Genomic DNA, 72,089 nt, shown 5'->3' with positions numbered 1-72,089 from the left:
AACGAGATTTGTCACATGATGTGTCCGAGAAATCAAAATATTGTATTAGCTTCATCGCTTAACATGACCAAAATATTCCAGTTTTCGACAGTTTTAATTACTCTCGCCCATTTCTCGCTCTTTGTAATACTTCACTATTTTAAAATTTTTGGGTCAGTGAGATAGGGAATATTCGTTTATGAACGTACATTTTGAAAGCTTCTAATCGTGTTATGGAGTAAGCTTCTAGAGGGTCCACGCCTGCATGCTGTGTAAGAGTACTGACCAACAATAATTACTCCTAACTATACTTGGTGTATCTTGAGCTTGATGTCATCATTGTAGAACAGGACGTCAATGTGTATGGAGACGCCCTGGTGAGCAGTACATGCCAGGTGTTGTCCAGGAAGGTGACTGATTCGGACAAGGTACTGTGATGATGTGGGGTAGCATCAGTATTGATGGCTGTACGGATCTTGTCGTCGTCCGTGGTAATCTTACCGCTGCGGTGTACATCGATCAGATACTGCTACAGCATGTGTTGGTTGCTGCATACGGTGTTGGCCCTGAATTCGTAGTCATGCACGACAATGCCAGGGCTCATGCAGTGCGCATGACCAGAGCTCTCTTGCGAGAACTGGACATTCAAGAGATGGGTTGGCCAGCAGTGAGTCCTGACCTTTATCCCATCGACCACGTGTGGGATAGGCTTGGCGGAAGTGTTTGTGGGCGTCTTGTTCCACCACAGACACTCCAAGACATCGAACATTTTCTTATTGAAGAATGGTACCTGAACCGCAAAGTGACCTCCGTCGACTTATACGGAGCATGTCACGTAGGTGCCAAGTTGTGATAAATTCTCGTAGAGGACATACACCGTACTGAAGCTCTCTAAATATGATAAAAATTCACCCTGGAGGACTGTTATCACTTTGTATTCGCCCCTATTTGAACATTTCCGTTTGTGTTTTGAAAATGGACGCGAATCCATCGATGTTCTTTTGCATATTTCAACGGTAAAGAATAAAGTTGGTAATATACCTAGTAAAGTTGGTAAAGATGGTATTGTTTTGTGGAGCATGGCATACCGATGGCCTAGAATGAAAACCTCGTATCTCGCAAAGTTCTTCCTATCCATTATTTCCCTTAAGACTTGTTACGCCTCCAGCCACACATGGATATGCAGTCCATCAGAACAATGTTCGTTGTGTTCTTTATTCCTATGCCGACGTGTGAAGGAAAATGAACCTTACCGTACCGTGCTATAGGATAGTATGTTTACGTGAAGTATTTACTAACTCCTAGAGTATAATTTTTATAAGGTTCATTTTCCTTTACGCGTTAGCATAGGAAAATAAACCCAACGAACATTGTTCTGATGGACTGCATATCCAAATGTGGCTGGGAGGCGTGACCAGTCTTAAGGGAAATATTGGATAAGAAGAACTTTTTGAGATACGAGGTATTCAATCTAGGCCATCGATACGTTCAAAAGCATGTTCGCCTATTTTTTTTTTTTTGAACTGTGTATATTTTGGTAGGTCGGCAGGGTCTATAGTGCAAAGTCACATACCTTTTTCATTCTTCTCCCCGGGTGGAACTGAGTGTATGACAAGATTCATCTTCAAAATATCAGGAGCGAAAGACCTCCGATTATCTCTCAACACTTTCTTGTAAGAAGGGAAGCTCCTTTCTACGTCACAACACATTATTCGTGCATATTAAAATAATGTTAAATCACCGCTGCTGAAGTGTATTGGTACCTTCTCCTCTAAGAACATCATTTATCTAGCACACACGGCGAAAACCGTCATTTCGATTAAGTACGTTTTAAAGTTTCCGTTTTACACTGTCGCCAACTACTCCGTGTGATTGGTGTACTAAAAGTTCAACACTTCTCTCAATTTCAATACTTGCAAGTAAGCTAGCAGCTTCTAGACGAGTATTTGCACTCGGTAAATTCCAAAGTTCGACTTAATATACGTCAGATATTCTGACAAACTGTTGGGAAACAATTCCTGTGCAATCCTGGTAGGAGAGGCATCATCTTTGTTGAAGCCGTTAGCAATAATTTTGATAGTGGAATAGTTTTCGCAATAATACATGACAGCATCGAGCCACGAACACCACCAGTGGAGGGACTGGCACCGAAGGAGCTTACTCCTTGAAAGTCGCAATCCGCAGTGGTGCTTCCAGAAAAAAAAATTGACGTTAGATATTAATTTATCGACTACAGGGAAATGTCCACGAATTTCTTCTCCCACCCTTTGCAGAGCATGCGCAAGTCAAGTGAGGTGAGTCATTCTTGGAGAAAATATCTTGAGGCCTTTAGCAACTTCACCATGTACGGAGCAGCATCAGCAAAGAGGAGAAAGTTTTCCCGCCAAATTTCATCCCTCCACAATATATTTGGCGCATTATCAAAAAGAATTGCAATCGTTTAATGAATTGCTCTCTCTAAATATTCTAAGGTTAGTAGAAAAATTCCACCTGGCAATCAGCACGGAGTGTTCCAATAATTACATTTCCTATTTATCTACCTGCAGTGTCCGCCGTCTCATCAATAGATATCCAAATCTTATTGTCCACTACACTATGTTGTATTCGATTTAGAGCATCTTCGTAGCAACGCGATAAATAGTTTTTTCGCAGTGTTGACTCTGTAGGAACATATTTTTTCCTGTACTTCTCCGGACAATTCTTGAAATGGGAATTGTTCAACTTGTTTAGAGGAATGTTTGCAGACACCATCATGTCACTTGAGTTCCTTTGAAAAATCGGGACATCTCTCCTTCGCTGAAGATGTAGCAGCGTTACCCAATATCAATTTCTGCCTCTCACATCTACGGCCGTTGTTTGACATTGATGCTGTGTTTTGCCGTGTTACAGTGTTATTGCACATTAAAACGTTTTTTAGCCACGACTTTCACTTCACATAACTTGCAAAATAGAACTAAATTGTCTTTACAGAAATATTCTTCTCCAAATTTCTTAACAAAGCTTCGTAACTTAACACTAGTAGAAGACTTTTCCTTAGGCACACTGGAATGTGTGCTAGGATACGATTCACTGTAAACTGACGCTTGTGTAAGTGAAATGAGATTCAGGTTCTAATATCTGTACAAAGACAAGTGAGGGATTGTCAGAAGTAATTAGCTCACTGCTGGGATGGGCTTTTCAGGATTATTTCTGTCTGTTCCTGGGAAACCGGGTTGCCGAGTACAGCAGGTGGGGTAAAAGGTGCAGTGAGGACCTTTATGTTTTCTTATATATATAAATGATATGAGTAAAGGAGTGGAATCGGAGGTAAGGCTTTTTGCGGATGATGTTATTCTCTATAGAGTGATAAATAAGTTACAAGATTGTGAGCAACTGCAACGTGACCTCGAAAATGTTGTGAGATGGACAGCAGGCAATGGTATGTTGATAAATGGTGTTAAAAGTCAGGTTGTGAGTTTCACAAATAGGAAAAGTCCTCTCAGTTTTAATTACTACGTTGATGGGTTGAAAGTTCCTTTTGGGGATCATTGTAAGTATCTAGCTGTTAATATAAGGAAAGATCTTCATTGGGGTAATCACATAAATGAGATTGTAAATAAAGGGTACAGATCTCTGCACATGGTTATGAGGGTGTTTAGGGGTTGTAGTAAGGATGTAAAGGAGAGTGCATATAAGTCTCTGGTAAGACCCCAACTAGAGTATGGTTCCAGTGTATGGGACCCTCACCAGGATTACCTGATTCAAGAACTGGAGAAAATCCAAAGAAAAGCAGCTCGATTTGTTCTGAGTGATTTCCGACAAAAGAGTAGCGTTACAAAAATGTTGCAATGTTTGAGTTGGGAAGAATTGAGAGAAAGAAGAAGAGCTGCTCGACTAAGTGGTAGGAAAGATCACAATATGAAGATAAAGTTGGAATTCAAGAGGACAAACTGGGGCAAATATTTATTTATAGGAAGGGGAGTTAGGGATTGGAATAACTTACCAAGGGAGATGTTCAATAAATTTCCAATTTCTTTGAAATCATTTAGGAAAAGGCTAGGAAAGCAACAGATAGGGAATCTGCCACCTGGGCGACTGCCCTGAATGCAGATCAGTATTGATTGATTGATTGATTGATTGATTGATTGATTGATTGATTGATTGATTGATTGATTGATTGATTGATTCATTCATTCATTCATTCATTCTGTACATAGGGTATTCCACTTGTATTAATTGCAGATGTGATACCAAGAAGAATTTTGTGAATAATAGTTATCATTCGATAAGATGAAGATGATTTTGCACAGCTACAGCTGTTGTCAAACCGCCGAAATATGACCGAAATATGACGTTTCTACGAAAATATCTCAAAATATGATCTTATAACAAAAATAGCCAAAATATGCATGTATATGACAAATATACGTCGTTTAATTGTGACGTTAATCACCTGATTTTCACCAAAATCCAATCAAGTAAGAAAGTAGAGAAAAATAAATATATGAGTTTTCCTAAACATGCGAGCCTTAGTCACGAGGAATTTTCCAGCAAAACAAATCGTAACAAAGATACACCAATCTTTTAGGCCCCTCTGAAGCCTTCTTGCTGTTGAATTAATTGAACAATTTAAAACTAACACTCAGCTTCCCTTCTTCTAAACTTAAGTACCAGATTCCATGAAAATCAGCTCATCCATTTTCCAGCAATTCTCTTACAAACAGAAAAACATAATGTGAATCGGACATTATTTATCTCATGCGGAATAAAAACCAAATATCAGGTTAATATTCAAAACTCAGACAAAAATGTGATTCACCGAGCTCGCTGGCTGCAGTCGCTTAAGTGCGGCCAGTATCCAGTATTCGGGAGATAGTAGGTTCGAACCCCACTGTCAGCAGCCCTGTTAATGGTTTTCCGTGGTTTCCCATTTTCACACCAGGCAAATGCTGGGGCTGTACCTTAATTAAGGCCACGGGCGCTTCCTTCCAACTCCTAGCTCTTCCCTGTCCCATCGTCGCCATAAGACCTATCTGTGTCGGTGCGACGTAAAGCAACTAGCAACAAAAAAAAATGTGATTCCAAGTACAGTATATACTGTATATCTTGAGGCTGCCTTAAAGAAGTGGTAAAGATGTGTCCGCTTCAGCCGGAAGGACGTTGATTTCATTCACCGACTGGAAATCGAAAAATTTAGGAAAGGAGATTTCTTGCTCCGAAAATGAACATGACCCTGGGTTTTGCTCATCCTACACCAAAAATGAATACCAGCTTATTTATAGGGGAAAAGGCAGCTGGGCGTAGAGTTAACCATTCTGCCCTCCTCCCACAAGTGCCAAGGTTACGGATAGTGGAAGGCTTTACCTTCATGGCCTATACGGAGATGACTTTCCTTTTTTTTTATATAAATATATCTAATATCAGATGTGTCATGCATGTTTTTGATTTGAAATTTTCAATGGCAATGTTGTATCCAAAGCGGTGAGGATCGTGTCAATTTGTTTACAATGTGGGATATTCGCAAATATACTTTTTCTATTAAAACCGATATATCAAATTATAATTTCAGAGTGGACCATATCGTCGCTTCACCGGTAAAACGTTGTATCCCACAATACTCTTCCTATCCATTATTCTCCTTAAGACTGGTCACGCCTCCCAGCCACATATGGATACGCAGTCCATCAGAACAATGTCCGTTGGGTTCGTTTTCCTATGTCGACGATTAAACGAAAATGAACCTTACATGCATTGTATACTAGGAGTGCGTAAATACGTAATAGAAACGTACATTCCTACAGTACGGTACTGTAAGGTTCATTTTCCTTTACACATGGGCATAGGAAAATGAACACAACAAAATTTGTAAATACGTAAAATACGTAAATATATCTACACTTTAGGATGTTTTACCTGTACTTTTGATATGGCTTTTACAGTGACAAAAACGTATCTAATTATTCTACCAGTGTGGACAGTGTCAATAAATGTTCAATACCTACGTTGTCAGAAATTTCGTTCATATGTTTGACATGGTATTTTCAATTGCAATTAGGTACCCAATACTTCTTCGATGCAGACGCAATCAATAATTTACAATGTATCTGTATTGTCAGACGTGTTACCCATACTGTGACTTCCCCTCTCGGAGAACAATCATCAAATGAGAAATGCAACCAAGCAAGCAAAGGGCGCCAATCTTTAAGTTGAGGACTTAAAGATAAAATTTATAATCAAGCTTGGACAGACTCTTATCACAGGGGTGAGGTGATAGTGCACTAATCATTAAGCAGGAGAATTAGAAATTAAAAGGCTAATTAAGGCAAATTGATTAAAGTAAACTAGAAAAATACTATTTATTAGATTTAATATAAATGACGACGGTTTAACGAGAACTGAATTAAAATGGAAAATGAATTTAACAAAAAATTGAATGACTCTACTTCGCGAAAACTTGCAATATCTTTAACTCGCTTGCTCACCATTTAGTCTTGTTCTGCTGGTCCTTGGAAGGCTTCCCTCCTTGTAGCTGGAACATCATCGGTCGTCTTTGATATCTCTTCATCTGCAGCGAAGTACCATTCCTGCCTTGCAAATTGCACCCACCACTAATTGGAAGATGACTTCAAAACTAACACTCCCTATTATGCTTTATCCCGTATATTGGAGATAAGCCCTAAGTCATAGTTAGCAGAACCACCTTGGGTTATTTGGAGAGGATACTCAATTAAGAATCCTTCCAACTTTACTGAAAATGTTCTCTGAAGTTTCATTTCTATCTAGATTAAAACTATCTATTGACTTAGACTGGTTCAAACCGGTCTTATAGCCGTGCTGTACGTACTTCCTGATAAGAGTGGCTATACACCCCTCATTCAGAATTTCTAAGTATCGAGACGAAGAATCAAGTAGAAAATCAAGTAGAAGCTGTAGAATAACTCGTAGAATAATGTAGAGAGCGAATAAGAATGAATACGTCATGCCACGAGCTCCAACACGTCCTTTTATAACCTTCTCTCGCGCTAATTACAGGTCGCTTACACGTGGTCCAATCAGATGACACCTCTCTCCCCACTCCAGATATTAGAGTTGACGGGCCAAAACCATGATATCAACTGTTCTTCTATTCGTCCTTTCACTCAGTATCCATGGCAACATGACGCTCCTTTGAAATATAGGCGTTGATCAGTTCGAATAATTCTGGTCGAAATACGGTAGCTTACGTTAGGACGCGTGAACACGTGCTCGCTTTCCCAGAACTTGGTGTCTAAATTTGTCCTTCCAACTTCCTCGGTGATGTGGCAAGATAAAGGAAATCTACTGCAAGTTAATTTTAACCGACTGTCGCAAGAATCTAAGTGAATATGAGGATATTCAGCCCTCGTTTACAGGTCGTAGTTACAAAGTAATGAAATGATAGTGAGCAAATGATTAAACATGAATTATAATACAATTACATACCAAAATAAATATCATGACGTTAAATTCCTGAATTAATTACACATAATAAAATTAACATAATTACACTGTAACGTCTGGAACGTTACATACGCCCCCATGAGTTCTTAACAAATATCACATGAGTTGAGAACTCACACACTTACTCCCACATTGACTTGAAATATCTCTATTACCTGCCCATAACGAGCGACATTATTTTCATACAATTAATTATATCTCACTCTTTCCATATCTCTCGTAGACTGCTTCCCATTGCGACTGTCTGTTATTTCAGTTCATCTTGAGGTTTAGATGCTAAATTATGCCCATCATGAGCAACTTTTCACTTTTGTAAAAAAAACAAGATTACCCTAGAGAATATAACATAATATATACAATTCAGATTACAAACTCTGCCGAGTGTCTATCTGTCCTTTGACATCTTTCCGACATTCTGTGCTAGATAGCAGTAACACGTTCTCTTCCAATCTTTTACATTAAAAAATGGAAAACATATGATACAAATAATTTACACTTTTATCACTCTTTCGAATGTTTCAACCTTATCTTGAAGCAGGATGTAATACACTTCATACAAATACACACGTGATTTAAGCTCACGGTAAAATTATTGCAAGTTAGAAATGCACATACGGGAAAATTAATTATTTGCCGTCGTCAGCTTTAATTAGCCTTATGTAACATCTCAGAAAACAAATATATATAAAATTTCATGGCCTCACATACGGAAAACAGATGATCTATCGTCAATGAACGCGTAAATCTACCGCCACACAAACACTTTCCTTGTTTACAAACACAACTAGGAAATACCACCACAATAGAGACGTGAACTCATCCACTCGTAGTCTGACATAACAAGTAGCAACTTCCCCGAGTTACTGACCTATATCTCACAATCCGGTTCAGCCACCTCACACGACAGGTATCTCCTTAAACTACTAATGTTATATGAGCCATTCATTACGCTCTCGCCATCCGCTAACTTGTAAGCACAGGGTCCTAGTTTACGATGTACTTTATACGGGCCTTGATATAAAAGAAAAAATTTTTTCGTTACCTTATCCTCACTGTTTGACAACATGGGAACTCTCACCAAAACCATATCACCTACTTCAAAGTTATCCCGTACCTTACGTTTCTGTTGCCTTTTACGTTTATCTCCAGATTTAATCAGGTTCTCCCGTGCCAGTCGGACGTAAAATTCAGCATTACGAGGTGGTTCCTCAGGCAAACCTAACACTCTCACTAGTTCATTCTGAGGCTCTAGTAAGTTACCAAATCTCACTACAAATCGTCTGAAAAAATTACATACACCAATATACGATCTGAGCTCCTTAATATTTCTAGGTGTCGTAGTATTCAATATTTTTTCAATTCTTGTGCTTTCAGGCGTCACTCCCATTGCCGATACACGGTGCCCCAAAAAAGTCACCTCTCGTCTACTGAAAACACATTTGTCAAGTTTCAGAGTAAAACCAGCATACTCTAATTTAGAAAAAACCCTCTCCAAGTGGTCCAAGTGCTCTTCAAAGGTACTAGATCCTATAACCAAATCATCGATATAAATAGTAGCATAATCTCCAGTATCATCTCCCAAGGCAATACTAAGTGCGCGAATAAGAGCTGCCGAACTCGTACGGGTCCCAAAAGGAACACGCCTAAATTGGTACAAACTATGCTTATAGCTGAAAGCAGTAAGAGGCCTGTCTTCTTATCTCAAAGGTATCTGCCAAAAACTACTCCTAAGATCTAACGTAGAAAACCAACTCTTACCCTGAAAATTCTGTATCAACTCTTCAATGGTTTGTGATCTCAACTGATCAGCACCAATACGTCGGTTCATCTCCCTGCCATCAATACACAAACGTATTGATCCATCAGACTTAGGCACAACAATTAAGGGATTAACATATTGACTGTTTGATAATTCAATCACATCGTCTGCTAACATAGCTTGGATTTGATCCTCTACGGCTTTTGCATATTTGTGTGGTATCGGATATCGCGGTCCGCTGAATGGAGTCTTATCCAGCACAGAAAAAGAATGTTCATACAGATGGGTAACACCAGGTTTCTCGGAGAAAATCTCCACGTGTTCACATAACACTTCAAATAACTTGTCCTTCTGGACTTCATTCAACTCATTTCTACTTACGGCTTCTTTCAAGCCACATATTTTATCCTCATGAATCCACAACTGACACAACTTCAGGCCCTCACTAGCCTCTTCATTTACTTTAGAAACCTCTTTCATTCTCCACACTGTACTAACTTCCGTTTTCCTCTGAATTTCCTCCTCAAACTTGACCTTAATATCCTCATTATTCCACCTCAAATTTAGCACTAGATCATTGTAATTTAACTGAGCCAATTTTAACGTTAACCAGTCAGATCCCAAGATAAGATCAAATATTAAATGCGGAATTACCAAACATATCTGAACGCTAATAAAATTATTAATACAGATCGGGACAGCTACTTGTTTACAAATTTGCTTAGACCTCTTTCCAACAGCCGTAATGATGAAAGTAGACTTAACAGGCATTTCCTCCAACTGAATACCCTGTTTCACTAATGACTCATACCACTGAGAACTAATACATGATATTTGGCTACCAGAATCAATCAAAACTTTAACCCACGCCCCCCAAACTTTCAATTTAACCACGGGATTGACTACTTTATTACTTGAATCTCCATTATTCTGCTCGGGTTCATACAACAAATCGTCTCTAACATCGAGGTCATATGGTAACACTTTCATGGCAAGACACTTCGCTACCTTCGCACTAGGCTGGAATTCTGACCTAACATTACAGCCTCTAGTTAGTTTAAAGTTTCCCTTTGTGTATTGACGTTAGACTCATTAGTACATTGCTCTGGCCTCCGTTGGGAATTTCCTGTCCTATATTCCTGTGCTCCGCTCCTGCTGTTCTGCTGAGGTCTGAACTGATTACGAGCTTCGTGATTCTGTGTACTACCGTTATGTCTCATTCCGTTGTGATGACTAAAGTTCTGAATATTCTCCGTTCTACTCCTAAGGTTACCTAAAGCATCAAAACTGCCTAGTAGGTTCTCCATCTCCTGAATAGTTCCAACTTTTTGCATACAGGCCGCTTCTCTCACCCTGTCCGGAAAATGTCTCAAAAGTAGTCTTACTACATCAGACCCCTCGGTTATACCATCTAAGTTCTGACAAATCATGACATGTGCCAGGAAGTACTCGGTCATAGTAACTCCCTCATGCTGTTTGTACCTCCCAAATACCACCCTTTCTCTCTCCCTAGCTTGTATCGCTTCATTCCAGAATTTATCTCTAAATTTATTTCTGAATTCTTTCAGGTTCGTCATCGTCTGCCTATATACCATGAACCAAGACCGAGTTTCTCCTACAAAAGCATGGTCAATATTTTCCATAACGTCTTCCCAGTCCATATACCCTTCCTCTAGACGCTTTTCAAACCGTTTCTCTATCATCTTAAGGAAATCTAGCGGGTTCGTTTGTTTCCCATTAAATTTAGGTAGTTCAATTTCCCTAATGTAGCTATTTCCTAGACATTGCCTTCCCGTGAAAACCTGTTTATCCTTTGCCACCTGTTTTAACTGATTTTCTGCTTTCTCCATCCGGCATTCTACCTCTTTGTCTCTCCTATCAATTTCGCTCTCCAAGTTAACCTGCTTCTCTTTCAATGTCCTAATTTCAATCTTATTCTCTTCAGCTATCGCAAACCTTTCTTCCCTTGCCCGGGTCTCATCTTCTATTCTAAGCTTTACCGTGTCAATCTCTTGTTGGACGTGGTCTTTAAATACCCGTATTTCCCCTCTTTGAGTCTCAACTCTCTTATCAATACTAGTGACGTGCCTCATTACTTCCTCCCTAGTAGAGTTGTTTTCCTTCCCCATTAATTCCAGGAATTCACTTCTCTGTTCCGCAAACTTTTCTTCTACCTTTTTCCCTTGCCGTACATATTCACTTTCCTGGTCCTCTAATCGCTTACTAAAATGTTCATTTTTTACCACCAGATCGCGTAACTGCTTACTGTGTTCGTCCATTCTCCGATTCGCTTCCTCCTTATTTTCCCTCATCTCCCTGCTTAATTCAGCTTTAGTTTGTTCTAACTGTTCTTTAAGTTCAGATTTAGTTTGTTCTAATTCACTTTTAAGCTCAGATTTAGTTTGTTCTACATCTGTTTTAATTTGTTCCAATTCATTTTTTATTTCAGATTTACTGTCCTCTATCTTACTTAACATTAACTGCATCATTCCCATTAACTGATCATTATTATTACTTTCATTGTTAGTGTTTACTTCCGCTTCGCCCCCCATCCTACTATCATCTGACTCCATACTGACTTCTTTCTGCTTGCCTTCACTCTCCATACTACTTACACTTCTATCTTCAATTTCCTCTACAAGACTACACAACTCTTCCTCTGAACTCAATACATTATTGCCTTTTATCGCCCGTCCACTGCGCAACATCCTCTCCTCTTTCGTCTGATCAGCCATGACCCTTCCCACAATCAAACACTCTTAATGAAACGTGGATATCCAAATTTTGCCCATAATACGAATTCTGATATTGTTACTGTTATTAACTGCTCCGTACTTAATGATTTTCTCGCCACACGTTGGAGCGGCATTTATGTGACTTCCCCTCTCGGAGAACAATCATCAAATGAGAAATGCAACCAAGCAAGCAAAGGGCGCCAATCTTTAAGTTGAGGACTTAAAGATAAAATTTATAATCAAGCTTGGACAGACTCTTATCACAGGGGTGAGGTGATAGTGCACTAATCATTAAGCAGGAGAATTAGAAATTAAAAGGCTAATTAAGGCAAATTGATTAAAGTAAACTAGAAAAATACTATTTATTAGATTTAATATAAATGACGACGGTTTAACGAGAACTGAATTAAAATGGAAAATGAATTTAACAAAAAATTGAATGACTCTACTTCGCGAAAACTTGCAATATCTTTAACTCGCTTGCTCACCATTTAGTCTTGTTCTGCTGGTCCTTGGAAGGCTTCCCTCCTTGTAGCTGGAACATCATCGGTCGTCTTTGATATCTCTTCATCTGCAGCGAAGTACCATTCCTGCCTTGCAAATTGCACCCACCACTAATTGGAAGATGACTTCAAAACTAACACTCCCTATTATGCTTTATCCCGTATATTGGAGATAAGCCCTAAGTCATAGTTAGCAGAACCACCTTGGGTTATTTGGAGAGGATACTCAATTAAGAATCCTTCCAACTTTACTGAAAATGTTCTCTGAAGTTTCATTTCTATCTAGATTAAAACTATCTATTGACTTAGACTGGTTCAAACCGGTCTTATAGCCGTGCTGTACGTACTTCCTGATAAGAGTGGCTATACACCCCTCATTCAGAATTTCTAAGTATCGAGACGAAGAATCAAGTAGAAAATCAAGTAGAAGCTGTAGAATAACTCGTAGAATAATGTAGAGAGCGAATAAGAATGAATAAGTCATGCCACGAGCTCCAACACGTCCTTTTATAACCTTCTCTCGCGCTAATTACAGGTCGCTTACACGTGGTCCAATCAGATGACACCTCTCTCCCCACTCCAGATATTAGAGTTGACGGGCCAAAACCATGATATCAACTGTTCTTCTATTCGTCCTTTCACTCAGTATCCATGGCAACATGACGCTCCTTTGAAATATAGGCGTTGATCAGTTCGAATAATTCTGGTCGAAATACGGTAGCTTACGTTAGGACGCGTGAACACGTGCTCGCTTTCCCAGAACTTGGTGTCTAAATTTGTCCTTCCAACTTCCTCGGTGATGTGGCAAGATAAAGGAAATCTACTGCAAGTTAATTTTAACCGACTGTCGCAAGAATCTAAGTGAATATGAGGATATTCAGCCCTCGTTTACAGGTCGTAGTTACAAAGTAATGAAATGATAGTGAGCAAATGATTAAACATGAATTATAATACAATTACATACCAAAATAAATATCATGACGTTAAATTCCTGAATTAATTACACATAATAAAATTAACATAATTACACTGTAACGTCTGGAACGTTACAATACTTCTTATGTGACGTTTTCAATGGCAATGATATATTTATTATTCCTTCCCATATGGACCACGTCAACTAATTTACAACGAACATACACTATTAGGTAAATAAAAGGTAATGATTTGTCTAATACTTCTCGTTGTGGCGTTCCCCTCACCAATCACGTACCTTTAATGTGCCATTTACTATGTCAACTACGTGCGTAATGTTTCTTGCGATGTGGAACGTGTAAATTAATTTACCGTATCTTCACTGTCCGACGTATCACCCATACTTTCAACGTGGAATTTTTAATGGTTATGTCGTGTCTAATGCTTATTCCGGGAGGATCGCGTCACCTTATGTACAATTTTTCTACTGTAGGACGTTTCAGCCATGCTTTCGATGTGACAATGCAGTGGTCAATAAAGTATTAAGGGTCCTTCATGTGTGGACCGCAACAGTGCATTTACAATATCTACAATATCAAATGTTTCATTCATGTTTTTTTCGAGGCATTTCCAATAAATGATGTATTTTACGCGTTTTGTGGTGTTTATACTGTCAATTTACTCATATTTACAATATCTACGTTATCAGACATTTAATTTACGCTTTTTACTTGACATTTTCAATGACAATGACGTATCAAATGCTTCTTCCGGAGAGAAAAGTGTCAATTTATTTACAACTCCACTCTTATCGGACGTATCACCTATACTAAAATGTGACATTCTTCAGAGCATTACTAAGTTATATCACGCACGAAACGACCAACATTGCAGATTTTTAAGTATAATAGAATAATATAAAATAGGATGAAAGGAATAAATATTAGGAAAGGTATTCACGAGGTCCATACAAGAAAACGTATTACTGTAGTTGGTAATGACACCGACAGGGTACACATGTTAATGAAAATGATGTACTTATTGTAATATATGTTTACTGAGAAATTCTTAATAGCTCAGGATATACAACAAAAACGAATCCCATTTGGGCTTTCTCCATCAGTCAGGTTTTTCCAGGATGGATGACGGTGACGGTACACGTTACAGTAAATATTATATGGCTTCTCGACACTCCTGCAGTGTTAAAATGAGATCATATGTCAATGACTTTCTTTTAAAACTTCGTATATTCCAAAGCTCTTTCTACCCATTATATTCCTTAAAACTGGTCACGCCTCTCAGCCACATAATTATATGCAGCCCATCAGAATAATTTTAGTCGTGTTCATTTTCCTATGCAAGTGCATAAAGGAAATTGGACCTTAAACACATTATACTGAAGGAATGGGTGAATTAGCCATGTAAACAACATCCCTACAATACGGTATGGTAAGGTGCATTTTCCATTACACATTAGCATAGGAAAATGAACACCGCGACAATAATTTTAATGGGCAGCATATAAAAATGTGTCTGGAAGGCGTGACAGTCTTAAGGAATATAATGTGTAGGAAGAACATTGGGACATATGTGGTTTCAAAAGAAATCCATCGATATCTTTAAACCTCTGCAGAGTTAAAAATGATTAAATGAGCCTAAAGCACAGATGAGGAGGAATAAAGAGGTCAAAATTCATTTTTTATCTCTTACAGATGTTAACAGAACCCGAAGTTTAAACAAGTTTTTAGAATTATGAATTTTCCAATTCCAATTGCCTTAGATTCCATAACCAAAATTAAATATTACAGAGCACAACAATACGCTTTTTTGCTTAGTTGCTTTACGTCGCACCGACACAGATAGGTCTTATGACGACGATGGGACAGGGAAGGGCTAGGAGTGGGAAGGAAGCGGCCGTGGCTTTAATTAAGGTACAGCCCCAGCATTTGCCTGGTGTGAAAATGAGAAAGCACGGAAAACCATTTTCAGGGCTGCCGACAGTGGGGTTCGAACCTACTATCTCCCGAATACTGGATACTGGCCGCACTTAAGCGACTGCAGCTATCGAGTTCGGTACAACAATACGGCATTCTGGTATTCATTCCATTAATTTGGCAGGCATTTGAAATCTTCGTCTCATGAATAATTTAATCTACTTTACGAAAATACATCGGAGCAGAGAGCAGTTAAATTAAAAAGAATTGTCTTAAATTTTCACTGAATTAAATTACAGCACGAAAAATTATATTTTAGAATGAAGACTAGTACTGAGTTACGAGATATAAGTTATGTGAAGGAACATATTATTTGAATCTATTCATACAAATCGCAGGCATCAAAAACTAATTCAAAATCGAGGAGATGGTTTAAAGTCAATCCCTTCCCCCACACCAATGGCACTGTATCCATGAAGCGCCTACAGATTACGAGGTGTCGTTTTATTCTTGGCTTTCTAGACCGTCAGACAGCTCCTCTATTTTAATCACGTAGGCTGAGTGGACCTCGAACAAGCCCTCAGATACAGGTAAACGTCCCTGTCCTGGCCGAGAATCGAACCCAGTGCCTTCGGGTAAGAGGCAGGCACTCCTACGCCATGGGTCCGGCTGGTTTAACGTCAAGTATCAGTAATTTCATGTTTTTGCAGTACCCAAGGAACGTTATAAATCATGCGTACAGTGCCACCACTATTCAAGCCGAGTCCTTCGAAACGTATGACGAGGGAATTTCTGCTTGACCACGAGTGCAAATAATACACCTCCTAATCTTGATCTGGTCTAGCTTCAAATAACACCTAACGATTTGTTCATGAACATATTTTTTTCGTCTACATTTCTTGTTAATGATGTTGGCAATAGACGAAGTGAATATCTGAATCGACGTCACGAACGAAGGATACATGCCATCAAGAAATTTTCTATGCCATACATTTGAATAAGTAGTTTCTAAAAGGACGTTAGTCAATGAAACGTAATTTTCGTAAATGATATCAAAATACTGACTGTTTCACTGTAAAACTATTCCGTGTAATTTTTCAGAAATACATTGTTTAAAAATGCATATTGCTTCATGTTTTTGATCTTCATCACCGTAAGAGTATTAACGAATGGACTGCCTCGTGCTTTCTTAAAAACTAATGAAAGAAAAATTTCTAAACTTTAATACATGTACTATATTGTTATTTTCCATGTTATATGTTTCCCCTTTCACTTTACATTCCTGATAGCCTGTTTTTTCTGAATCGTTCTGTATTTCGAACATTTTTTGCTTTATTGTTATGGCGTGTGATCTCCGGAGAGGCCTGGTGCAGGTCTTTCGAGTTGACGTTGACACCATATAGGAGACCTAAGCCACAGTGAGGATGGAGCCCTACTTATGATGAATTCTAATGATGCGGAGAGCAAAATCATTCCCCGAGCCAGAGGATACAACCAACCCGACGGTGCTCTATGGTCCAAAGACCACCATATATATATTTTTTACATTGATACTTTCTAGATCACTCTCATCACTGATAATCCCCATGTTGACAAAAATAATCATTTTACACAAATTACGATAAATATTTAAGATTAAAGTGTTTCACAAAAATTCCGTCGATTTGCGAACGGTGCAGCTGTTTTGAAAACGGACGCAAACCTCTGACTGATGTCCTTTTCAAATTACATGTTGTATTCAATTGATTATATTGCTATACTGCACTGATGAATGGTGCGCTCTTCATACAAAATGAAAGCCCGAAGCCTCTGGAGTGCACTAATTAACATATCGCAATTTACCTCAATTAGGAGCAAGTCCTTTACAAAACAACTGATTCGTTTCGTTCCTTTCTCTTCCTACTAAAATACATAACGGTTAAAATTGGAATAACTATATTTATTAACCCGATCAGAAGTACAAATACACTAGCTCACATCGTTAATTTGTTTTCAAATTGGTGACTATGACCAAGAGTCCGTTTAATGCTTATGGTCATGTCATAATAACATAAATGGATTTGGTTAATCCATGTGGGATTGTCCGTAACATGATTCTTTATTCATACTGAACCCTTGAACTTAGAATTATGGGTTCAGTACAAAGATGTTTATTTTGTGTGATATTGGAGATAAAAGTAAATACCTATCCTGCTTATCTCACAATGAATTTCCATTAATACGTGTTTGTGTACAATCCGACAAACAACAGTTCAAATCGGTCATCAGTATATCGTCGCTGCCGGGACAAAACCTCCTATGTGAAATATTTTATCTTAGGACTTTAGCCGGTAAGGTTCTGTCATCTAAGGTGCAATATCGTGTAAATATTGTCAAGGCATTCCCGCTCTTCAAAATGTATGTGCGGCGGGTCAGTATATCTCCAAAAATATTATCACATAGGAGGTTTTGCCCCGGCAACGAGGATATTTTAATTATCCTACAGTTGAAATCTCATTTATTTAATTTACGGTGACCTAGATGAAGTGAGAACATTTTAACATATTTTCTATGTGGCTTTTCTTGAAAGTATTTCACTGAATTTTCACGAAATTCGTTTTGTTTTGCAAACGTTGTGTTCGATATCATTGGTCTACGGTACATTCAAACATATATATATAGATGGCTTTCTTTTAAACCTCGTATGTCCCAATGCTCTTCCTACCAGTTATATTCCTTACGACTGATCTAGCCTCCCTGCCATATATTTGTATGCAGTAAATCAGAATAATTTTCACTGTGTTCATTTTCCTGTGCTAATGCGTAAAGGAAAATGAACCTTCATTACTTTACACTGGAGGAGTGCGTAAATTCGCCATGCAAACAACATCCCTAAAATACGGTATAGTAAGGTACATTCTCCTTTATACATCAGCATAGAAAAATTCACATAAATTAAATTATCCTGATGGACTGCATATAAATACGTGGCTCGGAGATGTGACGAATCTGAAGGAATATAATGGGTAGGAAGAGCTTTGAGACATACGAGGTTTTGAAAGAAAGCCATCGATATATAGAATACATCGCGGGTTAAGAAACAATGTCACATATCTGAGTATATTCTTTCTGTCTATTATTTCCCTTAAGACTGGCCACGCATCCCAACGACATATGAATACGCAGTCCAACAGAACCGTTTTCGTGGTATTCATTTTCCTATACCTATGTGTAAAGGAAACACTTTACCGTACCGTACTGTAGGAAGGTATGTTCGCATAAGGTATTTACGCACTCCGACAGTATACTGTACTTAAGGTTCATTTTTCTTTTACACTTCTGATTACGAAAATGAACACAATGAACGTTGTTCTGATGGACTGGGAGGCGTGAGCGGTCTTAAGGGATTTTTTTTTGCTAGTTGCTTGACGTCGCACCTTCACAGATAGGTCTTATGGCGACGATGGGATAGGAAAGGACTAGGAGTTGGAAGGAAGCATCCTTGGCCTTAATTAAGGTACAGCCCAAGCATTTACCTGGTCTGAAAATTGGAAATCACGGAAAACCATCTTCAGGGCTACCGACAGAGGGGCTCGAACCCACGATCTGCCGGATGCACAGCTGCGCGCCTCTACGCGCACATCCAAATCGCCCGGTCTTAATGGAAATAATGGATGGAAACTTTTGTCAGATACGTGGTAATGTTTCTTAACCCGCGACATACAATCTTCGTAATTGTTATACATTTCAGCGTTCAGTTTGCTAGTCTTTGTGAATAAATGTAGCGCCTCCACACTCCGCTATTTGAAACTGGCTCTTCGCCTTCCTTTGGCTTCACAAATTTTATTATTAAATTATTGAAACCTTAGTTTAGCCATCGCCACGCTGGTCTTCCTCTATTCCGCTTACCCTCCATAGTCGAGTCCATTATTTTCGTAGGTAACCTATCCTCCCCCATTCCCCTCAACCTCCACTCTCTCTCCGGCACAGTAGCCGGTTTATACGCAAAACTTCATATATTGAGTTTATTCTTAACTTGGCCATTATTTCCTCATGTCAAGTAACTTCCCCTTAAAACAATAATCACCACCACCAGAACCACTGCCACCACCTGCAATTGTTACCACCTGTTTGTACCAATAATTGTGACTTAATGTATACAGTGAAATTTAGTTCAAGAATTGTTGACTGACTTACTGAGTGTTTCACATTACGGAGGTACTTTTAGCTAAATGTACACTGACTGACAGAGCAAATGCAACACCAAGAAGGAGTGGTCAGAACTTTATGCCAATTGCAGGGTAGACCGACGTCACTGAGATATGCTCATGATGTGAAATGCGCCGCTGTGCTGCGCACGTAGCGAACGATAAATGGGACACGGCGTTGGCGAATGGCCCACTTCGTACCGTGATTTCTCAGCCGACAGTCATTGTAGAACGTGTAGACGTGTGCCACAGGACACGTGTATAGCTAAGAATGCCAGGCCGCCGTCAACGGAGGCATTTCCAGCAGACAGACGACTTTACGAGGGGTATGGTGATCGGGCTGAGAAGGGCAGGTTGGTCGCTTCGTCAAATCGCAGCCGATACCCATAGGGATGTGTCCACGGTGCAGCGCCTGTGGCGAAGATGGTTGGCGCAGGGACATGTGGCACGTGCGAGGAGTCCAGGCGCAGCCCGAGTGACGTCAGCACGCGAGGATCGGCGCATCCGCCGCCAAGCGGTGGCAGCCCCGCACGCCACGTCAACCGCCATTCTTCAGCATGTGCAAGACACCCTGGCTGTTCCAATATCGACCAGAGCAATTTCCCGTCGATTGGTTGAAGGAGGCCTGCACTCCCGGTGTCCGCTCAGAAGACTACCATTGACTCCACAGCATAGACGTGCACGCCTGGCATGGTGCCGGGCTAGAGCGACTTGGATGAGGGAATGGCGGAACGTCGTGTTCTCCGATGAGTCACGCTTCTGTTCTGTCAGTGATAGGATAGTCACCGCAGACGAGTGTGGCGTCGGCGTGGAGAAAGGTCAAATCCGGCAGTAACTGTGGAGCGCCCTACCGCTAGACAACGCGGCATCATGGTTTGGGGCGCTATTGCGTATGATTCCACGTCACCTCTAGTGCGTATTCAAGGCACGTTAAATGCCCACCGCTACGTGCAGCATGTGCTGCGGCCGGTGGCACTCCCGTACCTTCAGGGGCTGCCCAGTGCTCTGTTTCAGCAGGATAATGCCCGCCCACACACTGCTCGCATCTCCCAACAGGCTCTACGAGGTGTACAGATGCTTCCGTGGCCAGCGTACTCTCCGGATCTCTCACCAATCGAACACGTGTGGGATCTCATTGGACGCCGTTTGCAAACTCTGCCCCAGCCTCGTACGGACGACCAACTGTGGCAAATGGTTGACAGAGAATGGAGAACCATCCCTCAGGACACCATCCGCACTCTTATTGACTCTGTACCTCGACGTGTTTCTGCGTGCATCGCCGCTCGCGGTGGTCCTACATCCTACTGAGTCGATGCCGTGCGCATTGTGTAACCTGCATATCGGTTTGAAATAAACATCAATTATTCGTCCGTGCCGTCTCCGTTTTTTCCCCAACTTTCATCCCTTTCGAACCACTCCTTCTTGGTGTTGCATTTGCTATGTCAGTCAGTGTATTTTCAGAAAATATTCCATGCTGCTGTACAGAATTCCATAATTTTATACCACTACATCCGCATAATTTAACAATACCAATTTTAGTATTATATTATCAGGAATATCTTTGGAGGTAGGTATACCTTGAGTTGCGAAATATCCGTCTTGAAGGAATGCGGAAGGAAAAATGTCTTTTCTCATCAGTAGTTGATTTAGAAAAAAATATTTAAATGAACTTGGAATGATGATTCTAAATTATATGTATTCTCTTTTAGCACGGTTGAATGTACACGTTGGCGATATAAATGGCTTTTTCTTTTCCTTTTTCCGACGGTACAAGTTCCAAACTATGCTGACAATAAAATGTGACAAAATGTAACGCGAAGTGAGGTTACTGTTTGATTTTAAGCAGCTTTTGTTTGCAGATAAGGCTTGTGAAGGTATATTATGTTTGCTGTATTATTCAACGTTGCTCAATACTTTTCCGTTCATGGCAATTGAAGTTCGCGGGAGATCAAAACCAGGAGGGAGGTGCTTGGTGTTAATATGTGCCACTCTTTCGGAGCTGCACTGAACCATTCAGATTTCAATCCGCTGCCCCATTAAAGGCCTTGGATGTTTGCAGAGTGGATGCAGAATTTCTGCATGTTGAACAAGCCAGTTTGGGGAGCATGTTATTGCTTGTTCGTAGTTTAGTAGCAATTCTGTCAAGTTTTTATTCAAAGGTAGCGTGCGGTCAGGGTTTGGTCTTCACGACTGTTTTGTTCTCCGGAACTAGCCTGCTCAAGAGGGATAATATCAACAATTTTTGGACTTATCCTCTAATAATTTTTTTTTTAATTTCGTGTGGCTATTTCTAGCCGAGTGCAGCCCTTGTAAGGCAGACCCTCCGATGAGTGTGGGCGGCATCTGCCATTTGTAGGTAACTGCGTGTTATTGTGGTGGAGGATAGTGTTATGTGTGGTGTGTGAGTTGCAGGAATGTTGGGGACAGCCCAAACACCCAGCCTCCGGGCCATTGGAATTAACCAACGGAGGTTAAAATCCCTGACCCGGCCGGGAATCGAACCCGGGACCCTGTGAACCGAAGGTCGGTACGCTGATCATTCAGCCAACGAGTCGGACATCCTCTAATAATATGTGGGTTGCAAATGAAGTAGTGACAATATTGATAGAACGCAATATTTGATGCACAAACAAGTACAATTACATTAAATTCCTTCAATGTAGCCACCCGCAAATTCTGTTACCTTTTTCCAAATACGAGAAGGCGTTGGCGGACGTTGGCAAGGAGTTCTTTGTTGATGACAGTGACAGACCGCCCTACTGCGGGGCATCCAGATGCCACGTCAGGACCATTTGATGACTGAGACGAAACTCTACGGATAATTCCCGGACAGTCCTTCGATGTTCCACGGAAACGTGACGAGTCACAATGCTCATCTGATCTTGAGGAATTGACGGCCGACGTGTGCGTCGCAAATCTGCAATTCCATTCCGACCCCCATGAAACGCCTTGACCCATCGTGAAACTTTCCTATGCGGTAATGCATTCTCTCCATAGGCTTTAAGTAATCCTCGATAACATCCTGATGATTTTTTGCCACGAGCAACCTCGATTTCAATCCACGAACGCTGCCTACCCTTTGAAAACGTGCTTAGAGTGGCAAATTCGAAACTCTTCACTTCAATGCCACACACCAACAGCATTCCCAACTCGATGCCCGTCAATTGCACACCACACATCTACAACAGCGCCAACTGAACGCTCCCAAATCCTGCGAACTACGTTGCCACTACAAGTATCTACAACCCTCGTATGAGCCTCTAACGAACCCTCATCAAAGAAAATGTCCAGTCGGTCTAGGGCTATCGGCAGGTTTGTTTGGTTTGAGAATGGCCAGAAACGTTGTCCATTTGTATTCTGGTGAGAGCGTTCTTGTGAGTAGGAGTATGAATAGCCATTACCTTACGTTATATGGTTCTGGAGGAAAAATGCCTTTCCTTCAAGTTGTCATCCTCTCAGACAAAATAGTAGAAACATTCACGACGGTAGGATCTCAAATTCTAATGTCAGAATGGTGTATTGCCCTTATTTACAAAGCGTTGATATCTGAAATGATGTTTACTGTTTCTAGTACAATTTCTTTATTGTTGAAAATATTTCCTAGCAAAATTAGTAGGGTTCACCATACTACGAAAAAAAAAAAAAAAACGCCGGGCTGAGGGGCTCAGACGGTTGAGGCGCTGAGTCCGGTGATATTTGAAGGTGCTGAAATACGTCAGCCTCGTGTCGGTAGATTTACTGGCACGTAAAACAACTCCTGCGGGACAAACTTCTGGCACCTCGGCATCTCTGGAAACCGTAAAATAGTAGTTAGTGGCACGTAAAGCAAATAACATTATTATTACTACGAAAAACGTAAAATTAAGCAAATTTCTCAATTGTGCCGAAAGTTGAAAGGCTAAAGGGCCTCGAAATGATTCAAATTGTGAGTCTTGAATCGTTCTATCAAACTAAAAAAATCTAATTTTGAAAATCGCATCCAGCTTAAATGCAGTTCCGGAAAGTAACCTAAAATCGCCTGTTCCTTTACTCGTTATCTGTTTGATTAACATACTAGCCACATTATTTACATAATTCTTTCTGCAATGTGTTCCTCGGCTCAATACCCTCGCGTTTCTATTTTTCAGATTTTTTTGGAAAAATGTCCACTCCGAATGTTGTTATAAGGGCTTATGTTAAATTTTGCATTGACTCACATTAGCGCTCGTACTTAATTATATTTTATTTACCTACAATGAGTAGGGCAAGCACTGTGGATTTTTTTGCTGATTTCAAATCTGACAACCGTAAAATTTTATTTTTCATGAAAAAGCGTTCATAGAAAAAGAATTCATTGTTTTACTTTTTTTCCATACAAATCCGAAAATGTTCATTACTCCTCTTTTATTGTCAGTGACAGTGAACATTACGGCGTCCAAGGGTTGCATAAATTCACCATATTTGTTTTGCTCCGTGTGCGGCTATGTAACATACAAATCCAGTATATGCCATGTGGTGCATTTGCACTAATCTTAGTTAAAGTCATGTTCATTAGTTCTCCGTGTAGCAATCAGTGCTCTAGAGAAACTTCTGTGTGTGAGTTATTTTCCTCGATAATATTAAACATATCGACGCCTAAGAAGCAATACCTCGTATGTCACAATGCTCTTCCTGTTCATAATTTTCCTTATGAAGACTGCATATCCACTAGTGGCTTCGAGGTTTGTTCTGTCTGAAGGAAAATAAAGGATAGGAAGAGCATTGTGAGATACGAGGTATTGCTTCTGAGGTGACAATTCGTAAATCGCTGGTGCCGTATATCTCAAGAACGCGTGTGGGATGTCAAGATATCCGTGGAAAGTCATTTTTTGTTGATCAGTGTTATAAGGCTCCACTAGCACTGTTAACACATGAAAGTAAGATTATTGTGTAAGCGTAGCTCATTGTACTGCATTAGGTAACTTAGAGTGTAGACGTATACCATAAAACATCAAGACTGAGATGTCGAAATTTCATTCTCTGTAATGTTACATTGACTTGTTTATTTATCACAATTTGCGGGATATTGTGAAGTTACAGTCAATGTACTTATTTTTCGTAACGTTTACCATCATTTCTTATTTTCACCGTTTACGGAATATTGTGAAGGTATAGACAATAAAACTATCGTGCTAATACCAGCAAGGTACAATTCAAACTATTGATAAGAGTTTACAGCGCGATATTCTATATTCGTTTCCGGTTTAAGTCTTGTCATGCATGCCACGCAAATCAATTTGTAGCTGACCTACCCTACGGTAAGTTATATTTTATCACGCACGGAGTAGTGAAATTTCGTTCCATGGTAACCACCAGTACGGAATTTGTCAAAGTGTATTGATCTGTTTTCAATGGACCTGCATGCAACGTGCTATGCTTTAATGGGCGATGTATAGACCGACAGACTGGATGGCCTCCTTCTGAATTAATTTTAAACATATTACATTGGCTTAACATTGTAAGTTACCATCGGGTAATTAGCCACATGGTTTGCGTCACATAGCTGTCAACTTGCGTTCAGGAGTTAGTGGGTTCGAACCCCAATGTCAGCAGTCCTTAATATGGTTTTCCGTGGGTTCCCATTTTCACACCAGCCAAGTGCTTAGGCTGTATCTTTATTAAGGCTAGAGCCGCTTCCTTCCCATTCCTAGCCTTTCCTATCGCATAATCGCTGTAAGAACTGTATGTGTCGGTGCGACATAAAGCGAATTGAAAATAATATAAATTACCATAATCGGAGTAGTGATACAATACACAAACGTTCAAATTTCTGATAATGTCTGTTTTACACCCCAAAACTCATTTCCGACAATTAGTAAAGGAGGAGAATAAAGTAGTGCCGAACAGGTTAGCTCATTGGGTTGCGGCACGACCAGTTATGACTGCTAGCTCTGTGTTCGTGGGACAGATGGATTTGAATACCCCATCAGGCATACTCGAAATCGTTTTCCATTCTTTCCAATTTAAACTCCAAGAAAATCCCGAGATGGGCCGTTCTCAAGCCCACGGCTGCTCCCTTCCCATTCCTAGTCCTCTTCACCCACAAACACTGCGGTACATATAGCACGCCCACATATAGTGTACAGAGGAAAGCAGGTACAGAACTGGCGAATCGAACATGTCCTCAGACACTCTCGACACTAAAACCAATACGCTAAAAGAAATGTAGTTTAATCTCGAACAAATCCCGCTCCATGGATATCAAGGAAGTGATTTTTTTTTCAGGTGATTCAATCCATTTACCTAGATGATTCAAAGGGACTTATTTCAGCCTTGATCACGTTGAACTATTATGGCGGGTTATCAGAGTCCTCAAGAGGGAGAGAGGGTGTTTTCAAATCCACTAAAATTATTGAACAATTATTTACAGTCAGTTATAAATTCACTCGCGTTTGAGTTTTGCACTCGAAGCCTGAACCCGCACTCCCACAATTGCGCACTTGTATTAGACCCGCTGAAGATTCCATTGTTAATCAACTTCCAGCTGCTTGTATGAGCTTCCTTATCGTGAGTTCAAGCAATTAACTGACGCTAATATTTTGCCCCATCTACAATGTCGCCGCTACGTCGTACTTATTACTTATCGCTTGCATTATTATCAGCCGCCCTGTACTTAACCTTCATTGTCACACTGTGTCAGACCTACTACAATGGCAACGTTGCAGTACATTGTTCGAATGTTAAAGTGTAAGTTTGATGACCACACCTCTAGTTCAGTTTAAGATATTTTACAACAATTACATAAATATGCAAATATTGAAGAGTACAATCGCATTGTGTGAAAAATAGCAAATATTCAACCTGTACCAAGAACCCAGTCTTAACGGTAGACTAATTCGATAATTTGCGACCAAGTAAGCTATTCTGTGTTTTGAAATGGAATACTGTGTGCATGGTAAGAAAATGAGTACTTCCAAGACAGAAAGGAGATGTCGGATGCCAAGAAACCTGAGAATATTGAACGACATGTAGCAAATATGAAATTGGAACAGGTAGCCAATATCAGGTACATAAGATGTGTATTTCCTCTGGATGGCAGTGCAGAGATGGCATATACACCATTTAAGTCTTAGCAAATCAAATACAATTGATATAAATGTTACTTTATAAGTCATTTTCAGGATAGTCGAAGTTGAGGTTTGTACTGAAAATCTCCCAAATGTATGTACAGTATACTGCTTCACGGCCCGTGCCGTGCTGCCAGTTCACTCGGTAGAAACAAGAAACGTGGTTGGCTCACGTTCTTGGTTGAAATGCATGTCATTTATGTTTAACTTCTGGGAATCATAGTCTGACTTTCTGGTGGCTCTTACTGTAAAATCTCGAGCTACTGGGAATTTTAAGGACCAAAACTCTGTTGCTGACACAAATTTTCAAAACATGCTTTTATTATATTGCCATTCGAATTTAATACAAATTAGGTTGAATTACACGGAATTATTAATAAGTAATTCCTGAACAAACAAATCAAATTGATACCGCCTATCTGACAATGCTCTTCCTATCCATTACTAGCTGATGTACCCGTGCTTCGCTACGGGATTCTCAGAAAGACTGCCTTCGTGGTTTTCCTAACTGAAATCAACTTAGGCCATTTCAGAAACGTCAGTAGGAATGTAAATTAAAAGTAATCATATAAAAAAATCGATCAAATGAAAAACCGCACATTTTCTCACCTTTAACGAACAGTACTACGGTGCCGATCTAACAGTCCAAAGTTCCAGTGCTGGAATTATCAGGCCGCAGACAACCGTGAACACTCGTCTGCCATTATTCCGTTAAACATGCACACTGCTCATTCCAATCAGTGTCTCAGAGTGAGGACTGAATGGCTCGAATGCTAGTGCCAGTGTGATAAGTACCAGTATTATTAGAAAATTTATGCTATTGCTATTGACTCACTATCTCCCGAATACTGGATACTGGCCGCACTTAAGCGACTGCAGCTATCAAGCTCGGTAGAAAGTTTATGAACCAGGGGAATGGCATTCTAAAGAAGAAAGTTATCCAACTCCTCATCTACTTCCCGCCAATATTCAGGCAGGCTGTTATACTCGGCACGACCAGGCGAGTTGGCCGTGCGGTTAGTGACGCGCAGCTGTGAGCTTGCATCCGGGAGATAGTAGATTCGAATACCACAGTCGACAGCCCTGAAGGTGGTTTTCCATGGTCTTTTATTTTCACATCAGGCAAATTCTGGAACTGTACCGTAATTAAGGCCAGGGCCGCTTCTTTTCCACTCCTAGTCCTTCTCCTATCCCATCGTCGCCATAAGGCCTGTGTCTTTGCGACGTAGAGCAAATTTAAAAAACTTGGTATACAGCAGTAATCCCATCTATCAGAGATGAGTTGCAACAGACACAAAGCACATCGCAACAAACAATGCTCAGTATAAAGTTTTTGTTGATCAATGTTATGGGATTTTTGTATTGTAGGCCTTCACGTAGTTTGCTTTCTATTCTTTGATATTCTTCAATATTTATAGCGTAGACTGTAGTTCCTTATTCCCCGACTTTGCATAGCGATTTTCATTAAGATAGGACCACTAATAATGTAAATATTTGAGGATTAAATTTTAGGCCTTCCCGTAAACTACCATTTCTCTCGGCGTGAATAAGATTATTTATGGCCTAGATTGTAGCGTTTTACTGCCGGACTTTACATACTGAATTTAATTTATTCTCTTCAGCCATTTTCTCGTGATGGGTGTACACACATACAGACAGACAGACAGACAGACAGACAGACAGACAGACAGACAGACAGACAGACAGACAGACAGACAGACAGACAGACAGACAGACAGACAGACAGACAGACAGACAGACAGACAGACAGACAGACAGACAGACAGACAGACAGACATTACGGAAAATTAAAAACTGCATTTCCTTGTTACAATGGACACGACCGATACAGAAATACCATCCTTTTAAAATTCTGAGCAATGTACAGTCAAAACTCTTATTTTATATATAGATGTTCCTTAGGACTGGTCACGCCTCCTAACCACTTGTGGATATGCGGACTATCAGAGCAATTTACGCGGTGTTTATTTTCCTATGCTGTAGTTTAAAGGAAACTAAGGCCTGAAATACATTATACTGTACGACTGCGCATGTACGTCTTGCAAACATACGCTACAGTTCGGTACAGTAAGGTTCATTTTCCTTTACACGATCGTATAGGAAAATAAACATAACATTAATTATTCTGAACGACTGTATGTCCGTATGTGACTGGGAGGCGTGACCAGTCTTAAGGGAAGTATTAGAAAGGAAGATCTTTGTCAGATGCGCGGTATTCGTTCTTAAGGGACGATATATACATGGCAACGTCAGCTATATGGAAAAGGTGGATATCTCCGTGTTTATCTGTCATTTTAGATAAGTCCATCGTGAACAGCAATCAGTTACATACTGAAGATACGGAGCTGAACTCATTTTGCACGAACACTTTGCGAAAGTGATCACCCTCACTCGACTATTTTGTCGCTGCACCAGCAAAACCTCGTTTCCCACAATGTTCTTCCTATCCATTATTCTCCTTAAGACTGATCACGCCTCCCAGCCACATGTGAATATTCAGTCCACCAGAACAATATTCGTTTTCTAGAGCATCAATCCTGCAGCGATCCGCCATCTTCATCTTCCAAGTTTCTTCTGCATAGGTCGCGATAGGGAAGATCAGAATTCGAATGAGGGTGAGCTTTGTATTGGAAGTGATGGAGGTGTCCATATCACTTAGTAGTACATAATAGCAAATCCCACATACTTCTATAATTTTAACTGTACAAATAGGAGCATGAAATTAGTAATGCATCTAAAATAATAAGATAATAAGTAGCTAAACTTAAAAATTAACCACCATTGATCTGCAATTAGGGCTGTCACCCATGTGGTAAATTGCCTATCAATTATTTGCCTACCTGATATTTTCTGAAATTATTTCGAAGAAGTTGGAAGCTTATCGAACACATCCCCTGGTAAATTATCCATTCGATGATTGTTCTTCCTACAAACGAACGTTTGCTCAAATTTTTTTACTTCCAGCCTTATCTTCATATTATAATATTTCCTACTTATTTTCTTTTTTTTTACAATTTGTTTTACATCGCACCGACACAGACAGATCATATGACGACGATGGGACAGGAAAGGCCTAGGAGTGGGAAAGAAGCGACTGTGGCCTTAAATAAGGTACAGCCCCAGAATTTGCCTGGTCTGAAAATGGGGAGCCACGGAAAACCATCTTCAGGGCTGCCGACAGTGGGGTTCGAACCCACTATCTCCGGGATGCAAGCTCACAACTGCACGCCCCTAACCGCAAGGCCAACTCGCCCGGTTTTACTACTTTTAAAATCTCCATTCAAACGTATTCGTCTACTAATGTCATTCTACGCCTTCTCTGACCTGACAGATCCGAACAGTCGAGCAGCTGGTCTCCTTAATTCCAAGTTCTCCCACGCAAAATTTGCTATTTTTTCGTAATACTGTTCTTTTGTAGGAAATCACCCAGAACGAATTGTGCTGCTTCCTTTTGCATCTTTTCCAGTTCCCGAATGAAGTAATCCTGCTAAGGGTCCCCTACACGAGAACCATACCCTAATTGGGGCCTTACCAATGACTTATACGCCCTCTGTTTTTTAGTGGTTAGAGAAGTAAATAGAGCTTGTAACAGAACTCTACCGACAAAACAATTTGATATCGATGGCTTTCTTTTAAAACCTCGTATGTCCAAATGTTCTTCCTACCTATTATATCCCTTAAGACTGGCCACGCCTGCCGGTCATATATTTGTATGCAGTCCATCAGAATAATTTTCGCTGTGTTTATTTTCCTTTGCTAACGTCTAAAGGAAATTGGACCTTACCGTACCGAATTGTAGGGATGTTGATTGCATGGCAAATTTACACACTCCTACAGTATAATGTATCTAAGGTTCATTTTCCTTTACAAATCGGCAGAGGAAAATGACCATAACGGAAACTATTCTTTTGGACTGCATATAAATATGGGACTGGGAGGCGTGACCAGTCTTAAGGAATATAATGGATAGGAAGAGTATTCGGACTTACGAGGTTTTTAAAGAAAGCCATCGATATGTTCTTTGTATTATGTTAAGAATGATGGTGCAATCGGATTGGTGGAGAATATTTTTTTCCAAGAAAACACGTTACTTTGTTACTTTCGGGGTTCGCGATTCAAACTGACGAACTCGCCGTATTTGCTACGCCAGAGCACAAGGCGCTGCTGCTGCTCAGAGAGGATAAGGGGAGGGAGGGGAAGTGGGGTGTATGATGGACACAGAGATAATGCTCCGCGCGTATGCACAAGTTTCCTCGTTCGACTCGCACAGGATTGTCCTTCTGTCTTACAGGCAATATCCACAGTTCGTTTATTAAACAGCCGTAACTGCACACACAGTACTAGAACACACCGTAATTATGACATACTTTTCAGTCAAGAAATGCACGAAATCGTTTCCCCTCTCGTCTGTGGGTCGCAATAACGTTCTTTATTATTTAACATGCTGTTAGTTGCAGTCCGGCTCCATGGCTAAATGGTTAGCGTGCTGGCCTTTGGTCACAGGGGTCCCGGGCTCGATTTTCGGCAGGGTCGGGAATTTTAAAATAATTGGTTAAATTCGCTGGCACGGGGACTGGGTTTATGTGTCGTTTTCATCATCAGTTCATACTCAACACGACGCGCATGTTGCCTACGGGGGTCAAATCAAAAGACCTGCATCTGGCGAGCCGAACTTGTCCTCGGACACTCCCGGCACTAAAAGTCATACGCCATTTCATTTCTAAGTTGCAACGCAGCAGCCCCACGATTGTGTATTCCTTCACTCATAACATTGTAAATGGAATGAAATACTGAACGAAGGAAACAATACGCCCAATGCTTTGATTTCAATAGATGTCCATATGCCCCCCTCCAACTTCGATGCACAGTTCACAACAGTGTAGTAGTGACCTTTGGGTTCTGTTCAAGATGTGTAGTGTATAGCGCATTACATCTGTCCCCCACTTCTCTTCTGTTCCCTTCCCCCCCTTCTCATCCCACCCATCCCATCCTTCCCTCCTATGACTCACAGCAACCGGCAGCGGCTGGTTCTCTGGCATAGCAGATTTATGGCAAGATCGTCAATTTGAATCGCGCACCCAGAAATAACAAATTAGCCTCATTTCCTCAAAATGATCATTTTTCTCCGCCAATCCGATTGCACCATAGTTCTTAATACGAAGAGCATCCCTGATTTTTTTGCCGCTATAGTTCTGATACACTATATTTTGTCAGTCCTATTCTACATACATGCATTCATATATACATTATCATTATAGACCGTTATGCCTTTCAGAGTTCAGTCTGCAAGCCTCTGTGAATTTACTAAACGTCACCTCAATCCTCTATTTGCAACTACAGTAGTGCTGTGGCCTCATTTATTGTAGTTCTATACCTCTTATCTTCAAATCGTTAGAAACTGAGTCTAACCATCGTCGTCTTGGTCTCCCTCTACTTATTTTTTTAAATTTATTTGGCTTTTGGTCCATCGACCATACAGCCAGCAAAAAACATTACAAATTCACAAGTCACACAGTAATATATATACATATGACAGACACAGGAATGAAATGACATAAATGGCAGACAGAAAAATCGCCTGAAAGTCTCTTTCACTTCACAAACTCCTGGATGTTCTGAAATTTACATTTTTTTTTAACATGACTAAAATCAATATAAATGTCTGGTAAAATAATAGCGGTCAAAAAGATACAAATTATATATTTAAAACGCTATATTTGAGAAATTGTGCTGAAGTCACTTGCATTCTCTGTTTGATAGGAGAAAGCAAAACCCTCTACTTCTATTACCCAACGTAACAGAGTCCTATTCTACACCTTTGTTAAAATGTCTTGTGAGTATTGATTCTTGGGAAATTGTCGCGAGTAAAGTAGCACATGTGATATACGTATAGCACAATGTTGGCCTGTGTGCGACGTGAGGAATGTCAAGAATCTTGTTGGTGGAGACAGGAACACGTATAGTAACACAGAGATGATATGTTTGGATACTAGCGCTAAATATGAAAGCGCTGCATGCCAAGCACGCCTTTGAGATGCCAAGAGGTGATGATGGCAAGAGTAAAGCCAAGACTCAATTACTCAAAAGAATGCAAACAGTCGTTTTCTGAGACTATGACTAGATAAACTTCAATGGGATTTGCTGGGTGAAAATGTAAGTGATGTACGATACGCGTCAAAGGGCGTCTGAAGGAAACTGCTGCAGTGTCCTCACGTCAGCCGGTTAAAAACACGTCTCGTTCTGCTTCTTCTTTCTTTTTCTTCTCCTTATTCTACAGTATTTCCCATACCGTTAGGGTCTCGGGTGTGAACTGTGTCACACATGTGTATTTGATCCTGTTTTACGGCTGGATGCCCTTTCTGACGCAACCCTATATGAGGGATGTAATCACTATTGCGTGTTTCTGTGGTGGCTGGTAGTGTAGTATGTTGTATTAATATGAAGAGGAAAGTGTTGATACGAACACAAACGCCCATTCCCCGAGCCAGAAGTATTAAACTGACACTATTAAAACCCCCGACCTGGCCGGGAATCGAACTCGGAATCCTCCGATCCGAAGCCCCAACGCTGACCATTCAGCCAAGGAGTTAGACACTGTTCAAAGCAGGATTTATTTATTTATTTATTTATTTATTTATTTATTTATTTATTTATTTATTTATTTATTTATTTATTTATTTATTTATTTATTAAAGGCGTTGCAGCTTGTGACTTCTGAAACACGTGGTGCACTACTGCCTGTGATCTGTCCAGAACTGCAGAATAGTTAATAGAATAGAATAGTGAATAGAACTGCATAATAGTTAATAGTGTCAGTTTAATTCTTCTGAGTAAGAGATGGGGCTAAACCACAAAAACGAGTTTCAAGATAAGTAAGGTTTTATGAGGTTACACAAAAAACACAACAAAATTGAAAATATAAATACGGTATCAATTTATAGTCTTTAAATTAATTAAATATCAGTGTAGCTCTGAAAATTAAGAGTAGAACAACGTTTTAAGTTTAATCGTACAAAACTATATTTGTTTAAGAATAATACACTATGCGAAGAAGATAATACTGAAAACTAGGATTTTTCCCCCTTCTTGGCATTCAGTGTCAAGATCTTTATTCACTTTCTTAGTAGTTGGTATGAAGCTTAAATATAGTCCTTGATGCACTGCTGGAATATGTTTTAAGTGATTAATATCCCTTTCTGATGGGTACGGGGTAGTCATATTTTCCAGTGCTTGTTTCAACACTTCGTTTGTAAGCAAAACTTTCATCTTTGTGTTCCTTTTTGGCCTCCCAGGTTATTTTCGGAAAATATGAACCTTTGTCCGTGACTCTGAATGTGAGCACGAGAACTCAAGGAACAGGAAACCTGGCTTGTCTTCTATTACTTTTATTGTTGTTATTTCTCTACTCAATACTTTTCTGCCCTCAACACTCAGATTTTTTACTACACATTTCCCGTTTGTTTGTTTGTTTGTTTGTTTGTTTGTTTGTTTGTTTGTTTGTTTGTTTGTTTGTTTGTTTGTTCGTTTGTTTGATGTTTGTTTTTTTGCGCAATTTGCTTTACGACGCACTGACACGGATAGATCTTATGGCGAAGATGGAAATGGGAAGGAAGCGGTGGTGGCCTTAATTAAGGTACTGTCCCAGCATTTTTCTGGTGTGAAAATAGGAAACCACGGGAAACCATCTTCAGAGCTGCCGACAGTGGGGTTCGAACCCACTATCTTACAAATGCAAGCTATCAGCTGAGCGGCCCTAACTACAATGTTTAAGAGTGTTTTTAAACCTTGAAGCCTGTACATTCCATGTCCACTACTCTAAATGGTTTTTTGACCCGGCCCTATTTAACAATGTTTCTCCATTGTTCAGGAGTGTAAACATAATCAACTTGTCGACACCTTTTCTCTATCAATTCGAAATCACTATCATTTGGCAATAATGCGTGGCCAGGCACCAGAAAAGAATGGTTTGTTTCATCAAACATCCCAGTATGTACCAAAATGGAATACAGAATAAATATAATAATTTTGTTTTGTTTTGTTTTGTTTTGTTTTGTTTTGTTTTGTTTGTTTTGTTTTGTTTTGTTTTGTTTTGTTTTGTTTTGTTTTGTTTTGTTTTATTTTGTTTTGTTTTGTTTTGTTTTGTTTTGTTTTGTTTTGTTTTGTTTTGTTTTGTTTTGTTTTGTTTTGTTTTGTTTTGTTTTGTTTTGTTTTGTTTTGTTTTGTTTTGTTTTGTTTTGTTTTGTTTTGTTTTGTTTTGTTTTGTTTTGTTTTGTTTTGTTTTGTTTTGTTTTGTTTTGTTTTCTTTTGTTTTGTTTTGTTTTACTTTTGTGTTAACAGGTTGTCAGCCAAAAGTTTTAGTAGGCATGAATCTATTGCATAGGATCCTCGAGAAGCAATGTTTTATATCCACATGCACATTATACTAGGTTCGTCATTGCAGATAGGAACATCTAGGTTATACATCCACACCTGCCTGAGATAGAACACTTTTTACGTAGGCATTTTAGGTAAAGGTAAACCCAGCCGAAAGTCGTATGTGATAACTACGTGTTCATAACTAGGTTGTTTAGAGTCTTTTCTGGCATCAGTTCGAGTTTTGTATCCTTTTTCTAGTTTTATTTTTTGATGAAGCCTTTTCTTTGCTAGTTGCTTTACGTCGCACCGACACAGATAGGTCTTATGGCGACGATGGGACAGGAAAGGGCTAGGAGTGGGAAGGAAGCGGCCGTGGCCTTAATTAAGCCACGGAAAACCATTTTCAGGGCTGCCGACAGTGGGGTTCGAACTACTATCTCCCGAATACTGGATACTGGACGCATTTAAGCGACTGCAGCTATCGAGCTCGGTTTGATGAAGCCTAACTGCCCTTCTCTTGTACTGACATGGTACTCATGGGACGGAAGGTGGCCCATAAAATGAAGTACTTCCAATCATACTTGCATCACTTGTATCACTAAAATAATTGTCTGCTCTTCCAATTTAGTGTTCTTCTTTCATCCCACGTCTAGCAACTGAAACACGCCTACTACATATAGAGAAAATGACACAAAAATATTTTATTTAAACACACTAAAACACCATCACCGCTTTCATTTTTAGGCTCACTTTCCCTTTTTTGCGTAGCCTCTCTTACATCACTTCTGTTTAATCAGACCGAACAAAAAAAAAGCATTTTGTAAATAGTTGTAATCTGCAAGTTTGTAAAGATCCTACAGTTTTCTTTTTCAATATCAGATAGTTTGTAATGCTCACACCACTTAACATTAGGCTTTTCATTCTTCATTGCGCACTTATATCCTTCACCCTTTATCTTAGCTGGCAGAAGTTACTTAGTTTTGTCACTAACACGAGCTTCACCACTATTTCTCAATCTCTTATCTACAGACCTCTTCCAATTGTCTTCGTTTCGCTTACGTTTTTTTTTTTTTACATTTTCTCACATTAAAACTACTGTTTGTGCCACCAAAAGACATTTTACTCACACTAACACTACTATTTGTACCATCACAGGATATGATCTGCTTAGAAAAGTAACTACATATCACTCCTCGCCCCTCCATTCCGACTGAGGCTTGTGGGTTAGCCCCTTCTCTTACCTGTACAGCTGATTCCCAAGGTCCTCAGATGTCTGTGTTTGGACGGACAAAGAACTATCACACAATTACAAGTAGTGCACAGGATTGCTAAGAGATATCAGCACTATGAAAAAACACGATAAAATGAATTTCTTGATTTTTGTGGGTTAGCCCCTTCTTTTAGTCAAGCACTCAAATGTCTATCTGTTTGTCCGTCGGTCAGGTCATCGGCGCAAAGGCTGGTTGGATCCTCGAAGAGCATCACCAAACGTCATACAGGTATAGGAAAATTGCAAAACCTCTAGCTGCATCAGAATGGGGCGTACAAGGCATAATAAGAATTGAGGTATTTAGGCATTGCTTTCCTCCCTGGACCAGACTGGCCGTATGAGTAGTAACTTTAAACCTAATAACTTCCAGACGCACTAATTCCGCTCCAAATGCCATTTGCCGTTACCTAGCAACCTCATACCACAGAAGCTTGAGTACTGCCACAATCATAATCGGACTGAGACTTCATGTAAGCTGCATGTCACCTGATAGGCGCTGCCTGGCCGAGGTGGTAAAGGCGTACTCGCTTTATCCGGAAGGACGTGGGTTCTATTCCTCGTCGGAAAGCCGAAAAATTTAAGAAAAGAGATATCCACTTCCGGAGATGCATAAGGTGCTGAGGTTCATTCTGCCTACACCAAAAATGAGTGCCAGGTTAATCCTAGGGGCCAAGGCGGTCGGGCTTAGAGCCAACCACTCAACCCCATCAAGTGCCGAGGTTACGGATTGTGGAAGTATTTACCTTCCATCCATCCAAGGTCCTTCATGGCCTGTACGGAGATGACTTTGCTTTGCGTTGTAGCATCTGATGTCCATAAATTATTACAATTTTAAAACTCCCTTGTTTTGACATGAATATGTCAAAATTTATGTAAAAACAAGTATTGTCATATAACAAAACGCGTGACGCGATGTTACCTAGCAACATTACCCTGAGGGCTGCAACAGGCCGTGAATCTATATGTAATGGCCATCCATCAATACTTCACATCACAATCTGCATAATTTCTACGTAATATGACGTCATTACCATTTGATTTTCCCAGATGATTTCTTTTTGTGACGCTCGCTGATTCAACTTCGGTTCCAAAACTATGGAAGTAGGTCACGTTAAAAGAATCTTAAAATAGCAAGGTTCCAATTTTATGTGTTGCACTATTGAAGATAAAACGCGGTTGGAGGACACATAATTCATTCATTAGAGATACGACTTAATTATTCCCGAGAACATCAAGTACTCTAATTAAAACGATGACCACTTGCGAGGAGCAGCAATGCATTTCCGCTGCCCGAGGCTTAAACATCCATTAAATATTCATTACACGTTGGGTCCATTTCTCTATCCCAACTTTGTCGAACAGGAACTTGATGAAACTGTTGTGTACATTCAATAAATTGTTAACAATACCCTTTATGCATGATCGTTTTCCAATAATCCATTTAAACTGTGCCACTTTACAACGGCTCGGAGAACAGTACTAGAATAGAAATTACCCGAGTATTGTAAAGTAATATTTGCAGCAGAGATGTTACTATAAAGTCAGCTTTCACTGCTTCATATTACCAAATAGGAATTTTATCTTCTTGGGACACAGGGAGACCATTCCATTTTTATAAAGTAGGATTTTACATTGCCTTTAACAATGACAGGTATGACAGTACCAATATTATTAATTTAATTGTGATTTTATGATAGTTATTTAGGGCATGAAAACGTTATGAAAGGAGACGGTACAACCTCGAATTAGAAGACAAATAGATTTAAACTAAAAGTGTGAAACATTAATTTCCCAGAAGGAAACCGTAATTTAATTTCATCGATTGCAAATATTAGAAACATTTAAGCTCTTAAGGCTTTTTCAGTAGTGAAGTTACCAGCGTTTCGCCCCAGTGTAGCAGTGGGCTCATCAGTTGGATTGCTACACCTGCACGATTGCTAGGTAACATCACGTCGTGATCATTTTATTTTCCCAAAGGAATATTTTCTACACATTTCCAAGACGCTGGTGGGTAGTGCGCCGTTGAGACACCACTGCAGTGACGGTGCACTAGGGGAAGCATGTACCTCCACTGGTAGAAATGCCTGGCTTTTGAAAGGTGTAGCAATCCAACTGATGAGTCCACTGCTACACTGGGGCGAATCGCTGGTAATTTTACGATTGAAAAGGCGTAAGCATGTAAAAAGATTTTAAAAGTCTGAAGTTTTATTATATTTGATATTATTCGATATTAGAGCGGTTACACAGTTTAATTCCTAAATACATAATTACTATATCTTGGTTTCGCAAGCCGACAGGTGTAGAGTACATCATACATGCATAGATATGTACGTACATACATCGTCATTATAAACAGTTATGCTTTTCAGCGTTCAGTGTAGATACAAGCCATTGCGAATCAACAAAATACCTCCATAGTCCTCTATTTGTAACCAGCTCTGTGGCCTCATTTTGTTCCGAACCTCTTATCATTAAATCATTAGAAACCGAGGCACCTCCTTGGACTCCACCTACTCTTCTTACCATCCGCGACCGGGTCCATTATTCTTCTAGGTAACTTATCTTCACATGACCATTCGAACCGGTTTATGTGTACAGCCTCATATATCGCCTTCATTCCTAACTTAGCTTTTAACACATCATTCCGATTATCCCACCTGTTTGTACTAGCAATCGTTCTCGCTACTTTCATGTAGGTTACTACTAACTTAAGAATACGATATATCTATTCCACCCAGCTTTTAAACTTGTACGTCAAGTCTTGGAAACATTATTTTCACTACATACTCCAATGTAATTACCTTGAACCAAGAACTCATTGTACCATCAGTTCTCACTGTGGCCTAGTTGTTGACACAAATGCTTTTGAATAATAAATATAATATTATTGGCTTTACGTCCCACTAACTATTTTTGCTGTTTTCGGAGACGCCGAGTTGGCGGAATTTAGTCCTGCAGGAGTTCTTCTACGTGCCAGTAAATCTACTGACACGAGGCTGACGTATTTGAGCGCCTTCAAATACCACCGGACTGAGCCAGGATCGAACCTACCAGTTGGGCTCAGAAAACCAGCGTCTCAACCGTCTGAGCCACTCAGCCCGGAAATGCTTTTGATTGCCTGTGTTGTCCAGCTCCATGGCTAAATGGTTATCGTGCTGGCCTTTGGTCTCAGAGGTCCTGGGTTCGATTCCCGGCAGGGTCGGGAATTTTAACCAAAATTGGTTAATTCCGCTGACACTGGGGCTGCGTGTATGTGTCGTCTTCATCATCATTTCATCCTCATCATGAGGCGCAGGTCGCCTACGGGAGTCAAATCAAAAGACCTGCATCTGGTGAACCGAACTTGTCCTTGGACACTCCCGGCACTAAAAGCCGTACCCCATTTCATTTCATTGCCTGTATTAACTTACCCCTGATCACATACTTCCTCAGAACGACTAACGCCGAGAAATTGGCTGCGCGGATTGCGTCACTTGGCTATCAGTTTCATTCGGGAGATAGTGGGTTCGAACCCCGCTGTTGACAGCCCTAAAGATGGTTTTCCGTGGTTTCGTATTTTCACACCAGCTACTACATTCATGATTAAGCCTGAATAAAACTTTCCAACACGAACGACACTATGTGTAACGCTTTCATGGCATCCAGGTACACAATCCGTACTCTGAAAGATATTACTGAGCATATCGTATACCTCAGCAGCATTCTTACTATCACAGCCATAATAAGACTGAGAAATTCATGGAAATTAAAATAATTTTGATCTGACCTGCTTCACGAAATATATACACTGAGTGGCCAAAAGTCATGGAAAGACACTGAATGTTATGTTAATAACGATTTGCCTCTCCGCGAGCTCTCAAAACGTCAGCAGTACGGCGAGGTGGTGGTGGTGATTATTGTTTTAAGAGGAAGTACAACTAGGCAACCATCCTCTATATAACATTAATCAGAGGGAAAAATGGAAGGGATCCGAAACTTCGAAAAATGAAGATATCGGCCAAAGGAAGACAAGGGCTACGAAGGGCGTGAAAATGAAAGACTCCCTAGCCCTCGCAAACCTAATAGCGTCGGGGTCGGAAAAGAACAAGAGTTGACCAAGAGAGGTCGGATAGGATAGATGAAAGTGAGGAGCCTGGCACAAGTAAGTGGAAGCAATGCCAGGACTCAGCTGGGGGCCCCGTGGTCGCCAACCCACGCTCCAAAGTTCAGAGCCCCTGAGGCCCCTTAAAGTCGCCTCTTACGACAGGCAGGGGATACCGTGGGTGTTATTCTACTGCCCCCACCCACAGGGGGAAGTACGGCGAGGCATCGACTCTGCAAGGTATTGGAATAGTTCTGGAGGGATCTGGACCCAGGCATCTTGCACTGCTACCAACAATTGATCTTGCGTAGTTGGTGCGGTCTTCATGGAGCGTAAACGAGCATCGACAGCATCCCATAAATGAAAAGAATTGAAAAGCGGGTGCATTTTTAAAATGAGTACCGGTATGTCTACTTTGTGTGTCAAAAACATAACATGTTACAGACGCGAAAGTTGATTTTTGGGAAGAGCTCTGAAAATATAGGAACATGTATATTTTTTGTTTTCGGAAAAGGCACCGGAGGTGAAAATGTGTTGAATTATTTCTTACCGGGATACGTATATCTCAAAACCTGAATGTGTTACAGACGTAAAAATTGGTATTTAAATATCCTTTAAAAGTAAAAAAATCATGCAATTTTTTGGAAAATCCAATTAGGTGGAGGTGGGGGTGGGAGATAGACTGATAAAGGGGTTGAATTGTTTTTATGAGGACACTTATATCTCAAGAACTGAAGATGTTGCAGACGTGGAAATAGGTATTTGTGATCTCCTTTAAAAGTAAAGAAATACATTTTTTCAGAAAATCCACTTTTTTTCTTGACTTGAAAGAAGACTATTTCTCACATGTACCGTGTCCGACTCCTTGGATGAATGTTCAACGTACTGGCCTTCGGTTCAGAGGGTCCCGGGTTCGATTCCCCACCGGGTCGGGGATTTTAACCTTCATTGGTTAATTCCAATGGCCCGGGATCTGGGTGTTTGTGCTGTCCCCAACATCCCTGCAATTCACACACCACACATAACACTACCCTCCACCACAATAACACGCAGTTACCCATACATGGCAGATGCCGCCCACTCTCATCGGAGGGTCTGCCTTACAAGGGCTGCACTCGGCTAGAAATAGCCACACTAAATTATTATTACAACACCAAAAACTTGATTTACGAAGAGATTCTGCGGGCAAATGAAACTCAATTTTTCGGTGAGTTTTTATACTTTAGGGATTTTCAGATAATGTCTTAGTATTGTAGCAAGGAACGATTACTTTTATCAAGTTACGAAATCCATGCGAACGAAGCCGCGGTTAATTGCTAGTAGACCATGAAGTGTTTTAAAATTATCGAATTATTCTACATGACAGAGAGGCTGGGATAATTGCAAACAGTCAAAAGTCAAAACGCTAATCGGCAGTGTCATAAAATTAAGGCGACCGAGCGTCATCAAGATTGTTCCGCGCTTCTCCACCGATTTAAAGAGCTACCCGCCGCCCCCAACCCCCCACCCCCCCGCCGACCTCCACCGGACGGGGCCGTCGGAATTCACTGGTACCGGTGCGCTCATTCGCTCCTCTGCCAGTCGTGTAGGGTTTAGTGGCAAGTAATTAATGGGTTTATAATTGGAGCTATGGAGACCCAGTCGTGCACATCTACTGCCCCAGTGGTGGGAAATGATTTGGAACTCATGGATGTGTATACAGGTCATGCTGGTGATGATGATGACGATGAGGCTCGAGTGCGCCACCGAAGCTCCCATGATTCTGCATGGTAATACTGACGCCGAACTCTTTATATGGTATATTTATGTTACTTCTGTTATCACGGACTCGTTGTACATCGGCTTGGTCTTGAAAGTGAGTGCAAGTGTACAGAATTCAAAAAATGAAAAAAAAAAAAAAAAAAAACGTCAACAAAGATGTGTGTAACCCATACGGACTATACATTTTATTTCAAGAATACCTATCATTCTGTACGCATGCTACGTCATCGAGCAAGTTTTGTGCGTGGTCTGTGGCTTGTAACTGTTAGCTTGCATTCGGGAGATGGTGGATACGATCCCTACTGTTCAATCAATCCGCACTGATCTACATTTAGGGCTGTTACCAAAGTAGTAGATTTATCACTTGTTTACCTAGTATTTTCTTAAATACTTTCAAAGAATTTGGAAATTACACGCATATCTCCGTTGGTAAGTATTCCAATCCCTAACTCCTCTTCTTATAAACGAAAATTTCCCCAATTTTTCCTCTTGAATTCTAACTTCATCATCATATTACTATCTTTCCTACTTTTTAAAAATCTCACAAACGTATTCGTCTACTAATGTCATTCCACGCCATCTCTCCTCTGGCACTCGGAACATACCACTTAGTCGAGCAGCTCGTCTCCTTTCTTCGAAGTCTTCGTAGCGCAAAGTTTGCAACATTTTAGTAATGCTACTCTTTTGTCGGAAATCACCCTGAACAAATCGAGCTGCCTTTTTTTAGGATTTTTCCAGTAATCCTTGTGAGGTTCTCGTACGCTAGACCCATACTTCTTTGGGGTATTATCAAATCTTACTCATCCTTTCTTCGGTGTACTGTAGAAATGTATATATTTTCTAAACTTTTTCTTAAGTAGTTGTTATAGTACTCATTATTCATAATGATATTCTTAGTACTCATTTTTCATAATTATATTCTTAGTACTCATTATTCATAGTTATATTCTTAGTACTCATTATTCATAATTATACTCTTAGTACTCATTATTCATAATTATATTCTGCACTTTACGTACGATTTATATTATATAGATGATATGATTTTTTTTTTAAGTGTGGTTACTTTTGTTAATGGTATTACTGTTACTATTGTCCATATTATCATATTATTGTCATCAGTAGTTATTATTAAGTGTTCTAGGTTAAGACTGGTTAAGTGTAAGAAAGGGAGTACATCCCTAACTTTGCCAGGATAAATAAAACATATTACTTACTTACTTACATTTCTTTTTACAATAAGCTTTACGTCGCACAAACACAGTTAGGTCTTATGGCTAAGGTGTGGGGAAGAAGCGGCCGTGGCTTCAGTTAAGGTGTAAATTCCAGATTGCTACTCAAATAAATTTATACAAGAAATTATAAAGGTCCAACAATACTGCCTTGAATAATTTTCCCCTTACTGTGTACGAGATAAGATAATACTTCATCTATTCAAGTTCTCGAGGTCGGTTCTCTAGAAATATAGCCACCCATTCAGTCACTTTCATCTAGTCCAATCGCACTCATTTTTGCCATTAGTCTCCTGTAATACCCGAAATATAACCAAATAAATCACTTTCGCCTGCTCAAGAACACCGGATTCAAACGGAACAGTTACGTACAGTGGAGAAAGACTTGTGGGTATTGCGAATACAGACGGCATCTTGACACTGCATAGGACGGCCATCATGATTGCGTGACTGCATTACATTTTACTTGCAAGTAATACAGGATTTTTATGCAGTGCAGTGAGTGAATTGCACGTGAAAATCGTAATTTAGCACATAAATCCAGTATTTATTACTTGCATACTAGGCACTCCACCCGTGGATCGCAGACGACTTCTGGAAGCGATGGTCCAAAGAACACTTTATGGAGTTGAGAAGCTCACTGGTCTGCCTTTACAGAGAATCTCTAAAAATGTTTACGAAAGGTACCACCAACAAGTATAGGATACGAGAGATTCGTGGGAACTGTGATATCTACAGTAAAAAAGGGCACATCCTTAGGGGCTTCCGTAGAATGTGTATCGCTGGATGGATTGAGGAAAGAGATAACATTGACAAAAAAGTATTGATAGCGGTGATACGAAATTGCAGATCAACTTTTACATAGCTTAGATTCTGAAAGAAGACGAAAGTGGATTTCAAAAGTTAAGCCTCGTGAAGCTTGGTCCTTTCTAAGAAAGCTGGGGATGGTAAACCCATTACACGAATGAGTTGAGATATTCGCTCAAACAAAATTGTCTCTCTCATAGTCATGACTTCCAAAAGTATTAGGGATAGAGTATTCACAAAATGCCTAAAGAATAATCTGAAAATTCTGAAATATAGTGTCATATATCGGAGTACTCCAGACCTTTTACTGCGTATTAGATAACTACTGCAATTACTGATATCAAGCCAGACAAAGCACCATGTGTGGATGATATTCACCCGGAATTTATCGTTCATTGTGTGGATAGAGTTAGAGTATGGTTGTCCAACTTAGTCACGAACTTCCTACACAGGGGGCAATAGCCGAAGTTGTTCAAACAAAGATCACAGCCATCTTGAAGAAAGGCAAAGCTAGTGATAAGCTAGAGATTGTCCTGCTTAGTGTGACAGACAAATTACTAGAAAAGATCCTTTTCAATAGAATTTCCGTATATGTGTATTCAAAAAAAATCCCAGTGGCGCAGGCACGATTCACACCGCACAGAAGAACTACAGTTTACAAGTTACTGACATTTAAATACTGTGCTTGAAGTATTGGTAATAGCCCTGTCTCGCACATCCCCTTCGTTGAGCAGTACCATTATTGTGTACAAGAATGGAACATGACACGATTACTTCTCACATATTTGTAAATACCGTGCATATACTGCACGCGCAGCACATAAAGGCCAATTACCACTTACTCACTCGACACAATATTTTGTAACCACAAAACCACTGAGAGTTAAATTTGGCATTGAGGTTCATTTCAAGTCATAATTAAGAGGAAAGAAACCATTCGAAATTAAACCCCTAATTAGTGGCTAATGTTTCCGAGCGACAGAGCACCGGCTGTCATGAGTTTTAATATTTTTGAAACTTAGTAACTTCCATATCTCTTGCTGTGGTTTTCTCTGTGTTGTGACAGACAAACCATATCGTATGATTGTTAACATTGCTCCTTGTATTTTTCTTTGAGTTGAAAGTGAAGTATTATACATGTATTTTTACACAAAAATAATCTATTAATTAAATGTTCCTGTGTAATATATATTTCTTTTCGCTTTCTGATTTGATATACGACACGGAAAACGTAGCCAAGCGGATACAGGAACTGTAGTAAAATATATATCGCCCAATTGGTGGAGGTTAAAAACATATTCTATAACACTGATAGGGTTGTTCTGTCAACACCCCGATCATTTCCAACATTTTTGGGAACACTCTGTATATATAATTTACTTGGCTAATGAAAACTTGGTTTTTGAAGTAAATATTGCGTTGTACCATAAAGAGAAAACAACGTGCTGCATAACACTACGGAACAAAAAAGTTATGTACATTTCTTTGTGTTTATTATATAAGAGAAACGTGATTAACGTGAATATGCCGTTAGTTTTCAAGATGCCGATACTTTTTGATATTTCAACACTTTTTGAAAAAATGTAAATTTACCAATTTTCTGGCAACCGTAGCTGTTCAAAGAGATCACCAGTACGTCGTTCCAGTGTGATGGTCCAACTTTATTAGTATAAAGCTGACTTATTTAAAAAGCAATATACATCGATATACATCCAGAAGTTATAAATTACCAGCAGACACGGTTCGTTATGTTTGCGGACATTACATTGGATCTTATTCCCAACAATTCTTGAGGTACTATATCGTCGCAGCTGTGCCGAAAGGAAAATGAACCGTACTGTACCGCACAGTAGGAATGTATGTCTGCGTGACATATTTACTCACTCCTAGAATATGATGTATTTAAGGTGCATTTTCCTTTACACGTGCGCAAAGGAGAATAAACTCTGTGAAATTGTTCTAATAGACTACATAACAATTTGTGGCTGGGAGCGTGACAAGACTTAATGGAAATAATAGATAGGAAGAGCATTGTCACATTCGAGGTTTTGACACAGGTTTGTATTCTATAGGTCTCTAGTTTTATTAAATAAGCAAGCAATCCTAGTAACTTTTATGAACAATGAAATATTCATTATCACATCCAAAATATTGACACTTAAGGAAACCTACTCCTGTAGTCATAATCATAATCACCAAATTAAGCAATAAACACTCAAGAGAATGAAAATAAACAAAATCTTCCTTAATTGTTTTTGAGGAAAGCATCGGGAAACTACCACACACCGCATTTCCCTTGTAAGCCTCTTCAGTGACAGCTGATGGTGGAGCTGTTGAGGATCCAACCAGCCTTAGGGCTGAGGACCGAACATACATAAAATTGCTGTTACACAGTGTAATATTTAGAATTACATTCTTTGTATTACTTTGAATAGTTAGAAAAAAAGTTTGGTTTCACCTGCGATTTCTGAGAATCAGATAGTAAATAAAATATCGTAAACAGCTCAAGACAAAGCTCAAAAAATAGGTGGACCAAGACTTGAATGTCTAATCTATCAATATCATAATTTAAGAGGGGGAAAATTTGAAGGTCAGTGAATGCCACGTACTCACTCAAGAACTTATAACCACATGACCTTCATCGAAATTACAATAGGAAGTAGGTTTCTCCTATTTTCTGGACATTTAACTAAGTCACACAACTTCAGTTTGTACTATACAGTCAATGCAATTCCATTTTGATGCCATCTTGAAATATTCTATTATCGGGTGAGTTGGCCGTGCGGTTAGGGGCCCGCAGCTGTGAGCTTGCATCCGGGAGATAGTGGGTTCGAATCCCACTGTCGGTAGCCCTAAAGATGGTTTTCCGTGGTTTCCCATTTTTACACCAGGCAAATGCTGGGGGTGTTATTTAATTAAGGCCACGGTCACTTCCTTCCAACTCTTAGCCCTTTCCTACCCCATCGTCGCCATAAGACCTATCTGTGTCAATGCGACGTAAAGCCACAAGCAATAAAATTATATTTAATGAACTGAGCAGGATTCAGCATGAGGAGCTTCGAATTCTGTTATTATGGTACGGTACTACAAAGTTATTTTTATACATTTTGAGATATGATGTCGAATTATCACTCTTTAAGTAGAAAAATGATTAGAAAATAATTTCAGTATGCAAGTGGCTACGCAGTTTAGATCACGTAGCTATCACTTTGTATTCGGAAGATATTGAGTTCGAACCCCAGTGTCGGCAGCCCCGAAAATGGTATTCCGTGGTTTCCCATTTTCACACCAGTATGTACGTTAATAAAGTCCACGATCGCTTCCTTAGTCTTTTCCCATCCCATCATCGCCGTAAGACCTATCTTTGTCGGTGCGACGTAAAGCAAATTGCAATAATAATAATAATAATAATAATAATAATAATAATAATAATAATAATAATAATAATAATAATAATAATAATAATAATAATAATTTGTAATGAATATTTAACGTCCTTACGAGGATAGTACTTGTTAAATCTACCGTGACTTCAAGTGGACCGTGAGTTTCTACCAAGGCACACAGTGTAAGAGTGTGCCCGATGAAATTTGAATCTTGAATAATAATAATAATAATAATAATAATAATAATTTGTAATGAATATTTAACGTCCTTACGAGGATAGTACTTGTTAAATCTACCGTGACTTCAAGTGGACCGTGAGTTTCTACCAAGGCACACAGTGTAAGAGTGTGCCCGATGAAATTTGAATCTCTTTTGTGATTGATCTCCCTAGTTCTATAGAGTTTCAAGAGTTTAATGGGGGAAAGAAAGAGTAAAGGGAATATCGCTACCTTTGTGACGTGAGGTTTGACATATTGAAAATACCTGAACAGCACGCCAACTAATGCGACACATGTCCATTCCATAGAGAACCAATATGAAAAGAGGAAATCCTCCAAAATGACCGTTTCTACGGAAAACGCAATTTAATACAATACTTTTAGAGGAAGTACCTAAGAGGAGTTATTCTCAGATTTATACTTCGATATTAAATTCTACTGAGGCCGTCGAAATAGACGGATTATCGCGAAAGAGAAACGTACGACCGCTTTTCTAAATAGGAATTAATAATAATAGTTAATAGTTCATAGTTCATAGTTAATAGTTAATTAATAATAATAGCAGTATAAAAAGTTTACAAGTAATTCTATACGTTGCTTGCAGCTTAACTCATTAATAATAACTTGACTAATGCGCTCTGCGAAAGTGTTAGTCCTTGATAAACTCACTAATAGAACAGATCCTCGAGGAACACTTCCAAATATGGTATCTTTGATATATTTGGTCACATAGCTTACACACAGCGTTTATGTTTGATTCACTGAATGCTTCCTTGCTACAAATTTTGAAATGGAACCCGTGAACAGCCAATTTTCTGACAATATGTCTCAGTTGGCAACCCGTTCCCATCCATTTCTAATTCCTCATGGACTCTGTCAAATAGAAGTCGTCCAAATGTCCCTCTTTCTTCGTCTCTCTTAGCTTACGCATCAGTTCATCCTAAGAAGCAACTCCTGGTAATATAAGGCTTTACGTCCGAAAACGAGACGAATTCAGCCAAATGTCGACATGGAAACGCGGAGAGCACATCTCATCAAACCAATTGCTTCGAGAGACACTATACCACCATCCAGGTACCCAGAACACAGATAACAATCAGTAGTCATACCGGAAGGTGAAATCGTACAGGCAATCAACGAAGGAAGAAATAATAGAGCTTCGGAACCAGATGCAGTCAGAAATGTAAACGAGACCATGATGGAAATGTTACCTGTGTGGAGTGCCCTACTAAACAAAGGTCTTGAACCTGGAAGGGTTCCATCAGGCTGCAGGAAGGCAACCGTTAGAATGCTATACAGGGCGGTCAGAAACAACGTGAACCGGTTATATGAGCTCTAGAGTGTTGGTCATACTGATAAATAATTGGATAAAAATAATTAGATATCTCGCGCCGTTTACAATTTAACTGCTCCTGAAGTTAGACCATCACATGACTTAGTGGACTACTTCTGATGGGCTTTGCGAGGCGGTTTTGTTAAATCTGCACGTAGCTTATGACCAGCTTGAGAGCACCAATAAAAGAAATAAACTGCTCGAGGGGAGGGCCTCCCTGCTGATAGGCTCGTTCCACAGCAAGCACAGGCTGAAACCCACGGTGTGTTAGTGTTTGATGCTCATTTCTCGACATAGCTCTCAAGCCCGACCAAGCCACGTGCAGATTTAACAACATCGTCTCGTAAAACCCATTTGATTTCTCCCACGAAGCGATATGATTGGCTAACTTCAGCATCTGATAAAATGACAACGGCATGAGATATCGACATAATATTTTTAAAAATATTTATCAGTATTACCAACGCTCCAACGCGCATATACTCGGTTCACATTGTTTCCGACCACCCTGCATGAGGGGAAATGAGACGCATATGACCCGTATGCATGCAGCCGGATCGCGATGGAACAAATAGGACTGAAACTCCGATCAAGGATTTTAACAATGAGCGTGAGGAATAAATTCAATCCATTGTTACCAGAGGAACAAATTTGGTCCAAACAGAAAATATCTACAAGGATGTCATCGGAGAATATACTAAAGAGGAATTAGGAAAGCTAGAAATACTAGTAAAATTTCTTTGTAAGAGTTACTGTTGTAGCGACGGAATGCGTCAATGATTGATCTATGTAATTCATCCCCTCTTAAGGAAGGTGAAATGGTAATCCTACAACGGCGTTCTTCGCCCATTGGTATTTCATTTAGAAATTAAATTATCATAAATGGAATGAGAATGAGTTTTGGGATGAAATGTAGCTCAGAGACACTAGATCATGAAAGCTGATGCTGCTGTCTGCGGTCCACACGTACATCTATGTCTCCCCTCAAAATTATCCCCACTTTATTTTTAAGAAATCCATACAAGCAACTCTATGTTGAAAAATCTTAGTAGTATGAGCTACGAATTTCGGGTAAATACAATATGTTAGACGATTCTAATATAATGTTATTTATTGCCAAAATTTACATTACTATTCTTAATTATCGTTATCCGATCGATTAGAATAGCAGTTTCCTTTTTCTACCACTATGATCCCTAATGAGAGTCAAATGCAGAGTTTCGCTTAAGGACTCTGTATAGACTTGTCTTGTCCTTCAGTCAGTACATGATACTCTAGGAGTGGGTAAATATATCATACAAGCGTAGAGTACGGTACGTTAAGGTTCACTTTCCATTACACACACGCATAGAAAAATGAACTCAAAAAAATGGTCCTGATCATTCGGTGAGGACATTTTTAAAAAGATCAAAATCGCCTGTAGGTATTGAACCAAGGAACACATTGCAGAAATAATTATTTAAATAAGTTAATTTGCCTAGGATTTGAATCAAAAAGAAAACCAGTACAGAAACACGCGATTTTAGAGATGTTTTTCGGAACTGGATTTAGGCTGGAAGTGAGATTCGAAATTTATTCTTTAGTTTGATAGAGATATCCAAGACGCACAAATTTAAAACATTCCAGGCCCTTTATTCCTTCATCTTTCGGCATAATGGAGGAAATTGCTTAATTTTATGGTTTTCGTAGCATGGGGACTCCCACTCTTTTCTGCTAAGCAATGATTTCAACATTATAATAATAATGTACGGCACAAATTACGGGACACATTCCTCACGCGTAGACGAAGAAAGTATGTTTTATGACCATGGGTCCGGAAACGCTTTGTTTCCATGTTATACCTTATTTCCTTTAACTCATTAATCATGGGAAACATGCACTCTTGGTCACGTCTGGTAACGGCGTCATTATCGCAGGTGCACTGCCAGTGTTTTGTTTTGTTTTACATATCCCTGTTGCCATGCGACTTAAGTCATTGCTTGTGTAGAGGTAACATCAACTGTTCCAGTGATCAGTACAACCTTGACAAGCATGTATCAAAGCTCACGGAGGGCATATTGAACAACTCCTGTGAGAAAGAGTTGCATATGGTATGTTGGTACGTTTTGTTCTCGTGTGTTTCCCATGATTAATGAGTTGGAAACAATGAGGTGTAACATGGAAACAAGGTGCTTCCGGACCCATGTTCATATAACATCATTTCTTCATCTATGTGTTAGAAACTGTCCTACAATCTGCTCCGTACATTTTTGTTACACTCTGTATAAGGAAAGATTTTCTGTCACTGATTACGTATTGTAACGATTTAAAATTTATACAGACTGATCAGAAACAACTTGAACCGAGTATATGAGCGTTAGAGTGTTGGTCATACTAGCCGTCAAGCCGATCATAAGCCACGTGCAGATTTAGCAACACCGCCTCGCAGAGCCCATCTCAGTCGCTAGTGAAGCGATTCGATTGGCTAAATTCCACAGCTGATAAAATGACAACGGCGCAAGATATCGACGTAATTGTTTTCAAATTGCTTATAAGTATGAACAATGCTATAACGCTGATATACAGAGTGAAGCGAAATTCGCGCACTCGGGCGTCGCAGCGCGACTCCTCACATGCCCGCAAGAAAAAAATGTCTCTCACAAAAGTTCGTCCTGCGAGTACATCCGGGAGAAAAAGGACGTTGAAGAGTGGCAATCTGGCAACACTGTAACCACATGTAGAGTAACTACCTCTGTCAGCACATCTTAGTCGTGCTGTACAGTTGGTGCAGTGGATGGAGTTTTGGGTTAGCATGCAGGAGGTCGAGGGGTCGATCCTGGGTTGAGGCGTAAGTTTTTTACTTCGTAAATGTAGTCCAGGTGGTATTGTATCTGTCATCTTAATCGTCAACAGCGATTGCAGCGGGTCCTCTAGAATCCATTTGCACTTACATACTACGACCCTAGAAATGGACGAACATTCGTTTTCATTGGTCGCTTTGAAAGACGCCCTTTCCACGTCGTGGGCGTGAGTTTATTCGCACCACTTCATCTACTAGATGCGTTACAACGTGTTCAGCGTTACTAAAATGCGTAAATGTAGGATACATGTGACCTAAGAAACGGTGTATTACTGTACTACAGTATGTAATATCCGATGGAAATGAGCAAATAAAAAGAATGTGCTTCAACACTCCTGCATGCTAACCCGAAACTGTATCCACTGCACCAACTATACAGCACGACTAATAAGTGATGACAGAGTTAGTTACCCTACATGTGGTCACAGTGTTGCCAGATTGCCACTCTTCAACGTTTTTTTTTTCAGCCGTATACACTCGCAGGACGAACTTTTGTGAGATACATTTTTTTTATTGCTTGCATGTGAGGAATCGTGCTGCGACGCCCGAGTGCGCGAATTTCGCTTCACACTTTATACGGTTCGCGTTGTTTCTGACCACTCTGTATAGACTTCTTGTCTTGTCCTTCAGTCAGTACATCATTACGAGTGGGTAAATATGTCATACAAGCGCAGAGTACACACACGCATAGGAAAATGAACTCAACGAAAATGGTCCTGATGGACTGCATGTCAATATATGGCTGAGAGGCGTGACCAGTCTTAAGTGAAATAATGGATCTTCCCTTTTTACAAATTTTTTACGTCGTACCGATACAGATAGGTATTATAGCGAAGATGGGATAGGAAAGGCCTAGAACTGGGAAGTAAGCAGCCGTGGTCTTCATTAAGGTACAGCCCCAGTATTTTCCTGGTGTGAACATGGGAAACCATGGAAACCACCTTCAGGGCTGCCGACAGTGGGGTTCCAACCCACTATCTCCCGGATGCAAGCTCACAGCTAGGAGCCCCTAACCGCACAACTAACTCGCCCGGTAAAAAATTCTCACATTCGCGATTTCGGCACAACAGCGACGATATTCCCAATACCTGTCCATATAATCACAGATTTATGATATTAGAGGTTATCGAACAGTTTAAAGTCACGCGTGCGTATTCGATGATCAAACCATACATTGAAATAACAGTACCAAATAATTAATCAATTAACCAATAAATATAATAGACAACTGAACAAGTAAGCGTAGGTGAGAATGTACAAAGCTGATATTTCATTTAGGTCAACGATCGTCAAATGAATTATATCTCTCATGCAGCATCATTTTTATTCCCCACACATACCGTGTGAATGCATTCAAGTGTTCGCACGCTACGGTAGCTTGATTAATACATCTTCTGATATCCATTTTATCACGAAATATGTCCAATAATTCTAATAAAAATTCGTTTGAGCTTCCAGTGGGTTTTTTTTGTTGTATGACAATGTACCTTGAATCTGTCGCTCTCGTTAGATAAATAAAGCCGAGTGTGCTGTATGGTCCAGTGCTCATAACACATCCACTTTGTATGAGTGATTTATTATTTCGATAAAACTGTTTTACTGAAATACGACACAGAAACTATGCTTTCTATTTAAAGTAAGACGAAATATTTAATTCACAGTTCCTGGTGTCACGGTGCGGTGGTACTGACTAATGGGCTAGGTCAACCAGAAGGTCCAAGTTGAGACTTGACCGCAATACCTCCTACGCTTCCCTCTTTGCTTCCACACAAAAACTACTTTAATATTATACACTTATTTTCAAAGCAGAAAAGTAACTGTAGTTGAACTCAACAGCAGCAATGCCTCTTTATTAACGGTTCACCGAATACGTGTTACGATTCGCTGATAACCATATATTTACATATTCTGCCAGAAAAAAGTATTGTGCACCTGGAACCTGGCACCACAAATGAGTATTACGCTTTCCAATGACAAAATCAATCTTATACGTACAACTGATACATTAAATGGATCAGTCGGTGTGAAGCAACTGATTGTCAGGTTTTCTCAACAGTAGGTTAGTGTACTGATTCGTTTGAGAGTGAAGTTGTATAGATGTCAATAAACGACTGTCACCATGCAAAACAGAAATTAAATGTTGCACTCCGGGAAGATAAACTTCAAATTTATATATATAAAATAACTTGTCCTGACTGATTGACGGACTGACTGATTCATCATCGCCAAGTCAAAACTACTTGACATAAAGAAACGAAATTTTGGAAATAAATTTATAGGCCTACTAGTGTATAGGTGCTCACTAAGGGAGGATTTTTGCATATTCCGTCGCTAAGGGGGTGAAAAGGGGGGCAAATTTTTAAAGTGAGGATATTAATATCTCAAAAACTTAAAAGTTTACAGACGTAAAAATTGGCATTTGGAATCTCCTTTAAAAATAAAAAACACTTCTTTTTGTTTTCGGAAAATCCCAATAGGGGGGGGGGGTGAAAAAAGAGAGAAAAGGGGTTGAACACCTTTTTATGAGGAGACTTCTGGGGAATGGGGGGAATCAACTTAACGGGTAGCATGGGGGGTGAAAGGGAGTTGAATTACTTTTGTGAGGATACTTATATCTCAAAAACTGAAGATGTTACAGACGTGAAATTTAGTATTTGGAATCTCCTTTATAAATAACTAGCAATTGTACCCGTGATTCGCTACGGTATTCCAGATTGTATACGGATATCGAAGTAAATTACTGTACATCAAGTGAATAATAATTTTTTAAATGCATGTAAATTGGCGTTATCCGAGAAAAAGCATAGGGAGGTCCGCAGATGATGTTTCCAATGTAAAGTGCGAGTTGTGGAGTTGTGATGATAACGACATGTGCACTTGTCTACCACAATTCATTATGTTTTAGAACCGTTGAATAGGGTGAAATTTGTGTAAGATTTTCACACAGTGAATTACTTTTCAGATACTTATGCGACAGCTTCAAACATAGAATTTGGCTCACATATGGCTAATGGGTGGGCCAATAATCGTGTAGAATTTGCTAATCCCATCTTTCGTATAAGTGAATCAAACCATCAATTATATGTGTACAAAGTGCAAAGTTTAGGTAAATCCAGAAAGAGTAAAATTTAATGTATAAGGGATAGAGATACGACAAAAGTTCATAGGACCGAAGATGTAGGTCACTCCAAATTGAACGGAGATTGTGCCATCCGTTTTGTGATACGACTTACCGTTTATCCACGAAATACATCGAAAGGAAGGACTGCACCGTCATTAAAATTGCCTCCATATTTCGATATTCTTCAGGGGTAAAAAATAAATATTTTAAACATCTCGTAAATTTTCCGTCGGTTACATGCTAAAAGCTATCATTTTGCTAAATTTCAATTTTCTAACTCGTCTGGGAGATTGTGATGCGATCTTGATATGGGAGAGTGGGTTAAAAATCAGGACTTTCGGGAAACTTTTAAGCCCATAAAACCTGTAGGTTCTGGATAAATATCACCGACTGTGTTCTTATGCAGGTTTGAAACTCCCAGCATGTACCCCTCAGAGAATTAAGAGAATTTGAGATTTTTCTAGGGATCCTGAAGTCATCAGCTTGTCTGGTACCAAGTTTCAAATTTTTAAGATGCCTAGAATGGTCTCACTAATTCACGTCTGTTTTCATTTTTATGCCTTAATTTATATATATAGTACAGTATTGCACCAACCCGCGTCCAGGTGGGATACACGAGTATCCAGACTAGCTCTTAATAATAATTTCATCTGCCAAATATTCCTGGGTTGTGAGTTCCGCGTGAGAAAGAACACCGATGGCCTACGGTAATTCCCAACCTACGTAGATGAACGTCTTCAACTCGCTATTAGTCGGTTACCGTACATGTATGATACCGGAATTTATCGTAAAATTCAAATTCTCGTGGCTTGTCAAGAATTCAGTACATGTCATCATCATAATCGCAATCAAATTAGTCATTATAGGCTTATATCTAGTACTTATTCTAAGTAGACATTGAAAGAATTTAATGTTTCCACTACTCAGTTTTTATTCATAAATTTGTCTAAGTATGAGTTGAAATAAACGTAAATTATCTTGAAAAATCATTTACATTACGGCTGGTTTCCTATGCAATCAGCTTCTAAATATTATAATGACGTTGCCTTGAAAAAAAATAGGTTTAGGCAAATCTCAAACAAATAAATGAAATTAGGCCTCATTCATCTGTATCCTAGTTCTGGCCTGTCAAAGACTTGTATTATAATTAAGTAGTATCCAAGGGATTCAATGAAAAGAAAAATAAATAAATTAAATAAAATTATTCAACATAATTGTGAAACTTGGATAATTGCAATAATTGTAATAATTAGAATGATTGTAATGATTGGATGCATCCAAAAGATTTAAGTAAAATAAGCTATATCCCTACTATATACAATGTTCAAATTGCAATTAAAAATGCGGAAAGCGCAAAGAAAATGGTCAATAATTATTCAATCAATTAATTAATTAATTAATTAATTAATTAAGATGTGGAATCTCTCAATCTTAAGCTAAGTTGCTTCTCAAAATTATCAAAATTCATTCGTCTGAACCTAAATTCACATGCAATTACTGAAATGCATATCACTCGGTTGAAACACTTCACATCAATGTCCACGCACAGTAGAAAAATCGTGTGAAAAGATTAATGTCTGATCAATAGGGATTTTCTCTATTTGAGGTTCCAAATTATTCAACGTTTCATATTTCGTGCTAGTTGGCCTCCATATAAGCAAATCTAAGTCCACTTTAAGTCGTAAGCATTCTCAAATTAATTCCATCGTAAGGCTTATATGGCGAAATCATTCAATTATTATTTTAATTCATGGTTAAAATTCAGTTAAAGTGCGTATATGACTTAACATAACATTACCAAGTGTATTTCAATTAATATTCCAACGAATAATACCATGGGTGGAAAAATTGACACATAGGAAGACTCTATCCTCATCTAAAATCCACATATGAAAGTCTAAGTTACCAGTGATGTCTTATATTGCTCCCATAAAATCATAAGTTGAATTGCCGTAAGTGAGAATATATGAAAACAGTCGTAGATATGTCAGTGAAGGCCTAAATATTGACGTAAGTGACCTCTCGGCTCTTCTGAAGATCCTACTTACTCAATTAATTCTATAGTGATGGCATTAAGATCGTATCCTAATCTGTATCATATATATATTAAGGAATAAAATAGCAATCAGAAACAGTACGTTTCAATACCTATACCTTAGCATGTGCAACCTACACATACTACCATCTCTCGAAGAAATACTATGACCAACTTCCTAAATAACAGTAACTATCACCATCAAAATACACTAGCAACTCATATGCTAATTACATTCACCATTTAACACTTCCATTATCGCGTAGCATTTATAATCGAAGCACTCGTTTCATCAAAATACGCAACATATGTGCCATAACCTACACACATATAAATCATTATCCTTACTGTCATAGTATCAAAGAAACAGCACATCGTAACCTTAAAATTGTGCCACTATATTTCATTGTAACACTCCCTAAATACGATCTTTACGCTTGCTATTTGTTAAAACCATCACGCATATAAATATTAGCTTCCTCTTAATACTCTAACACTTCACTGACAACGAATTATGAAAAATATCAATCACTTCTCCACTATCATATTGACAAACTTACGAACGGCATTCACTGGTATTTTAACGCCTATGTTTGGAATTTACGGTAACTTTGGATGAATACCTATTTCCTTGAGAGCACACTCGTATATTAACTACGCACATTATATATTAACCAAAAGAATAAGGTTTTCTACTTACGACACGACTCAAATGGGGACTTATCTTTGCTTATTGGATTTTTAACTTCCATCTCGCTGTTGATCGTCATGGGATGGTAGGCCTCGCTCCATGGTTCGGCTTAAGTAATAAGGGTTCATCTCGTCATCACAGCTGACTATTGTCCTCCTGGATCATCCATCTCGTCAAGCGTCACCATAGCCAGAGTAGTCTTTGCCTCAGCTTCTTAGAACATCATGTTGGTCTTCATTGCGTCAAGGACAGAATAACACAAGGCATTAGTTGATTTATACATGGTAATCTGCTTAGTAATGCTAATGTGGTCAATGTATTTGTTTTCTGGTCCGTCTAATTTGCCTACAAGACTCTAAATATTGTCTTATTTCAAACTGCCTTGCTCGCCGAAACGTTATGAAATTTACGTGCTTTTAGAATTGCTCTCTATTTTCCGTTTAATCCAGCTCTCTTGACGTTGTGCAGTATCGGGCAAATAAAATGTTCCGAGCCCAACCGTGACGTAATACAGCTCCAACTTGACGTTTCTTATCAGCTGGTCTTTAATCTCACGTATCTGTCAATCACAGCTGATGTCTTGCGGGTTATCGTAAATTTGATCTTATCTCCAACAGTTGATTAAAGACTCCGATTAAATAGTGGGTTTCTTTACGCGATTCCGTCTTTCTACGATGCAGTGCTCAATTGATATTAGTTTCTAATGGAAGACATTTTTTTTTTCAATAATCGATTTAAATAATCCGCTCTCGTCATTCTTTCGCACCGCCTTCTAAAAGTGGTTCTCTCCGTGATTGCCGGTTGAATTTATTGCCTCTTTAGCTCGTACCGCTGTTAATTGCTTTTATTCTGATCCGTTAATAGCCGGAGCGCCATTTTTGTTCCTAATACAGCAACTATAGAACAGTGAAATGGCACAGTATATAGAGATCGCGCCAAACAGACTACCATTTATTAGTGTGGATTATATTTCACCCGCTTCCCTAGTGGTTCTAGGGGCGTCTTACTCCCACAGTACGTTTTCCAGGTAGTAAGTTATACTTGAAAGTCATACTGGTACATACACACGTCCATTATCTCGGTCATTTCTGACAATTTATTTTGTCACCCTTTCTCACCCCCTATGCCAAAGGGGGCTGAAGTTAGACTTTAAAAATCCGGAATGTTACTATTCATCTCAGCGACCCGGAAAACTATGGAATCGGCAGTATATTCGATTATTAATATATCTCACTCGCCCCTCCCCCACCCTAAAGGGGGCTAAACTTCGAGTTTTAAAATATCGGAGTGTCACTATTCATCTCAGCGACCCCGAAAACTATGTGTTCGACACTATTTTCTATTATTTCTATATATCACTCTCCCATCGCCCCCCACCACGAAGGGGGCTGAACGTGGACTTTAAAAATTCCGGAGTGTCACTGTTCATCTCAGCGACCACGAAAAGTATGGATTCGACGCTATTTTCGATTATTTTTATATCTCAGCCCCCTCGCCCCCGCTGCCCCTAAGGGTTCCTGGGCTGTCTTACCTTCGCGTGGTTTGTCTCCTGCTACTAAAAATCCGGAGTGTACAATTCACCTCGGCGACCCCGAAAACTATGTATTCGACACTATTTTCGTTTAATTTTATATATCACTCTCCCCTTGCCCCCACCCCAAAGGGGGTGAACTTGAACTTTTAAAAAAATCCGGAGTGTCACTATTCATCTCAGCGACCCCAAAAAGTATGGATTCGACACTATTTTCATTAATTTGTTTATCTGAACCCCCTCGTCCCCCCCCCCTACCTAAGGATTCCTGGGCTGTCTTACTCCCACGTGGTTTGTCTCCTGATACTAAAAATTCAGAGTATACAATTCACCTCGGCGACCCCCGAAAACTATGTATTCGACATTATTTTCGTTTAATTCTATATATCACTCCCCCCCTCGCCCCCCATGCGAAAGGGAGCTGAACTTTGACTTTTGAAAAATGGGGAGTGTCACTGTTCATCTCAGCGACCCCGAAAACTGTGGATTCGGCACTTTTTTCGATTATTTTTTTACTTTGCCCCGCCCTGGCCCCCCACCCCTAAGGGAGCTATGGATGGCTTACCCCCACAGTGCTCGTCTCCAGATAGTAAGTCATAAGTGTACCAAGTTTGGGTGAAATTGCTCCAGTGGTTTAGGAAGAGATGTGTCATTTACACACACACAAACATGCATACAACATTAATTTTTATATATAGTAAGAAGAAGAAGAAGAATATTATGCTTGCTTGCTTTATTATTACATGGAGAAATTTTATTTTGAACACTGCAGAGATCTAAACTTAAACTGTATATCCGAAGAAATTATTCGAATCTGAGAAATGAATATTACTTCGCTCGCGGCATGCCCAATCATGAGAATGGCTTCAATAATATTAGTCATCAGAGTCGTGTTCATTGCAGAGGGCAGGATTCTTATTCTTAAGAAGGATAATTGGTGCCACAGTCGTCCGCTCTAAGATGTTCGAGGGTACTCCAGGTGACTCTAAGTCATTCGAAGCTCTGTCGTGTAGTCGATAGACTTGTAACTGTGTAGAACATCGGGTAATTCTTGTAACAGGTGCTTGTTGAAAGAAATGAATGACATGATATATGATAGCAAGAATGAAGAAGATGAAACCCGCCGCCGGCACATATGCCACTCCTCTCGAATAGCTCAAAACTTAACGTCCCGATCCGACGGATGAATCATCATCAACACCGTCATATGCCCTCACACCATATAAGACCAACAACAGCTTCCTACGTCCTGGACTTAAAATGGCTCCTTGAATATTGTGTTCTCTACCTATCTTATGTACGTTGCCTAGCGACAGCGACTCTATGCATTTAATCTTGGTGACAGCACGTTGGATTGTCATATCCCAATGCACGTTTTCCGATGGTTTTTCGTTCATAACTCTCCAACGAAAGCGAAAATGAAAATTCCGGCTTCGAGGTGCTTTCGGACCCTCTTCCATCTACCTCTGTTCAAAATTTCAGATCTCTGCGTGCTGTAGATTTTGCTGGGCATCGCGCACAGACACACAGACAGACAGACAAACTTCCTTTTATAATTATAGAGAAGAAACACGCATTATGTGTTTTTCCGGAAAATGGAAGTAAGGGGTGTGGGGTTGAATATACGTACATAAGGAGTTGAAATATATTTATCAGGATATTTTATCTTAAAAAGTGAAGCTGTTACAGACGTGAGAGTTAGTATTTTGAATTTCCTTTCAAAATAATGAAACGCGTATTTTATGTTTTCCGAAATTCCACTTAAGGCGGGAGAGGGGTGGAAAGAAGTGAAGACGAATAAGTTGAATTATTCTTATGAGAATACATTAATCTCAAAAACTGAAGGTGTTACAGACGTACAGACATGAAAACTGGTATTTCGGATCACCTTTAAAAATATGAAACACGTATTTGTTTTGTTTTCGGAAAATCCAGGTAAGGGGCTGAAAAGAATTGGGAAAGCGGGTAAATTTTTAAGATGAGTATCGGTATATATACATTATATGTCTAAAACTTAACATGTTAGAGACAAGAAACTTGGTATTTGGAAAGTCTTTTTAAAGTACAGGAAAATGTACCTTTTCGTTTTCGGAGAAGGTACTTAACGGGGGTGTAAAGAAGTGAAAAGGAATTGAACTATTTTTATGAGGATACTTATATATTAAAAACTGAAGATGTTACACACGTGAATATTGGTAATTGGAATCTCCTTTAAAAGTAAAGGATTTTCTTTTTTTTTTTCTTCAGATAATACACTTAGATGGGGGTGGGTGTCGGGGAAGGACTGATCAAGGGTTTGAATATTTTTACGGGGACAATTTTGTATATATCAAAAACTGAAGATGTTACATATGTGGGAATATGTATTTGGAACCTCCTTTAAAAAAAAAGGATCATATATTTATTTTTTTCGACTTGAGAGAAGACTGTTTCACACATGTTCTATGTCGCATGGTCGTCTTAGCCGCAAAACGTAATACCATAAACATGGTTTACAAAGAATTTCTGGGGTAAATGAAACTCAATTTTTGGGTGAGTTTTTATACTTTAGGATTTTTCAGATAATGGCTCGGTACAATGCCGAGGAACGATTGCCTTGATGAAATTACGAAATCCACGCGAGCGAAGCCGCGGGTAATTGCTAGTTAAATATAAATTAAAATACATCACAATCGAAGTTAATATATCTCAGGTCGTGTCCAATCTCTTGGAAATCCAATTCATATGATAGGTCATACCTCATCCTCACCAGATAGCGTGTATTTGAGGATAGGCAAACTCACTTCCAGTTTATAGATTTTTATAAAAATACACTATTAACTGGATCAAATTGACAAATATACGCCTCATAGGATACTTTACGTCTTGATAAATGTATTTGAAAATACTGAATTTGTAATACAATAGCTAGCTAGTCTAGCACCAATAGAAAATCTCTTTTTGAATTTATGAAGATGATGCAATGTATGGAATAGAATAATAGATTGATTTCCACATGTGAAGTAGATTTAAATTAATTTTCAGATCTGTTCTTCACTCAAGTAACTATAACGAAGTTCTTAACTATGCTCCCACACCGTTCGGTCCAGCGGTGTAGGCCCCGGGTTCGATTCCCGGCCGGGTCAGGGGTTTTTAATTGTAAATGATTAATATCACTGGCCTGGGGACTGAGTGTGTGTGTCGTCCTTAACGTTCCTATCCTCACATTCAACACTTTACACTTCCGCCATTTAAAAAAAAATACACTCAGGTTCCTCACAAATGTTGCAAGTAGGGGTAAAAGATCCTTCTACGTCGACGCCCCGAACAAATAGCATTTTTTAAGAACAAAGAACATGCTCCCACGCCAGCACATGATATGTTCTCGAATTAACGTACCCTATATCTCTTAATAAAAATGGATGAAATAATACCTCTACTCAATTTTCTTCAAATTGATCTCACGTATGTTCCAGACACAGTTTTATGGTATCCTAATGTAGTAGGCTACATTTACTCAGAGGACATGATATTTTCACGTTTCACGTGTTATTTCCAACACTAACATTCTATTAAAAAGGGTTTACTCTTTATAATTATTTCCGGTCCTTGTCCTTTCTAAGTAAATCACGTGATTGAATATCACTAAGTTATCAATTGAAATTTACTATACATGAAAGATAAATGAGGAGTTAATAATTATTACTAATAATTAATACAAGCCTAGCATTATGATACACTGCAGTGATCGATTTGGAATATAGGAGCATTATTCTCCTGTCACAGATTTTGCCGTAAATTATTCAATTGATATCCAAGAACGTTTAACTATAGTCATTGCTACCATTCCGATCTGTTATCAGTCATTCTCGAGAATAGAGGTGTGGTGGAGTGGGGGTTGGAAGAACGTAAACTAGGACAACAAGCTGACAGCCCTTGTCTTGACAGTTTAACGAATATCGATGGCTTTCTTTTAAAACCTCGTATGTCCAAATGTTCTTCCTACCTATTATATCCCTTAAGACCGGCCACGCCTCCCGGTCATATATTTGTATGCAGTCCATCAGAATAATTTTCGCTGTGTTCATTTTCCTTTGCTAATGTCTAAAGGAAAATGGACCTTAAGGTATCGTTTTCTCTTCCCTGAGACCTAACTAACATTTGACTCCACCCAGCTCTTAGAAGTAAGTCCGGATAAATAAAAGAAACGTCCGGCTCCATGGATAAATGGTTAGCGTGCTGGCCATTGGTCACAGGGGTCCAGGGTTCGATTCCCGGCAGGCTCGGGAATTTTAACCATAATTGCTTAATTTCGCTAGCACAGGGGTTGGGTTTATGTGACGTCTTCATCATCATTTCATCCTCATCACGACGCGCAGGGTGCCTACGGGTGTCAAATCGAAAGAGCTGCATCTGGCGAGCCGAACTTGTCCTCGGACATTCCCGGCACTAAAAGCCATACGACATTATTATTAATAAAAGAAACAAGTAATGATATTATGCCCTGGTGTAAAATTAAGAGGGAGTAAGAAATAGACTCCTTAATGAAAATTGCAGTGCTTGGAGGAAAAACGACGAGATGGGCTAGCGCAATGTAATGTGTTTAGAGTCCTGATATTGTATAAGGACTGGCGAGATGTGTCCATCCTTTGGAGGAAGGTAAGAAAATTGTTATTCATGTTGCTTAGGGCATGTAAGAAGGAGAAGGAGTTTGACGTTGGGGAGAGCGGGACTGTTAAACATGTCATAACAAATAAATATTTTGAGTAGGTTTCAGTTTGAATTTATTCGAACTTGACGAATATTTCAATTCCTGAATACATTAATTTAAAAGCTCCTATAAAGAGAATTTCTTCGCATGAATCTCATGTTAGATTATTCTTACAAAATTGTACAAAATTATGTTGATATCCTCCTAGTCAATACTATAATATTTTACATTCAATTAAGACGAAATTTTACATTACATAGACATGTTGTGACCCGGATTCCTGGTCGAAACATGTCTATGTAAATGTAGAAGTAAGGGTAAGGGTGTATTTTGCCCCAAGGCAGGCCCGAAACTGCGCAGAGGTGTGCCTGAGCCAGAGTTTACGTACGGTAGGGTGGTCAGTTCCTTCCCGCTCCTCCATTCCCTTACCCTTCACCAACAGCGTGTGGCAACCCATCCAAATATTGACCACGCCCAATGTTCCTTAACTTCGGAGATCTTCCGTGATCCGCTGTTTCAACACGGCAACGGCCGTTGGCTGTATGTTTATGTAAAGTTTCGTATTAACTGGATGTCAAATATAAATAATGTTGTTTGTTTTACGTCCCACTAACTACTTTTACGGTCTTCGGAGACGCCTAACTGGATGTCAAATATTATAGTAGTGACTAGGAGGATATCAACATAATTTGGACAATTTTGTAAGAAATTTCTTCGTATACAAATATTCGTATACAAGTATTCAAATATTTAACTCCGCCAACATTGTTCAATGAAAGTACCACTCATATCCATGTGTGTACGCAGTGCTCCATTTAAATATTTAACTACAGCTGTAAACTGTGTGCTCTCTTCCTCAAACCCAAAAGGTAGTTAGTGGGACGTAAAGCCAATAGCATTATTATTATTATTATTATTATTATTATTATTATTATTATTATTATTATTATTATTTCTTCGTTTCGGCCTGCTTTGGACCACGTTATTTCAACCGTTTGCATCCTTGAGCTTTAATTCTTCCCCACTACTCACGCATTCTCGTTCTGTGAGCCTCCTTTCATCAGTCCACTTCTTGCCTGTTTTCAACTTTGGCCTTTCTTGCAACCTCTTGTATCCCTGGAGCTTTTTCTGGAGAGGAGTTCGTTTCTTGATGTCTTTTAGTGTGATTCCAATTTTTTAAGGTCTTTTTCAACTTCGATAAACCAGGATCCCTTGGTTTTCTTGTTAAGAAAGTAGGAAAAGATCCTATTGGTCTGTCTCTGTGTGCTCATGCGTGCTATATGGCCATACAAATTAATCTCCTTTTCCGAATCGTGTCCGTTATCCTTTCCATATGCTGGTACAGATCGCTCTTGTGTCGCCTCCTGTACTCACCATTTTCTTTGATTGGTCCAAGAATCTTTCTCACGATTTTTCTTTCTTTAGCTTCTAGCTTCTCCATCAGACCTTTTCTGTTCATTGTAAGGCATTCTGCTGCGTACAGTGCTTCCGGGCGTACAACCGAACAATAATGCCTAAGCTTGGAGTTGATGGACACTGATCTTTTGTTGTAGACATTCCTAGTCAGCTGATATGCCACCTCCATCTTGATGATTCTGCACATGATTGCTTCTTTCTCAGAGTTATTATTATTATTATTATTATTATTATTATTATTATTATTATTATTATTATTATTATTATTATTGTAATTGGGAGATGGGGAACAAAAAACTGACAATATACAATAACATACGAGTAGTGTAACGTAGAATCAAAATGTAATTGTGCAGAAATTAATACGAAATTTGCGAAAGAAAACTGTAAACAATACCACGTAACTGTCAATGTCCTTCCTATCCATTTTTTCCATTAAGACTGGTCAAGCCTGTCAACGACTTACGGATATTCAGTCCGTCAGAACCATTTTCGTTGTGTTCAATTTCCTGTGTCTGTGTAAAGAAAGATGAACGTTAACATACTATAGGGATGTATGTTTCTTTTTATTTTTTGCTAGTTGCTTTACGTCGCACCGACACAGATAGGTCTTACGGCGACGATGGGACAGGAAAGGGCTAGGAGTGCGAAGGAAGCGGCCGTGGCCTTAATTAAGGTACAGCCCCAGCATTTGCTTGGTGTGAAAATGGGAAACCACGGAAAACCATTTTCAGGGCTGCCGACAGTGGGGTTCGAACCTACTATCTCCCGAATACTGGATACTGGCCGCACTTAAGCGACTGCAGCTATCGAGCTCGGTGGGATGTATGTTTGCATGAGGTAGACTACTTACGCACTTCTAGAGTATAATATATTTAAGGTTCATTTTCCTATACACATAGGCATAGGAAAATGAACACAACGAAAATGTTTGTGATGGACTGCATATCCATTTTCGGCTGGGAAGCGTGACCAGTCTTAAGAAAGATAATGGATAGAAAGGGCATTGTCCGGTACGTAGTAATGTTCCTTAACCCACGTAATATTACCTTGCATATAGCGTAACATAATTACAACACAATCATTCAGAACTTCAGGAAGAATTCACTAAATATTACTAGCAATGTAGCTCAATAACAATTAAAAGGCAGTAGCATTCAAATTCAGAAATAACTTATATATTACTAATATCTTAACATTATGATATACAGTATATTGAGCTGTATAATTACTTACTACTGGTTTAACTTTGTAAATACAACACCATCACATATTAACTCACAGCAGGATTAAATATTGAAATGCAATAAATGATCTGTTAGTGATATTGCCATTATTTGAATAATATTGAACAAATGTTAAATATGAACATCATTACTAACAAATACATTGAAATCCGAAGATATTCCGGTGGAAAAACACATTTATACTACTTTAATTTTGTTATAGGCCGAATGAGGGAGATAATTATAGTTTTCAGCTGTATTTAAACATTTAAATGAACCAATGTGTATTTGCATTGATATGAGGTGTAATTTTTTAAATGACATTGATGGAGTTGAATATTTGTATACACAGTACTTTCCCATATTACGCATTTAAATTGGTCTATTCGGATAACTTTAATATTTGCAATGCATTGACACTACAATTTATAGCATATTGAGCAAATAAGATGGCGTACTACTAGGTTTAATGTTTAAATGCATCCCCATCGCAAAGATATACATATACACACAATATTCATGATATTGGAGTCTATTTTTGAGGAATCTTACAACTGTACCTAGTTGTGTTTTAGACTGGAGTTCATGAGAACATTAGTTTAACAAAATGTGTGACACAATGTTACCTAGCAACAGCACCTTGAGAGCCACATTCGTTCAAATACCACCCCTACTAACTTCGAGAATACGACTATTCTGTAGCCTATATCTGTTTTAGAGTGTTCATTACAGCAACTTTTTTTTTGCTAGGGGCTTTACGTCGCACCGACACAGATAGGTCTTATGGCGAGGATGGGATAGGAAAGGCCTAGGAGTTGGAAGGAAGCGGCCGTGGCCTTAATTAAGGTACAGCCCCAGTGTTTACCGGGTGTGAAAATGGGAAACCACGGAAAACCATCTTCAGGGCTGCCGATAGTGGGATTCGAACCTACTATCTCCCGGATGCAAGCTCACAGCCGAGCGCCTCTACGCGCACGGCCAACTCGCCCGGTCATTATAGCAACTGATGTAGATACTGCTACTCACGGTACTCCTATTTTATTCTAGGACTACACTCTGCCCAGACTTATGTCCTACTCTTTCTCTGTACGGACGCTCTCTGTGTTTACGCTGCCCAGATTAATGCCAATCTCTCCCTTAGTACAGTCTCTCGGTCTGCACGCTGCCCAGTATTATGTCGTTCTCTCCCGACACGCCCAAAATCTTAAGTTGATATATTTTAGTCTGTCCTTCTGGAAGTTACAGACGTGCTTCCAAATAACAACCCCCACCGCTGTTCAACCCTGATGTGTTTCAACCTGATTGAGTATCGTGATCCTCTCACCATTGTTCTAGAACTATTCAAAAAAATATTTTTCTACAGAGTCAAAATAATGCATTTTTACTTCATGGTCTACGTGAAGTTTTCTTCCAAACTTTTCGAAAACTACCCCTCAGGTCCTCATTTTTCGTTTTACTGCAAGTCCCTGTACTGGCGCCTATCTGACAGGGGATTCTATTTCACAATGTTACACACAGCACTGAACTTCTGCTTTCACTAAATCTTGCCTTTATACTGAATTGTATGCATTGAATAATGCTCGAATATGCTCGAATATGATCGCCACACACTTGTTTACTACACCGTAATTAAAGCACTATTTCTTCACGACGCTGGAGTTCACTTTCCGCAAAGTTTAGGTACAGTTTAGAGACCTTTCTCTCTTGTAGATCGAAGGTTCGAGACACGCTCAAGTCCGTTCACTCCACAATAAAGGACGGAAGAGCGCGTTTGACCCGAGGTCAAGACAATCTTTCTATTTCCAATCTTCATGAAATTTCCGATTCTTCAGGCAAAATCTTCATTATCGTCCTTCTTTTTCCTTCGATGACCAATGTAAAGGGAACTGATAGCCATTTTACTTTCACCAATAATACTTCATTCCGAATTTTTAAGCCAGTTTTAACTAGCTGTCAGATCCTAAAACCGAACACGTACCAACCTGACGGGACCCATAGCTTATGATTTCCAAAGTAGTATTCGTGGACAAAACAAGAACAAATATGTAAGACGCTACATTGTACCTTTACGTCATATTTTATTTTACATTTATAACATCACCGATTGCAGTTGTATGTTTTCATGTGATGCTATAATCATCTTTTATTTTATTTAAGTAGATAGCTTTTACGGCCTGGAATAAAACATTTATGGTGTTTCTCACGGCAATAAAAGTACCTATTACTTATTCATAGATGTATAAACATATCAAAGCAATTTCATTCTTCAGACAACCACTGAAGGAAGTAGACATGAAATCACGGCAAGTTTATTGTCTACTTCAAAATCGAGTTTTAAGTTTAGTTGAGTTATGTAGAATAATTAGCTCATGACTCCAATATTGAATCTGGTATTAAGGATATCAGAAACTTCAGGCAGTCAAGGGCTGCCTATCGACATAATTCCATCGTTTTCCTCCTATCACTTTCATTTTATCGCACCTACGTGCACTTGTATTTAAATAAATTCATCAGAATAACGCATTTAAAAGCCCTCAATAATAAATTTGACCACGGACCATATTATCGAGGGATAGTGGGTTCGAACCGCACTGTCGGAAGCCCTGAAGATCGTTTTCCGCTGTTTCGCATTTTCACACCAGCCAAATGCTGTGGCGGTGCCTTAATTAAAGCCACGGTCGCTTCCTTCCAACTCCTAGCCCTTTCCTATACCATCGTCGCCGTAAACCTATCTGCGTGTATGCAACGTAAAGCAAAAATTGTAAATTAAAAAATATGGAAATGAAATTACCTTTGCGAGAGGATAAAAGTAGGGATGGAGTAATCTCCGCAGAGTTGTGCAATCTGACGGGGATATTTGGAACTGTTTCTCGGTAGGGAACTTGCTAGTCTCGTGGAACTCCCTGAGACCGACACTGGCGAGCATGCTACCTGAAGTTATGCTGGCTAAGGCTCGTTCCTGCTGAGGCACATTGCGCCGCGCTGTCCGCTAGGGAGTTGCCGTAGGAAAGCAAACCTCCTGAGTTTGATTCGAAACCAGCAGCGTTTATTGGTCCGATACGAAGCATTAGTACAACGAACGACCAAAGATGGTTGATTTTAATATGTTTTCGGATAAATTTTGTAACTGTTCGCTCTCCTAACCAACATATTAGAGGAGACGAAAGTAAATACCTGGGGACACATGAATATAAACTGTATGTGGCTTGCCGGAAATTTTCCACTCAAATAGAATTAATTATCATTCCATGATTTCCCATTTCTCTATGTAATGTTTGGGCGCCAGCGTTACAGTTTTAAACAAAACTGTAAAGCAAAATTTATATTTACTAGCATAGAGACTTACACTTAAATCACAGGGGTAGGATTTTAAATAATTAACCATTAAGTATCGCTTGAGAAAGAAAATTAACGCAATAGAAAATACAAATGAATTTATTACACAAAAAAATTAGATGAATCGGAAAAGTTCCTTTAAGTGTGGAGGGATTTAAGAATTTACGTTACTGAAATTAACTGTTCCTTGCTTTATCTAATTGAAGCTCACCAATTGCAGCTTCCGTTGAGGTCATCTATATTCCGTGGTTACTCGTTCTCCTCTTCTCGTTGTAGAATTGGCTCCATGGACATCCTTCCTTCCTTCTGTGATGTGATTTGGGCTATCTGGACTAGCACTCCCTAACTGCCTAGTCTTTAAATTATACATTGGCCCTATACTTGTAAAAATTGATCGGCGTTGATCGTAGTAGGAGAAAATTCAGATATATGAATTTTTTCATGTTAGCAGAAATCTCAATCCAACGTAGCTAATCTACTGATACTATACAGACTTGTACCAAATGCCATGGACTTGAACTAAACGTAGTTCTTCGTCCAGAATAATTACTGAATATATCACAATCCGTAAGCTTGTTTCGTCTCACGCAGATCCGACAGCATCACAGCAGCTAAGTGCTGTGATGAAGCGACAACACACTGTACGAAAATAACTGTCTCGAAGCGAGCACTCACTGTCTCAAAAATCAATAAAGTAGTTGACGTTCTGGTAGTGATGTGTGATGTAAGATTGCTCCGCGTTAGATAATATATCACGGGGCTCTCCCCACTCTTGATAACAGCTCAAGAAGAAATCACAATATAACGAAGCATCTGATTCGTAGATCGCATTATCATCTCTCTCTCTTCATTCTTGACAAGTCCACTAGGCGTGTTGATGATGTAGTCTGCTGGCTAGCCTTGCACGCGGATAGCTGTGTAGTGCCTCTTGCTCATGAGTTTAACCCAGTGACTCTTCCAACTTCCCCGCTTCAAGAATAACTTTTCCGTGCACACAAGTATGAGATGAAATGACAACAACTCTGTCTCAACATTAACCGTATTTACAATGCATAATGAATTCCTGTCCTACGTAATATATTAATTTAAATAATAAATGATGTTCTAATGTATACAATATGATTCCAAAAACCTTATTTACAAATTATTGAAGTTAAAATAAATACGTCAGATAAATAATTGCCGATGGCGGATAATCTTGATATCGACTGATATCGCGTAAAATTACGGCTGGAGAGGCCTGTTGGGTTTATGTTAGGTTTATTATGTTAGGTTTATTATTAAACTAATACATTAGAAGAAAAAACGACAAATGAAGTGCAAAATTATTGGGAGTTGTGCAACACTGCAACAATACCATGCACCGCCCCTGATTCTTAGCACGGTATATGTATTGTACTGACTTTGTTTGTTCCGGAAACTTTCAACCCGGCTAATTGAAGCATGTTTAGAAAATGTATCGAAAAGTAAGTCTACCCTTCGCTTGATGAAAATGTAAAAGCGAAACAAGTTTAATTAACTCAAAGCCTCGTTAAACGAGGACTTTCAGAAAATGCAAAATAAAATATCCTCAGATCCGCTTGAATTAATATGTTCAGAATACACAAAATGAACGGCCACCATATCTCCTTGAAATGGGATGGTTAGATTTTACGAAAAGAACGAAATCTATATTTTCTTGAATGCAAATATGCAGAATTTACAAAAAGACCTCTGTGTGTCTCTGAATAAGGATATTTGGAACACAAATATAAAAGTCATCCATATCTTTTGCAACGAAGACAATCTGAATACGCAATATGAAGGATAATATTAAACGAGTAACCTCAGAATATGCAGGAAGAATGGCGTTTATACCTTGGTATATTAGTATTATTATCAAGCTCCACAAAATTAAGATTGGGCCGATGACCTCGATGTTAGGCCCCTTTAAACAACAAGCAACAAAATTAAGATTTAAATAGATATATGAGGTCGTTCGAGGTAAATGTGCTGTGTAAGGCATATGTCAAAACGATAAATTTAATGAAAGCACATCTGGTTGGTAATTGAAAATAAAGCGACAATGGAGGTGACAGAAATCGTGAAAGAAGTTTATAGAGTGATTTTGAAAATGTGGATTCTAATACCTTCTGACATGCTATTAAAACATTTCTTGTAAGGTAGGAAATTTAAAACAAAAGT

The sequence above is a fragment of the Anabrus simplex genome, chromosome 1 (assembly GCF_040414725.1).
Source record: "Anabrus simplex isolate iqAnaSimp1 chromosome 1, ASM4041472v1, whole genome shotgun sequence".
Classification (NCBI taxonomy): domain Eukaryota; kingdom Metazoa; phylum Arthropoda; class Insecta; order Orthoptera; family Tettigoniidae; genus Anabrus; species Anabrus simplex.
The sequence above is the reverse complement of the archived record's forward strand: the minus strand, read 5'-3'. Positions refer to the sequence as shown.